Genomic DNA, 72,089 nt, shown 5'->3' with positions numbered 1-72,089 from the left:
GTGGTGGCGAAAGGGGGGGTGTGGCCTCTGAAGACCTCGTAGAAATCCCACTGTGTGGGACTTACTGGAGGTACCAGTAGGGGTACCTCTATGAAGTCCCACACAGCAGCACTGGTAAGTACTCATAGCAGGCCACGCCCCCTTTGACCACCAGTCTGCAAACGTGCTCCCTTGGTACACTCTTCGATGCTTCGCTACAAGGGGGTCCTTAGGGGCCAACTAGCCTACCTGATACCTCCAATAAGCCCCAGATAGAGAGATTGCTGAGAGGTGGACACAGACCACGCCCCTTTCTCCAACACTCTTCAAACATGCCTCCTGGTGTGCTCTTGCTTAGGGGTTGAAGTCCCCTTGTCTCGAGGGGCCCTGGGGGCCAACTAGCCTTCCTGTTATCTCTGGTAAGCCCCACACAGCTGGATTGCTGAGAGTGGTCCGAGGCCATGCCCCCTTTTTGCACCACTCTGCAAAGCGCCTCCTGGCGCAGTGCTGCTCTGGGGATGAAGTCCACTTTAGAGGACCTCATCGCCCCATCAGCAGTGTGCCAAGAGGCCCGTTTGCAGAGTGGTGTGAAAAGGGGCTTGGCCTCAGACCACCTCTCAGCAATCTCACTCTGTGGGGCTTACTGGAGGCAACTAGTGAGCTAGTTGGCCCCCAGGGACCCTCAGGATTCAAGGGGACTTAATCCCCAAACTTAGAACGTGCCAAGAGGCACGTTTGTGCAGTGGCGCAGGGAGGGTTGGGGCCTCCGGCGAGATGACGGCTTTTCTTTTTTTGTTTTTGTTAGAATGGGGCTGTGTGACCCTCCTTCTCTTAATATTTTTGGGGCCCTGGCCAGCCTTGAATCTTTTTATTTTATTTTGGAGGGTGGCCACGTGATCCCCCCTCCTGAGGCCAATTATAGCCCGGAACACCCCCCCCCCCCAGGCCTTGCCAGTCTTGGTTCTTTGTTTAAATTATTTTGGAGAGGGTGCTCCGTGGTCCACCTGCCTAAGGCAATTATGGGCCTGGGGACCCCATACCCTGGGGCCTGGCCAGCCTTGAATCTTTTTTTTAAATTATTTTGGAGGGAGCGATGTGGCCTCCCTCCTGAGGCCAATCCTCCTGGGGACCCCATCCCCCAGGGCCTGGAGATCCTTGATTAATTCTTTTTTTACTTTGGAGGAGGCCATGTGGCCCCCTTCCTAAGGCCAATTATGGCCCTGGGGTCCCAATCCCCGGGGCCAGGCCAGCTTGGATTTTTTGGGGGGAGAAGGGGGGCCATGTGTCCCCCCTCCTGAGACCAATTATGGCCCCAGGGACCCCATCTCCCGGGCCCAGCCTAATTTTTTTCAATTCATAATTAAAAGAGGGAGGGGGCCACATGACCCCCCCCCCCTTCACTGGGCCACTATTGGCCCGGAGACCCCATCCCCGGGGCCTTTTAATTAATTTTTTTAATTAGGTTTGTGGGGCCACATGACCCCCCCTTCCCTTGGCCCTCTTTTGGCCTGGGGGCCTGGCCTTACAAAGGGGACCGCGGCGGAGCCCCAATGCCCCGCAGTCCCAGCCTGCTCCCTGCCTCAGGAGGGAGCCGGCATTGCCTTTGGACAAGGGGAGCTGCTGTTATGCAGCTCCCTTGTCCAAAAGCAATCTGCTTCAATCTGTCAATCAATGAGGGGAATTATAAGCACGCTACTCCCCCATGAGGGTATCAAGGAGCTGGGGTGGTGCACGCATAACTAGGGCTGAAGGCAAAACCCATCGCTGCTCCGTTTCGTTGACAAAACAGTTCTTCTCCAAAAAGGAAAATATTGTTTGTGAGGCAAAAAGCAATCATGCTCGTCAGCACATCATTGTGTTTCTTGTAGTGGATATTCCTTTATGTTAGGAAATTTTGACAGGCATTTAAACCAATGGTGTTGTCAATGTTGGTATATAGGGCAATAACGTCTATAGTGATCAGGTAATAACTGTCTTGCCATTCTAATGCTTTTAGTGTGCATCAAAAATCTGTTGTATCTTTGATGTAAGATTTCAAATCCACCACATATGGAATTAAATAAAAAAATAGTCTATATAATAGGCCATAGGTTCCAGCAATGAGCCTTTAGCTGACACAATTGGTCTCCCCGGTGGGTTTGTGGCATTTTTGTGCACTTTTGGGAGGAAATACATAGTCGCTATTGCAGGGAAATCTACAGTTAGATATTTTTTCTCATCATTGTCAATTAAACTCTCTGTTTCCCACGTGCTTAATTTTGCATCAATGTCTCTTTTGATCTTTCCAGTTGGATTATTTTGTAATTTTTCATAAAATTGGCAATCGGTTAATTGACGTTGTGCTTCCCTGTAGTATAGTTCACGATCCCAAAGCACTGCGTTTCCCCCCTTATCTGCCATTTTGATTTCAATTTCATTGTCACTGATCAGAATTTCCAGGGCTTTCGTTCCATCGTAGTTAAGTTATCAGTATAGTTTGATTTGCTTATGTTGTATAGGTCATGTATCACTGCCTCTTGAAAGATGTCAATTTTATTCCCAGGTGTTAACTGTGTGTAGAATTTTGAGTTAGGTTTTTTATCACTCAAACCAGCTCCTAATTGTCTGCATGCATGTTCCAAGGCGATTACCTCCCCTTGTTCTGCATTAAGATTTAATACTGTTAAAAAGCTATCCGCCTCTCTTACTAGGAGTGTTGATGTTGGTTTAATGGTCTCATTTGTTTGTCTTAGACTGTTAGGGTTATCCATGAAGTATTTGGCCAGTTTAATTTTGCGGATATATTTATACAAATCGATCCTTGTTTGCGCAAGATCCATTCTTTGTATAGGGCAAAAATGTATGCCTCTCTTTAAAAGTGAGATTTCAGATGGAGTGATTTCTCTTTGGGACAAGTTATTAACTTGAAGCTCCTCATTAATTTGTCCATCCTCTGTCGCATACTCCGCATTTTCGTGCCAACTTTTTCTGTTGATACGCTTGCTTCTCCAGCTCAGTGTTCTTGATTTCGTGTTTTCCGCTGCCAGATTTTTACTCTGCCCCTTCCTCGTGGTTGTCTTTGCGCCATCTTATTCTGTTCCCACTGTCGTTGTTGGAGAACGAGGCGCATGTCCCCTAAAAAAGCCTTCTTTGCCTTATCAATGGGGATGTCTTCTTCACTTTGTTCTGCCGAGGTTAGGGAGGACATGCTGCTTGATGCTACTTCTGAGGTTAAACCTGGTTGTTTAAATGGGTCAAATTTTCGAGCAAACGTGAAGATCCTTCGGAGTAATCAACTGTGTCTCTCACAAATTTATTATGCTTCCGCTGTCTCACAATTTCCTCATGTTTATCTATTTGTCTTTCTAGATCTTCTTTGAACTATTTTCATTTCGGCATTTAGTTTGAGTGATTCTAATTCTTTTTCTACTTCCAGTAATTGCATTTTGACTTTTTGTAGGGCGATGTCAATATGCTTGATCAAGATTTTTATTAAACCCAATGAGGAATTCAAAGTGTATTCTCCCCATTCCTGTAATAAATCATTGGTGGCATCTTGTTGGCTGGGTATCAACATGATCCGTAAGCCTCTGGAAACTCTTTCAACTTCCAAATATTTTCTTAATGTTATCAGTTCCCATGATTTGTTTATCTCCTATTTTGCCTTTCGGGAGCTTTATCCATGTTACCTTTTTCGAACATGGTTGACATCTGTTCCATCGTTTAGCTTCTCGTTTTTCCTTTCTTAACCTGTATTATGACTTTATAATTTTCTTTAGGCAAGTATTTCTTTTTGTGCTGCCTTGTCTTTTTAGGTTTCTCCCTGTAGATTCCTGTTGGGTTACTTTGCATCTGTTACTGGGCTTTTTAAATATCGCAAATATGATTTTGCAGTATCCCCATTGAGATAGAATTATTGCAAAGGAGTCTTTCGCTTATTTCCAGCACATACACAGTACGTCCCCACTTCTTCAGTTGAGCGGCTACTTTGTTATATATATATATATATATATATATATATATATATATATCCAACTGGCGGTCGCCTGTAGGTAGTTATAGTTACAACATTACAACATAGTTTCCATAGGAAATGCATTTTTGATTTGCTAATGACTTTGGCGTCGTTTCACGAATATTTGAAAAATTCTCCCCACATTTTTTTTATCCAGGTCAGCTCCTATCCCGAAAGTTTGGGGGAGATTCGTCAAGCAGGGGCTGAGAAAAGAGGGGGGTCCCAAGACGTGTTCTCCCCATGTTAATTTCCATAAGAAAGTTTGAGACGAGCTACACCCTGAACTGTTGAACGGAATTACCCTAAATTTGGCAAAAAGGTAGAGCTTGGTTGAGAAAGCGAACTTTAAAAAAAAAAAAGTGGTGTAAATCCGTTCAGTACTTTTCAAGAAATTCAAAAAATAAGAGTCAAAAAATTATTTTCCCATAGAAAACTTTGTGCAAGGCTACAGCCGAAACTACTGAACGGATTTACCCCAAATTTGGCACAGAGATAGTGAGTGGGTCAGAAAGTGACCTTTTCCTAAATGGTGTAAATCCGTTCAATAGTTGCTGAGAAATTAGAAAAATAAATGTTTTGATATCTGGACGGAGCTTAAGTCACGGGCACAAGCTTCACTGTGATTGGTTGCTACCAGTCCAAACCAGGAAGTGTTGGCAGCCATCTTGTAGCTCGGTAGAAGTGAGTCACCGTAAAACAGAGAAACAAAGGTATAAAACAAGGGAAGGGGGCAGGATAGAAACACCCTGACCCCCTAGGCCTGCTCAGGGGTTCCCAGAAGGCTCCCATGGCCCGAACAAGTATTTTTTTTTTTTTAAATCAGCATAATTTGCGCTGGGGTCGCGCATTTTAATTTAATGAGGACCTTGGGTTGGCTAGGTTCTGGGGACATTTGTTAAAAAATAATAGCGGGCGCGTAGGGGTTGCAGTGTACTGCTGGGGTCGGCGCAGCCCTGGGGATTCACTCATGTTGGGATGGGGGTCGCGCGGCCCCCCTTATATCTTTGGTGTCGTTTGACAAATCTTCATGAAATTATCCAAAAAGTTTCTCTTTTTTTTATTAGGTCCCATATTAAAAGTTTGGGGGTGAATGGTGTAGGAGGGGCTGAGAAAAAAGGGGGTACCAAAACATGTTTTCTCCATGTAGTTTTAAAACGAAACTTTACAGAAGACTACAGATGAAACTGCTGAACGGAATTACGGCATCTTTGGCAGGGAGAAAGGTGATGGTCCAGAAAGCACGCTTTTGTTTAAATGGTGTAAATGTGTTCAGTATTTTAGAAGAAATATCACATTTTAAAGAAATCGATATTTGAGAATTCTGAAATGTGATTGGCTGACGGGTTACAAGCACGAGTGTGCGGTTCATTGGCTGTGAACTGTTGAAAGCAGGAAGTGTTGGCAGCCATTTTGTTATTTACTCCGTTAGCTCGCATGTCTCCGTGTAGAAGCCATCGGGTCCACAGTTTTACCTCTGCGGGGCAATACTGGCATCTGTGTGAGATATGCCTTTCACGCTGCCTCTCCTGATATCACTAGGTTGCGGCTATGACTTTAGAAGCCCGTTTGCAAGCTCGTATGTTGCTGTGGGGCACAGACGTCTCTTTGCGAGACTTGGTGCAAACTGTTCATAAGACACACTATATGAGCATTGAAAAGCCATTTTTGTGATTGAGTCCGTCAGCTTGCATCTGTCAGAGGCAACTCTGAAAACATACCGGAGCTCTGTCTGTAAGAGATACCCCTTTCACGCTGCTTCTCCCCTCATCAATAGGTAACCCATCCTGTTCCTATATCACCAACATACCCTCAACAACCTTATTCGGCCCACAAGTCTGACTCTGCGAACTAGTGGTGGGCTCACAGCTGTTCCGGCAGGATTTCTCTGGGCTGCAGTTGTATCTGTGAAGTCAAGACTGGAAATATACCGCAGGTCTTTCTCTGCGAGATACCCCCTTCACGCTCCCTCTCCCCAGCATCACCACTTCACAGCTATGCCTTCAGATGCCAGTGCATTGGCTCACAGCTCAATACCTTTGTGACCTACTACACTGCTGTGCCTCTACCTCTGCGAGCTACTACGCTGATTTTCCTTTGGGAGCAGACGGCCCATAGTTCTCCCTCTGTGAGTCGAGCCCATGGGACGCAGCTGTCCCTCTGCGAGACTGGGTGCGAACTGTTCAAAAGTCACACTACATGAGTAATGAAAAGCCATTTTGCGATTCAGTCCGTCAGCTGGCATCTGTCCGTGGCATTTCTGTCATAGTCATGTATAGATTTACATATAAAAAAAATTATTTAAACAAAACAACAACAAATAAAACTATGTACAGCTGTGGCGTGTCATCGCTGGTCCATATGTGATTCACAGCTTGCAAGACAAAAGGAAAGATAAGATGGTGCGTCATGCATCTAGCAAAGGAGGTAGAGAGAGAGAGAGAGAAAGGGAGAGAGAGGGAGAGGAAGTGGGAAAGAGTGAGAGAGTGTTGAAGACAGAGAAAGAGTGAGAGAGAGAAGGTGAGAAATAGTAGTGATACAAAAAAGAAACAATGTGAGAGAGAGACAAAGAAAGAGTAAGAGAGAAAGAGTGACCTACAAGGAAGAGAGAAACAGTGTGAGAGAGATGAAGAAAGAGAGAACGAGTGAGAGAGAGGAAGAGAGAGAGAAAGAGTGAGAGAGAAAGACAGAGAGAAAGAGTGAGAGAGAGGAAGAGAGAGAGAAAGAGTGAGAGAGAAAGACAGAGAGAAAGAGTGATTGAGAGGAAGAGAGAGAGAGAAAGAGTGAGAGGGGAAGAGAGAAAGAGTGAGAGAGAGGAAGCCAGCCAAAGAGGGAAAGAGTGAGACAGAGAGGAAGACAACGAGAGAAACAGTGTGAGAGATAGGAAGAAAAAGAGATAAAGAGAGAAACAGTGTGAGAGAGAGTAAGAGAGAGAGATAAAGAGTGAGAGAGAGGAAGATAGAAAGTAAGAATGAAACAGAGAAAAGGAAAAGTGTGAGAGAGAGAAAGGAAGAGATGGAGAGGTAGTGTTGACACTGGACAAAATCTTCAGGACTCACCTTTGTGGCATTGGTGTGTCTCCAACCACGTGCCGGTAGATAGTGCAACCCTCAAGCTTAGTGATCTGAAAGATAGTATAGAATTAGTAATTGCAGAGTACATACAACTGTATACATATAATACTTTGTTTTGCTAATGCTCAATGAGGCTGGTGCACCCCATCCACTGGAAAAACCACACAGTATTGCAGGGCTAGAGGGATGTTTAGAGACCAAGCCTAAGTATTATCCCCCACAGGAACAAGCTAATAAACAAAAAACTTAGGGGTCTAATTAGAAATCCAAATGTGATTCTATGCTTTTGTAATCATGTCAAATGTACATGAGGACAAACACAGCAAATCCAACAAACCATACCACCAAAAGTGAAGCACCAGTAAACGTGAGTCACCCCTAGTTAAGGATTCCCATCAAAAAGTCTTGTATGGATCAATATTCTCATTTGGTAGTCCTTATCGGGTATCGTGTCTCTTGATCATTGAGACCAGCATACCCAGATAGCCAGTTCGGGGTAGCGACCCACAATCACTCGGTACTACCACATGATGTTGATACGATGGGAAGTGCAGTGCAAAAGCAAAAAAAGTGGTGATTTAAAAAAGGATAGGGAACCTAACACAAACCAGTTTTAATAAACGTTAGCCCCTTCCCCTTTAAAAACAAGAACAGTATAACATCATCAACGCAGTCCACACAAATAGCTGCGAGGAGACCAACATGTTTCAGCCCCAATGGGATAGTTCCCCAGGCTTTCGTCAGGGTCTCTGTTCTAAATCTATGCTACTGCTTATGAGTGAATAAGGTGTGAAAAAACTATACAAAAAACACACAAGTGAAAGCCAGTAAAGGATATAATTTTCCTTCAGCTGTATCAACTCCTCTCTTCGGCACCTGGTCGACTTAATACTGTATGTTGGGGACAAACATACAAGTGAATCACGATCAGCTATCATGGTCTGTTAAAAGAGATACATCGTTCCTCAAATATATACAAGTTCATTACTCACCCAGGGTGTCCGGGGAGTGGACCTCACCTCTTCCTGGACCTGGCTCAGGATATGTGAGACCCCGCTCTACAATAACAGAAACCGACTCCGTAAATACAAAGGACAGAGGGATCAAGCGTTGATCTACTCTGGCACTATAAACAATACGAAGTCATAAGGTCTTCTGTACATGGAGTACACTTACATCTATCAAAATGTTCCCATTACAACCAGCTATCCAAACCCTTGTTAGCCACAAACTGAGAAGCCATTGGTGTTATAGTCACTAAGGTCAGAAATCGAGTGACAACAACCTTGAAGCAAAAGTATTGAGAGAGGTAGAGATGTATGTCCTACCTGTCCGTCGTTGTCTCAGGATGTGAGACTGAGTCAGGGGGAGGCACCGAACCTCCTTCGTTCTCCCTACTTCATTAGTCTGGTCTGATAAAATGAGCCAATCGGTGCCGGTGGGGGAGGGGCAGGACCGAAAGGCTGAGTTAGATCCCATTGCCCAACAACTTATTTCTCAGCATCCGCTGATATAAGAGATAAATTTGAGACCGGGGGGAACCGGGTCTGTGTCGCCGACTGCCATCAGTGTTTGGGAGACTTGCGCGCGTGATCTCGCGAGACTAGCTAGTCGGAACTATAAGATGACGTCACGCGTCAGTCTGGTGTAGTTCATTCATACCGCTTCCGCCATCTGAGGCAGGAAACGAGCGCTAAAAACAGGGGAAGAAGTATCGGATGACGCAGTTATGCTTGAAATATTGGTTCAATGTGGGGGAAAGTCGCTATAACCAACTTGGCATACAATACCTCTCAGAGTCTGTAAACTATGACCCAAATCATGTACAGCGCCACAATAAAAGTACAGAGTGTGATTATAAACAGCTGTTCACTGTTCATGAGTGAAATCCCACAGGAGAGCGACAGTACAAATACAAATACAAACATCTGTCAGACCCCCTATAGTGTCCACACCCTCTGAATTATGTGGTGCAGATTAATCACTGAAGGACCAAGGGGCACACGTGAGGCACGGTAGCAGTGAATCCAATGTTGCTATAACTCTTCTATATAAGGGGTCTTAGTCACCAGCATTAATCCAACCAGCACTATGCAGATCACTTGCGCATACCTTTATGTATATTCACGACAGATTGAACCAGGGTATGTCATCGTTCAATCCTCGTCTGTCTGTGCCCAATTTGAAAACCCACTTTTGTTCACGTAAGAACAAAAATCTAGACACATCACTCACGTGTGGTGGAATGAACGGTTTTTCCAGGACATGCCACTTAAAATCTGTTTCTGCATGATTGTGTGTTATGAAGTGCTTGGTGAGCTTCGAAATGTCTTTTTTGCACCGAAAAGTGCTTCTGTGCTCTTGCATCCTCACGCGCACCTTACGCGTGGTCATACCCACATACCGTTCGTTACACGTGCAGGTAATGAGGTAGATTAGGTTGGTACTGTTGCAGTTGGAAAACTGCCGCAGTTCCCAAGGCCGATCGGTACCAATGTCCACGCTTGTAATTTTAGTAGTCAGCGGGCAAACAGAACAACCTCCGCACGGATGGTGACCCACCACAGGAGGTAGGTCCCAAAGAGTGCCTAACTCTCTCCTAGGTGTAGCTTTAGGGCGAGTGTGTACCAAATGGTCCCTTAGGTTTCTGGAGCGTTTGAAGGCAAAGAGCGGAAAAGCAATTTTCTCTTTGCCACTGTTCAGAATTCTCCAATGTTTCTTAATCACTTTCTGAACGTATTTGGACTTTGAGTTGAAAGTACTCACTAGTGTCAAGCGATCCAGAGATGGTTTCTCTGTACGAGGTTCCAGTAATGCAGCCCGATGGTTATTCGCTGCTCGTTTGTATGAACGCTGGACTAGTTTTTTGGGGTAGTGTCTTGCGGTAACTGCTTAGATAGGTCACCTGCATGGCGTTTAAAAGTTTCTGGGGTAGAACAGTTCCGACGAACTCGAAGAAACTGTCCAAAGGGCAGATTATCCCTCAGAGACTTGGGGTGTTGGCTTTCGTACAAGAGCAGGGAATTCCTTGCCATGGGCTTTCGGTATAGTTCACTCTCTAGGCCACTCTCGGTACTGTAGATAGAGAGGTCCAAGAAGGAAAGCCTCTCTTTACTCATTTCCATGGTGAAATGGAGGTAGTTGTTCTGACTATTGAGCCATTGGTGGAACCGGAGGGCCAATTCGCTAGTCCCTCTCCAAACCATAAGGATGTCATCGATGTATCTTTTCCACCAAATTATAGATGAAAAAAACGGATTGGTGGGATGCAATACTATGGTTTGTTCAAAATCATGAACATATAGGTTCGCTAGGGAAGGGGCAAAAATACTGCCCATACTGGTCCCAGAGATTTGGTGGTATATCTGGTCCTCATACATAAAGAAATTTTCTTTCATGGCTATGGTAGCCAGGGCCATGATGAAAGGTACCGGAGTGATGGAGTCCAGTTCCGATTCCTCCAGGATGGATCTGATCGTGTCCAGAGTGGCATCCTGGGGAATGGAGGTGTACAAGGACTCTACATCGAGAGAGACTAGATAGTCAGTCTCTCGAACAAAGGCTATGTCAGGAATTACTCTCAGGACATCAGTGGTGTCCTTGAGAAACGTAGGCATAGTGTGCACCAAAGGTTTGAGGAAATAGTCCGCAAACGCCGAGAGAGGCTCTAGAAGTGAGCCTTGGCCAGATATTATGGGCCTGCCCGGTGGTGGTCTCTGGGGTTTGTGCACCTTCGGTAGGGTATAAAAATAGGGCATGGTGGGATGCTTGGCCTGCAGGAATTGTGCCTCTAAAGGGGTAATCCAACCCTCTCCTAGGGCCTCTTCTACCAGGACTTTGATTTCACTCGTCAATCTGGGAGTGGGATCAATAGTCAAAGGTCGATATGCGTTACTGTTACTCAACTGACGGAGACACTCAGTCCTGTATGTTTCTACATTTTGGACAACAATGGCGCCCCCTTTATCAGCGGGCTTCACAATTATGGTCCCATGTTGGGTCAGAGTTTTAAGAGCCTGTCTCTCCGCGATGGTCAGATTATTGTAGCGAGACCTCGAGCAGTATTGTATCTGATCTATATCATTTTTAACAGCCAGTTCAAACGTTAATATGTGAGGTGGTATGGCATGTGTTGGAGGTGAGAAAGTGGATTTAATCCTCAAGCCTGTGTTGGTATCTCTGTCATGTTCTGATTCCTCAGTATTCTTGTCCTTGAAGAAATAATAGAGCCTTAGTTTACGGAAAAACTGGGCTAGTTCAATTTGAAGGACAAATGGATCCCCCTCATCTGTCGTCACGAAACCTAGGCCCTTGTTAAGCACACCTTCTTCAAGGTCTGATAAAGTTCTTTGACTTAAGTTGACTACCAAACTCTTTTCAGGTATACTTATTGTTCCTGGTCACTCCTTCTCGTGTGGCTCCGTGTTCCTGCATGGGGGCCTGTAGTATCCTCCCATTGGACCTGAGGTTGTCCTTGTGTCGGTCTTCTTTTGCCCCGTGACCGTCAGGGGCCACGCGCCAAAAAAGGCTGACTGTTAAAGTTTTGAAACCCGGGAAATGGAGCCATAGGTGGCGGGAAATTGCCTGGGTATCCCCAAGGTCCCGGTGGCCACCAGGATTGAGCTGGCATGTTGTATTGACCCCTATAGTTTTGATATCTACCTCCTCTGCCTCAATTACCTCCGGCATTAGCTGACTGGTTATTAGTATCTGAGGGCCCGATTCACAGAATGAACTTAAGACAAAATCCTAAACTGACTACAATTTGGTATTCACAGAATGCACTTACTACAATTTGGTATTCACAGAATGCACTTAGTACTTTCGGGATTCACAGAATAAACTTACTACTTTCGGGATTCACAGAATAAACTTACTACTTTCGGGATTCACAGATTTGATTTAAGACTACTAACTTTACGTCCGCCGCCGGGGAATAATTTACGGCACGTAATCGTAATTTACGCCATTGTGGCGTATATTACGATTACGGGGCGTATATTACGATTACGGGGCGTATTTTACGATTGCGGGGCGTATTTTACGATTTTTGGCCGTTGGGCATTAGCCAAGGGGAAACACCTGGCCAAGGTCCACCCATCCCCCAACAAGGATCAGCTGACACACAGCAGCCAATCCCTGGCCTGCTGCATGTATGAAAGCAGAGCAGACACTAACAATCCCTTTTCAGGATGTCACTGAACGTGTTTGTAGCACTACCCCTTGCCATGCGGCAAAACTACTTGCGGAGGAGGAGAAGAGCAGAGAGGATCTACAGGCAGAGGGTCAACATATTTGGAATGTCTAGCCAGGATGTAAGGGCCAGGTACCGTTTCCCACCTGAAGTCATCTTGGATATGATATGTGAGTGGGAACAGGAACTTGACTCTGTGACCTGCTGCTCACATGCAATACCAGCATACCTCAAGATCCTTTCTGCCCTCCACTTCTTTGCTACTGGGTCCTTCCAAAGGGTCACCAGTGACCATGTGGGCATTTCCCAGGCGAGCCAGTCGCGGTGCCTGCATCAGGTACTGAGATGCATCACTGATAGAGCCCCCAACTACATCAAAATGGCATATACTTTGGCCATGAGACAAAGGACAGCAAGAGATTTTTATCTCCCTGCACAATTCCCACGTGTGCTGGGTGCAATTGATTGCACCCATGTGGCCCTTCAGCCACCCCGCCACATTGCACGCATCTTCTGCAACAGACACAGATGGTATTCCATCAATGTTCAAGCAGTCTGTGATGCCAGTGGAAGGTTCATCAATGTGCATGCAGTGTTCCCAGGCAGTACACATGACAGCTTCATATTCCGCATGTCACCTCTTGCTCGGCGTATGGCTGCTGGAGAATTTGGTAACATGTGGCTACTGGGTAAGTACCAACCAATGAAAATGAGTGATATGCGTCATTGAAATGTCTGAATGCCCCCCAATAGTAATGATTGTACAATAAGAAACATGGCACAACAGACACTGCATGTATGAACGTATAGATCATGTCCTGTGAAAGTCAAAGAGTGAAATGTTAACAACTGCCCTTTATTCCCTCCTCAGGCGACGCTGGGTATGCACTCTCTCCACATCTCCTCACCCCTTACAGGCGTGCTAACACTGTACCTCAGCGTAGGTACAATAGGGCACACATACGTACTCGAGCCATCATCGAGCGCACTTTTGGACTGTTGAAGTCGCGATTCCGATGTCTCGACCGTACAGGGGGTGTGCTTCTGTACTCCCCAGTAGTCGTGTGCAAGATCATACTAGCCTGTTGTGTTTTGCACAATATTGCTGTAAAGCACGGCTTACACATGCCTCTCGAACCTCGACTAGCTCTGAATGTGGGAGACCGGGCTATTGCACATGACCGACGTCAGGGCATGCAAGTCCGTGATCAGCTTGTTGCCACGTATTTTGCATGAGCAACCTGTAGTGTCACGGCCAACATGTGGTTTGCTGTCTGTTGTCAATGATGAAATGTGGACAGACACAACAGTGTCCATAAATGCCACCCTGAGACGACTTTGCAAACCACACTAACTGCATGCAAATCACAGCTGCTGACAGAAGTCAAAAGGTGGATTGTGCCTCAGGTCATGTGCCCATGTCAGCAAGCAGCGTAGTGGACAGCCCTAAAACAAACTATTCACGCTGATGGCAAACAATACATGTCCTGACAGACATACCTGGACCTCATAAGGATGGGTCACCAATTCACAAAAGGTTTCATACTCAGGCCTATGCCCACTACAGATTTGACTCCCCCACAAACGATGGGCACAGAATGTGAGTGATGATGTCATGGGAGATTCATGCACCATGGGTCAGATTCACAATAACAGTTGCATCTCTGCCTATCAGCAGGGATGCCCCAGTAATTGTGCCTCACAGCAGACATCCCTTGCGCCATAGTGGATGTGCCGCATTGACAAAGCTGTGCGCTGTGGGCCAAGTATAGACAGAAGCGTGAAGCATATGCTGTGGTGAAGCACCACTGGAGTTGGGTCGCAAGCGCAATGCAGCTCCAGCAAGGCAAGCGGCGAGCCGATGCCTAACATGCAGCATCAATTCCTAGGCCTCCTACAAGCAGGCGCAGGGTTGTGACGCAGCATGGCCATGAAATGGACTGAGTGTAAAGTTGTAAATTTCACCCTGCCACTGTTCGGAGGTGTTTGTGTGCTGGAAGGCCCCCCCTGAGCAGGAATGCACAACTGCGGTCCAGGGCCTTACAATATGACACATTTCACAGATGCGTCATGTTGAAGATACCCCACAGCATGGAGGTGGCGTAGCGCTGCTGCGCCACCAAAGTTACACTACTGTGGCGCAATTGGTGCACACAGGGCTCGTATAGCTGCCCCCATATGTATCTGACATATCCACACCAATGTTACATAACACATCATTCAACTCTGATACTGAGTACTCAATATGAACTACATGTCCCATGATGCAAAGTATGAGATTAGGAAAGTGGGATGGATGTTCTCAGCCCCCTACCCCCTGTCACTGCATAAATGACTTGAAATGACCTGTTCCCCCTTTTCATACATATTCATTAAACACACCTGCATTGTCATTTCACTTTCCCCTACATCAGATCAACAGGATGGCAGTGGATTTGTTTACTGAATATGGATGGTCCAGGATGAATACAAAATGGCTGCAATATACTTCCTGTGATGTATTTCCTGTCTCCCACTACCTGTATAACATTTCCTGTATGATATAATGTGTTCCGGGTCATTTTCGTAATTTACGGCACGAAATCGTAGTTTCCGGCGCCGCATCGTAATGCGCGTGCGCGTAAACTACGACCCGGAAGCGGAAACTACGATTTCGGGCCGTAAATTACGAAAATAAACTAGAACACATAATTACATACAGGCAAGGCAATACATGAAGTGGGAGACAGGAAATACATCACAGGAAGTAGTTGGCAGCCATTTTGTGGTCATTCTGAGTCATCCTCTATCACTGATCAGATCCTCAGGCATCCTGCTGCTCTCATCTGACCTAATTCCCTATAATGGCTGAGGAATATGAGGAGAGAGCCCCCCCTTTCACAGACAGGGAATTGGACATCTTGGTGGAGGGAGTGCTGGAGAAATTCCCTCAGCTATATGGGGACCCTGAGCACCAGCTGAGCACTGCAGCCCGGGGCAGGCTATGGGCCAACATCGCCGAGCGCTGCAGTGCAGTGGGAGTGACCAGGAGGAGGCCAATGGCGTGCCGCAAACGCTGGGAGGACCTGAAGCGGTGGGCCCGTACCAAGGCTACCGAGCTGGCTGGCCTGTCCTCCCAGCACCATGTACATCGTCCTCGCCTGTCACCACTGTACAGGAGGGTCCTGCGAGCAGCTTGGCCGACCCTCCATGCTCAGCTGGAGGAGCACGAGCAGCATGGACCTAGTAAGTGCATCATATGCAATATGAGTCTGGGAGTATGATGTGAGTGAAACAGTGCTGTACCATTGTGTGTTCCATGCCTCCATTAGCCAATTGCATGTCCAAGCAGCAGGCACCAGGTTTCAAGAGGCACACTGTACTATACAGGCCAGGGTGCATTTTGGGAGTTGTAGTATTCTCATGACAACTGGGTAAATGAGCCACACTCATGCATCCATATTGAATTCTGCTCTGCCAGCACCACTACAATTGAACCAAGTCAATCATAACAGATGTGTGCATTGGATGAGCGATGGTACAGAGACTGTCCAGTCTGCACATGGCAGGCCATAGGGGATTGGATGTTGTGATTAGCATTGCACCTGTAGCGTTGTGTTCCAATTGAGACAGTTCATCATGTGCTTTGGAGTCATGACAGATTTTGAGATCCTTGCATCACTCACAAGTTTACATAGTTTGGCAAGGTGTGTCCACTGACAGACGTCTCACCCTCAGTGGCCTATATGACTTTCACATGTACAGGTAGCTGTCACAACCGCCCACCACTGTTCAGCGGTGTACTGCACTACTTTGTAAGTCAAGTAAGGCACTATGTGGCACTGGATTGTCCGAAGATGTGTGGGGACATCAAACGGACAGACACACAGGGCCCGATTCACAGAACTAACTTAAGACAAAATCCTAAACTTACTACTTTTGGTATTCACAGAAGTTAGGATTTTGTCTTAAGTTTGTCATAAGACAGACTTAAGACAGACTTTAGATAGACTTAAGTTAGGATTTTGTCTTAAGTCTGTCTTAAGTCTGTCTTAAGACAAACTTAAGACAAAATCCTAACTTCTGTGAATACCAAAAGTAGTAAGTTTAGGATTTTGTCTTAAGTTAGTTCTGTGAATCGGCCCCACAATGTAGCTAGAGGAGTACTCCAGACCCCACGTGGATGTGTGACCCACATTTGTCTTGTCCCATACAATGCTACAAAGCAGATGACACTTGTCCAGACGTTAAATAGCTGCTAATCCATATCAATGGCCAATATCTATTATATCTGGACTCTTCATGTTCTCCTCTGGTGGACTTATAGTTGAACTGGCACATGCAGCAATGACACGACACACAGATCACAACAATGCCGAGGTTGAGGTTTGGATAATGCAGTTGCGCAAGCCACAATAATACACATGAGATATCCATGTAAGACTCAATTCAGTATATGACAGTGTGCATACATGTAATGTAAGTGCATGGACAGAATGGGGGTCGGGAGTACACTGCCTCACAGTCCCAGCACGGTTTGTCCCTTTGCATCCTGGTAAATGCAAAACACAGTTCAAACTTACTTAGGAATAATCTGGAGCCATACACCATTTTTGCAGCTGACTTTGCTGTATATCTCTAGACACGTGTTCCTGGAATGAGCGCTTCATCAGTAGAGAGCTGCAGTTTCAGAGAGCAAAGTAAATCATCTGGGTTTGCTGTGTGCCTGTGAGTGTTACTGTGATCTGAGAGGAACTTGGCAGCATTCCCTGCAAACACAGATGAATCAGGAGTAAGTTAGTACTGTAAACAGCATTTACCCGGATGCAAAGGGGCAAACTGTGCTGGGACTGTGAGGCAGTGTGCTCCCAACCACCATTGAGTCCATAAGGACTGATGGGCAGATCAACAAGGCACCTGCGCCTCTGTGCACCGCCATAGGGTCACTTTAGTGACGCAGCGGCGGAGCACACAAAGCGCCATGCTGCAGGATTACTACAACGTGACGCATACGGTGCAGGATCGCATCCTAAAAGTGGCTGATTGAAACTACAAGATTTCACTCAGTTACTATTATGGCCAAGCAGATTGAAATCTACGCACCCGCTTGAAGCAGGTGTAAGGATTGCCGCAGCATGTCAGCACTCCAGCAAAGCCCGGCTATTCCACCGGGGATGCATCACACATCTGCCACCCAAGCGCTACGCCGTGCCGCTTTGTACATGCGGGCCATCGGGGGTGACGCACGGGTGGGCTGATGGGTAGCAACTCATCAGACACACCTCTGCTGATTAGCGAGATGTGCCAGTAGTTGTAAATCGGCCCCTGATAACTATACAGTGTGATCAGAGGCAAACAAATTCGGACCTAGGCTATTCAATGTATGTGTAGCGTCATGCATGGAACAACCACCACATCAGGATTTTGCTTACACTTCTGCAGGCATGGCTGGTGAGACAGGAGATCCGCAGGAACAAGTCCGGAGAAAGAGACCATCAGTTCGGCGGCGGCTAAACCCTCTTTCCACCAGCGATGAGGGAGAGGAGGAGGAAGAGGAGGAGGGGCCCTCAATATCTGCAGGCCAGGGGGTTTCACCCACCCGGGATGAAGAAGAACATGACACTGGTACTATGTCCCGGGTGGAGGCTGTAGACATTGAAGGGGGGGGTGAAGAACCGGACAACTCCGACCATGATGTGGGAGATGGCCACTCAGCCACACATACCTCACCAGTGGGTCAAGAAGAGGTGTACCCAGGGCAGGCTAATGTTCAACCTGGGCCTGCCATCAGCCCCTCCCTACCTCTAGCGTCCCCCATGCTATCGAGGGCTCCAGCTCAATCCCCTGATACCTGTCCCCCTCCTCATAGCCGCCGAGCCATACCCATCCGCTCCGGACCTGAGGCACCACAGCCCTTCTGTGTCCCCCCCCCCGTGCCGGTGCAGTTCCTCCCATGGCTGTGCCAGGGGACTTGAGTTGGATGGTCGAGGGTGAATCGGACATGTCCGCTCGCATCTTGCTACAGGTGTGTCTGGAGATACGCTCGATGCAAGCGCACATAGTCCGATCATTGGACAACCTCACCACCCAAGTCCAGTCCCAGAACACAGCCATTATGTCTTTCATCTCCCAAGTGCCTTCCCATACCACCGTCAATGTGTCCCCCTGTCCGTTGCCCCACACTGTTTCCCCCCATACTCCTCGTTTGTCACGTTCCCGTGTGGTGCCTGGTCCTGCATCAGCCAGCCGTGTGGATGTGTCCGACCCTGAGGATCTAGACATTGTGGTCCTGGAGGATGACCAGAAAGACACTTGACTGTTGGACGGAGACATTGTTTCGGACGGACATTTATTTTTCCCCTTGTGAATAGACTGGTTCCCATGACGCTACCTGACGTATTATATTTGTTTTGCCCCACCCAACTCCAAGTTCCATTCTCCTTCTGCATTAAGATCATCATTTGTTTTCCTTTCTCCCTTCCAAACGGACTGTTTGTTTGTGTTCCTACATAAATAACTTGCAGAATTAGACTTTGTCTGACTAGTTTGACTTCATTTTGAATGTCTATCCCCAAATATAGACACATATTTAGTAAGTCACATTCTATGCACATGACAACGTGTTGCCATGATGTGTTACACTTGTACCTGTCACACACACACACACATGCCTACATTGTCAGAAGGGACATGGTACACAACAGGATATTACTTTGGTAGATATTTATTGTAAAAATACTCCTAAGGAGCCCAAAACAAATTGGCCATGTCAATGGCGGTCATGTTTGCGTTTCCGCAATAGTGGGGGGGAGGAACGCGGTGAGGGGGGAGGTTGAGGTTGTCGCCTTCGTGTCTGTGGGTGTTGTCCAGGCTGATCAAGAGGTGCAGGTGCCAATGGTGTCTGCACATTAGGTGTCTGTGGCTGGAAAAGGGCTGGTTGTTCAGGTGGTTGAAGTGACTGTGCAGAGGTTGGTGGTGTTTGGGCAGGTAGTGGGGGTGGTGGGAGTGACTGTGCAGAGGTTTTTGGTGTTTGGGCAGGTAGTGGGGGTGGTGGGAGTGACTGTGCAGAGGTTGGTGGTGTTTGGGCAGGTAGTGGGGGTGGTGGGAGTGACTGTGCAGAGGTTTTTGGTGTTTGGGCAGGTAGTGGGGGGGGTGGGAGTGACTGTGCAGAGGTTTGTGGTGTTTGGGCAGGTAGTGGGGGTGGTGGGAGTGACTGTGCAGGGGTTGGTGGTGTTTGGGCAGGTAGTAGGGGTGGTGGGAGTGACTGTGCAGAGGTTTGTGGTGTTTTGGCAGGTGGTGGGGGTGTTGGGCGTGACAGTGCAGGGTGCGGGTGTGCTTGGGTACCTTGGCTGTGGTGCTGTGCAGTTGGTTTTACAGGTGTGGGGATGTGCTGTCCTACAGGCCGACATGATTGTTCCCCTCCCTGCGTTGGCCGTGAAGGTAGACTTTGGATCACTCTCACCATGCCCTCCATCATCTTCATGGCCAAGGCATGGTGTCTTGCACTGTCTTCCCTTTGGATGGATATCTGGTCTCTCATATTTCTTGAGAGTTCCTGCCAAGTGCTATCCATCCTATCCAAAGCTTGGGTCATCCTGTCCATCACCTGAGGGAATTGGGCCATGTCCTGCAGGGACCCAGAAATGTCGGACAGGGTAGCCCCTATGGCCCGAATGTCCTGCCTCACATCTGCCTGCTGTCGGAAGAAGTCCTGCTCCCACTGGCCACCATCGCCACGTGCAGACCCCCTCTGCTGGTGTCTGCCAGGGATGAGATGAGCAGGTCCAACAACAGGGGGGGGGCAGGTAGAAGTCTGTGGGCAGGAGTAGTGTGCCCAGGAGATACCAGGTCCACAACAGGGCTGGTACTTCCCACAGTTGTTGGAGACAATGGCTGGGATAAACTGCGTAGGGAAGAGTGGGTAGGGGAACCACCATGTCGGTCACGGACGTGAGGGCTGTGAGTGAGTGATGTCTGTGAGTGGATGTGTGGGAGCCGTGGATGGTTTGATGTATGTCGTGTTGTTGATGGTTTGAGAGGAGGCAGACGGGCGTGGCTTGTCAGAGGATGTGAGTCCAGGACGTCAGTATTGTCATCCTCTGAGTCAATAGAAATATACTCATCATCCTCTAAGTCTACGTCCTCTTGATCTTGGTCATCCTCCTCTTGGGCATGAGTTGCAGCCGACATTGCTGCCTGGAGGATCAAAGGATTCTCCCCTCGGATTGCCCGTCGGCCACCACTGGTTGTCGGGCTGTCTGCCTCTCCCTCAGCATCACCTGAAACACAGAGGTTGCAACTGTATTAGTGATTGTCCAGGTATTACATGTGCTGCAACACTAGGGTTGTATTTACTGCACTTTGCATCAGCAGATGAGGATCATGTGATCATGTTAGGGTACCACCACAAATGGCCGCTCACACCATAGCACTGAGGTGTTGCACGGAGATCTACATGATAATAGCAAACTCACCAGCTCCAGCCCCAACTCTCTGTCCCTTTGCGTTCCCTCCTGGTGTATCCTGCTGCACCTGTCTCATCATAGTTGTAGTTGAAATACCTGTAGAGGGTTGAAACAACATTCTCAACGAACTGCCTCAAAAATGACAGACCTGCATATGTGTCACTCCTGGTCTGTATTTCACTTTGTAATCAACAACTGTTGATTCCATGTAGAAGGGGATCTCGATCTCTGTAATGGCTTTGAAATCTAAGCTGTTGACACTCCTCATGCCCGATTTACCTGAGGGACAGGTGCGCGACGGTTTCACAGCTGCAGCCAGGATGTCATGCAACCCCCGGGATGGTGTCCGTTGCAGTCGTCTCATCCTGTCAGCACCTGTGATGAGAAATACAAGTCCATATTTTAGTACAACAGATTGTGGCTATGAGATCAAATTAAATTCTCATTAGCCATTTGTGGAAAATCAAGGAAGATGTGCAGCATGTGTAGCTCATTGACTTAACATGTGGGCACCCGCTCACAAGCAGCATTTGCTAGCTTACAGCCATGCAGCACTGACATCAATAAGATGACACATCAACTGACGAACTTGTATGAGAAGGTTACTGATTTCACCCTTACCATTGTGACAGACTTTTTCCATGGGTGTAATGGTGTCTGTTGACAAGTCAGAAAGGAGTTCATGTGTGAGATTTGCAGTTGTCAGGGTCCTGATGTTGCCCATTTGTGCTTCCCTACCCATGAGGTCACACAGCTTATTTTTGAATGAGCAAAGACAGATTACTAATGTCCATCCTTTGAGTGTTCTCTGTTCCCATGCTCCATTTCCAACATCATGGTACAACTTACATGACAACAGATGGTGTCTTGTGCAGCAGACATCCAAACCTCATATTTCATACACTCACCTATACATTTGAATATGGTAGAAGGGAGGCAAGCAGAAGACAACATTTGGTTTAGATCACACATTGCAGATGAGGTGAGTAGCTTTGAATCTTCCCACCTGCAGAGGATTATCCTGTTGCCCTTCAGCCCAATCATTTAGCAGGTGTAACTGCATGAGGATTCACCTTAGCAGCCCCTACACCCATCTCACAGGTACACAACTGGCACCAGTGTGTGCCTCAGCCATACCAATTTCATGTTGATTTGACCATGTTAATTTTGCTAGGGATTTAGCATATCATTGAATAGCAAGCCTGTTGTGTTGTGGACGTTTCTTATGACACATTGTGCTATTGTATGTCCATCGTGCACACACTTGGCATACATTTTGTGTCAGCATCTCATTTGCCACCAGGGTCTGATTGGCCATGTGTTCAAATGCCCTATGTGAGCATATTGTGATGCAGGATAACATAGTTGTACAACACATATGGTGGAGGTGAAAGGCACAATTGATAAGCATTCAGCAAGCATGACTTACCGTGGCCCTGCACCGGAGCTGTAGGTGGTCCCTGGACAGATGTCAAGTCCAACCTAGTAGCAGAAGTCAGTGGGCGTCTGGGGTTCTGGGAGGACAACATTGTACCTACAATGATAAGTTTGTTTAGCAACTTTACATTCCTGCTGCCACATGTGATGCATTCAATTTCTGGCACAGGACGGGCACAAGCAGTCATGTTCACCACCGTTGCAGAAGTGTGTCATACATTATGTAATGAGTGATCACACATATAACTTAGATTGGGCCCACTACCTTGATGCTACCTATGTCACAATGACATGCCTACGAATCCATAGGTAAAGTCCACTATCGTGTTTTGTTGATGTCCGGAAATTATCCATCCAATGTACGCTGTACATGATCAGCTGTGTGGACTGTGCTGAATGAAGTATGTATGACAGATTAGAAGTTGGACTGTGTATGCATTGTCAATACTACAGAGACTGGTATCTCACTGTTTGGTCTTCATTTCCGTATCAGAGCAAATGCTATTTCTTGATAAGGTCTACATACACTATTACGATATGGTGTGTACACCCTTTTGACTTGTTGTGGCCCTCGATTACAGGATTGCTTTCCCCGTTCTGGGTTTGTTGGTGTAATACATGTTGGGTACCACATTTACAAAGGTATGATGAGCCTAGACATTTTATGATTTGTCTTTCGCTGTTCACAAATGTCAAATGTTAGAGGTAAATGTCCTTTGACAACTCCAATTGTAATGCAGCAAATGTAGCATAAATGGTTGACTCACATAGCTGGGCACTATTTGTCCCTCTGTCGTCTTCTGACGATATATGCATTTTGACCATCTCCTGTCCACTTTGACTTACCAGTTTGTGTGGTTGACATGCCTTCCTCGGTACGGTGCCGATTCCTCCTATGCGATGCGGTGACCTCTGCTACTGCAGTTGTCTGTGCTCCGGCTGGATGTGTCAATGGGTGAGAAGAGAGAAAAGTTGACAGATGGGAAATGTGCTTGTGTAACGTTTCGGGGATTAGCCCATATCTTCTGTGTGATAACAGTACTGTGCGGAACTGCTGCAGACGGGGCAGGTAGGAGCAGTGGTGTGTTGGGGATGTAATGGCGTGGCAGAGTGGAAATTGGACTACAGGATATGTGTTGGACATATTTACATCAGTGGATACTCTCACCGTCTGCTTTGTGATTTAGGCTGGCACAGGGTGAATTACTTTTTGGATATTTTGTGGCAGGTTTACGACCCCCTAGAGAAATGATGTACACTGTTGTTGCATCACTTCTGTGACACGACAGTGGTTTACAACAGAAAACACATTTAGGATTATTTGCAACGTGACGCTACTAGGGTGAATCGTCATGTTGTGAGGACTTGCGCAACGTCAGCTTGGAGGTAGGCAGGGTGTACACTCCTTTGGGATAAGCCGCGTCCAAGTGAGTCAGTGTAATCTACGTGATTTCACAGTATCACTTATCAGAGGCCGCTGCGACGCAACCTTACGCCTGCTTGAAGCAGACTTAAGGAGTGGCACAGCACGTTACGTATGGGCATTGCATGGACATTGTTGGAGTTGCAACGCTCTTGCGACACAACTTCAGCAAAGCCCCCCTAGACACCATCAGATTCAACACACATCTCTTTATCCCTGCACCACAGTGCACCACCCTATGTACATGACACATCCGTGTTTGCGCAAGGGTTGAATTGCATGTCACATTGGTACTGGCGCTTCCCTGCTAATGTTTGTCTTTAGCTAATTTATTTATTTAACGTAATTTAAAATTTCCATTTCTCATTGCACATTTTCAGTCAATATGTACAGTTATTGAAATAGCTGGGTTGTGTATGTATGGCATCAGTACTGTGCACAGGTTTTTAATAGGGTGGTGGGTATTAGCCTTTTCTGATACAAAGTTTTCTGGGACTTGTGGTGCTACGTAGTGGGTGACACATGAGTCTCTGACTAACCATATATATTTATGCATTTTGGACAATTACCATGATCACTATGACAGTGTAACACAGACAATCTCTTCATGCACTTTTGCTTTTCATTCCACTTACCTGGTACCACGTAGCGGACGTCACTAACAGGCAGCCCATGGACCAAGTGGGGGTGTATAGTGGTTAGAATATCCTCCTCCAGTGGGGTGAGCTGGATGCGGGGTCCAGGGCATGCAGCAGGGAGGACTCGCCTCAGTTCTATCCGGGAGTACTTTTCCTTTACTCTCTGCTTTTCGTCCTGCCACTTTTTTTTGATGTCTTGTACAGTTCGCCTCTCCACGCCCAGGGCTGAGACAGCAGTGGCTATCTGCTGCCATAGTTGTTGCTTCTGTGCACCACTGGTGCAATATGGTGGTAGCCCATATAGGCGCTTGTGGTGCCTTACGATGTATTCCACAAGCATGGTGGTCTCCTCAGCTGTGAAATTTATTTTCCTGCGCATCTCCATGGTCTCTGGCACTGGAAGCTTTGTCGTAAGTATCTCTGTGGCCAAACCTGTTCCTTCACTGTGTGCTGCTTTTATGTGTGTTGTGGTACTGGTCAATTAGGTTAATTGGCTTTAGCTGGAGTGTGGTGGGGGATGGTAGGCAGTGGCAGCATACACCATGGCAAAATGGAGCTGTTGGCTGGGATTGGCTGCTGTGTGTCAGCTGATCCTTGTTGGGGAATGGGTGGACCTTGGCCAGGTGTTTCCCCTTGGCTAATGCCCAACGGCCAAAAATCGTAAAGTACGCCCCGCAATCGTAAAATACGCCCCGTAATCGTAACATACGCCCCGTAATCGTAATATACGCCCCGTAATCGTAATATACGCCCCGTGATCGTAATATACGCCACAATGGCGTAAATTACGATTACGTGCCGTAAATTACTCCCCGGCGGCGGACGTAAAGTTAGTAGTCTTAAATCAAATCTGTGAATCCCGAAAGTAGTAAGTTTATTCTGTGAATCCCGAAAGTAGTAAGTTTATTCTGTGAATCCCGAAAGTACTAAGTGCATTCTGTGAATACCAAATTGTAGTAAGTGCATTCTGTGAATACCAAATTGTAGTAAGTTTAGGATTTTGTCTTAAGTTCATTCTGTGAATCGGGCCCTGAGTCACTACCTGTGTCGGAGCTAGATCCTGAATAGTTGGATCCATACATTCTCCCTCGTTTGTTGAATTCTGGGGCTTTGTAATTATCACTGGTGTAAGGATAAACAGTTTCTAGATTGAACTTAGCCAAATCTTTCTTAAATTTCTCTGACTTGGTCTGAAGTATGGAATCAGCAAATTCTTTGTTAGTTTTATCTGATTCTTCTTTGTGTTTTTTAAAATTGGCAGTGACGGTAGCCTTGATTTTTCCCTCCAGAACTTGTATTTCGACTAAGATTGCGTCTGCTACCCGTTTGGCTGTACTAATAATAAGTATTAGCCAGTCACGGGTGCAGCGCCAGGCAATCATCGACCAATCCTTCAGGAATGGTTTATCATTAAGAAAGAGTCGTGGAGCATTGGTAACTATAAGCCCGGGAGGTGCGCAACTAGCTCTCATGTACTCAGCCATGATAATCCCATGAGTCTGAGTCCGAGAGTGTGACTTTTTCAATTTTAGAACTTTAGTCCAGTCATCAGTGGTGTTAACTGTAGGTGTAGGAAGTGTTTCTAAAATGCTCAGCATATTGTCTAAGATAGAGTGGTACAGTGAGTCATCATAGGCTAAACCATGGCGTTCAGCCATTATGGCCAATCAATAGGCAGGACAAAGGGCGAACAAAAACTAAAGACAGATGTCGGTATGCAAACCAATTCTTATTACTAGAATGGAGATGATCACTTCTAGTGTGATCAATCTTAAAGCCCGCAGCTGCACGCTGCTCTTAAAACGGAAAAACCACACAGTATTGCAGGGCTAGAGGGATCTTTAGAGACCAAGCCTAAGTATTATCCCCCACAGGAACAAGCTAATAAACAAAAAACTTAGGGGTCTAATTAGAAATCCAAATGTGATTCTATGCTTTTGTAATCATGTCAAATGTACATGAGGACAAACACAGCAAATCCAACAAACCATACCACCAAAAGTGAAGCACCAGTAAACGTGAGTCACCCCTAGTTAAGGATTCCCATCAAAAAGTCTTGTATGGATCAATATTCTCATTTGGTAGTCCTTATCGGGTATCGTGTCTCTTGATCATTGAGACCAGCATACCCAGATAGCCAGTTCGGGGTAGCGACCCACAATCACTCGGTACTACCACATGATGTTGATACGATGGGAAGTGCAGTGCAAAAGCAAAAAAAGTGGTGATTTAAAAAAGGATAGGGAACCTAACACAAACCAGTTTTAATAAACGTTAGCCCCTTCCCCTTTAAAAACAAGAACAGTATAACATCATCAACGCAGTCCACACAAATAGCTGCGAGGAGACCAACATGTTTCAGCCCCAATGGGATAGTTCCCCAGGCTTTCGTCAGGGTCTCTGTTCTAAATCTATGCTACTGCTTATGAGTAAATAAGGTGTGAAAAAACTATACAAAAAACACACAAGTGAAAGTCAGTAAAGGATATAATTTTCCTTCAGCTGTATCAACTCCTCTCTTCGGCACCTGGTCGACTTAATACTGTATGTTGGGGACAAACATACAAGTGAATCACGATCAGCTATCATGGTCTGTTAAAAGAGATACATCGTTCCTCAAATATATACAAGTTCATTACTCACCCAGGGTGTCCGGGGAGTGGACCTCACCTCTTCCTGGACCTGGCTCAGGATATGTGAGACCCCGCTCTACAATAACAGAAACCGACTCCGTAAATACAAAGGACAGAGGGATCAAGCGTTGATCTACTCTGGCACTATAAACAATACGAAGTCATAAGGTCTTCTGTACATGGAGTACACTTACATCTATCAAAATGTTCCCATTACAACCAGCTATCCAAACCCTTGTTAGCCACAAACTGAGAAGCCATTGGTGTTATAGTCACTAAGGTCAGAAATCGAGTGACAACAACCTTGAAGCAAAAGTATTGAGAGAGGTAGAGATGTATGTCCTACCTGTCCGTCGTTGTCTCAGGATGTGAGACTGAGTCAGGGGGAGGCACCGAACCTCCTTCGTTCTCCCTACTTCATTAGTCTGGTCTGATAAAATGAGCCAATCGGTGCCGGTGGGGGAGGGGCAGGACCGAAAGGCTGAGTTAGATCCCATTGCCCAACAACTTATTTCTCAGCATCCGCTGATATAAGAGATAAATTTGAGACCGGGGGGAACCGGGTCTGTGTCGCCGACTGCCATCAGTGTTTGGGAGACTTGCGCGCGTGATCTCGCGAGACTAGCTAGTCGGAACTACAAGATGACGTCACGCGTCAGTCTGGTGTAGTTCATTCATACCGCTTCCGCCATCTGAGGCAGGAAACGAGCGCTAAAAACAGGGGAAGAACTATCGGATGACGCAGTGATGCTTGAAATAGTAGTTCAATGTGGGGGAAAGTCGCTATAACCAACTTGGCATACAATACCTCTCAGAGTCTGTAAACTATGACCCAAATCATGTACAGCGCCACAATAAAAGTACAGAGTGTGATTATAAGCAGCTGTTCACTGTTCATGAGTGAAAACCCACAGGAGAGAGACAGTACAAATACAAATACAAACATCTGTCAGACCCCCTATAGTGTCCACACCCTCTGAATTATGTGGTGCAGATTAATCACTGAAGGACCAAGGGGCACACGTGAGGCACGGTAGCAGTGAATCCAATGTTGCTATAACCCTTCTATATAAGGGGTCTTAGTCACCAGCATTAATCCAACCAGCACTATGCAGATCACTCGCGCATACCTTTATGTATATTCACGACAGATTGAACCAGGGTATGTCATCGTTCAATCCTCGTCTGTCTGTGCCCAATTTGAAAACCCACTTTTGTTCACGTAAGAACAAAAATCTAGACACATCACTCACATGTGGTGGAATGAACGGTTTTTCCAGGACATGCCACTTAAAATCTGTTTCTGCATGATTGTGTGTTATGAAGTGCTTGGTGAGCTTCGAAATGTCTTTTTTGCACCGAAAAGTGCTTCTGTGCTCTTGCATCCTCACGCGCACCTTACGCGTGGTCATACCCACATACCGTTCGTTACACGTGCAGGTAATGAGGTAGATTAGGTTGGTACTGTTGCAGTTGGAAAACTGCCGCAGTTCCCAAGGCCGATCGGTACCAATGTCCACGCTTGTAATTTTAGTAGTCAGCGGGCAAACAGAACAACCTCCGCACGGATGGTGACCCACCACAGGAGGTAGGTCCCAAAGAGTGCCTAACTCTCTCCTAGGTGTAGCTTTAGGGCGAGTGTGTACCAAATGGTCCCTTAGGTTTCTGGAGCGTTTGAAGGCAAAGAGCGGAAAAGCAATTTTCTCTTTGCCACTGTTCAGAATTCTCCAATGTTTCTTAATCACTTTCTGAACGTAATTGGACTTTGAGTTGAAAGTACTCACTAGTGTCAAGCGATCCAGAGATGGTTTCTCTGTACGAGGTTCCAGTAATGCAGCCCGATGGTTATTCGCTGCTCGTTTGTATGAACGCTGGACTAGTTTTTTGGGGTAGTGTCTTGCGGTCAACTGCTTAGATAGGTCACCTGCATGGCGTTTAAAAGTTTCTGGGGTAGAACAGTTCCGACGAACTCGAAGAAACTGTCCAAAGGGCAGATTATCCCTCAGAGACTTGGGGTGTTGGCTTTCGTACAAGAGCAGGGAATTCCTTGCCATGGGCTTTCGGTATAGTTCACTCTCTAGGCCACTCTCGGTACTGTAGATAGAGAGGTCCAAGAAGGAAAGCCTCTCTTTACTCATTTCCATGGTGAAACGGAGGTAGTTGTTCTGACTATTGAGCCATTGGTGGAACCTGAGGGCCGATTCGCTAGTCCCTCTCCAAACCATAAGGATGTCATCGATGTATCTTTTCCACCAAATTATAGATGAAAAAAACGGATTGGTGGGATGCAATACTATGGTTTGTTCAAAATCATGAACATATAGGTTCGCTAGGGAAGGGGCAAAAATACTGCCCATACTGGTCCCAGAGATTTGGTGGTATATCTGGTCCTCATACATAAAGAAATTTTCTTTCATGGCTATGGTAGCCAGGGCCATGATGAAAGGTACCGGAGTGATGGAGTCCAGTTCCGATTCCTCCAGGATGGATCTGATCGTGTCCAGAGTGGCATCCTGGGGAATGGAGGTGTACAAGGACTCTACATCGAGAGAGACTAGATAGTCAGTCTCTCGAACAAAGGTTATGTCAGGAATTACTCTCAGGACATCAGTGGTGTCCTTGAGAAACGTAGGCATAGTGTGCACCAAAGGTTTGAGGAAATAGTCCGCAAACGCCGAGAGAGGCTCTAGAAGTGAGCCTTGGCCAGATATTATGGGCCTGCCCGGTGGTGGTCTCTGGGGTTTGTGCACCTTCGGTAGGGTATAAAAATAGGGCATGGTGGGATGCTTGGCCTGCAGGAATTGTGCCTCTAAAGGGGTAATCCAACCCTCTCCTAGGGCCTCTTCTACCAGGACTTTGATTTCACTCGTCAATCTGGGAGTGGGATCAATAGTCAAAGGTCGATATGCGTTACTGTTACTCAACTGACGGAGACACTCAGTCCTGTATGTTTCTACATTTTGGACAACAATGGCGCCCCCTTTATCAGCGGGCTTCACAATTATGGTCCCATCTTGGGTCAGAGTTTTAAGAGCCTGTCTCTCCGCGATGGTCAGATTATTGTAGCGAGACCTCGAGCAGTATTGTATCTGATCTATATCATTTTTAACAGCCAGTTCAAATGTTAATATGTGAGGTGGTATGGCATGTGTTGGAGGTGAGAAAGTGGATTTAATCCTCAAGCCTGTGTTGGTATCTCTGTCATGTTCTGATTCCTCAGTATTCTTGTCCTTGAAGAAATAATAGAGCCTTAGTTTACGGAAAAACTGGGCTAGTTCAATTTGAAGGACAAATGGATCCCCCTCATCTGTCATCACGAAACCTAGGCCCTTGTTAAGCACACCTTCTTCAAGGTCTGATAAAGTTCTTTGACTTAAGTTGACTACCAAACTCTTTTCAGGTATACTTATTGTTCCTGGTCACTCCTTCTCGTGTGGCTCCGTGTTCCTGCATGGGGGCCTGTAGTATCCTCCCATTGGACCTGAGGTTGTCCTTGTGTCGGTCTTCTTTTGCCCCGTGACCGCCTGGGGCCACGCGCCAAAAAAGGCTGACTGTTAAAGTTTTGAAACCCGGGAAATGGAGCCATAGGTGGCGGGAAATTGCCTGGGTATCCCCAAGGTCCCGGTGGCCACCAGGATTGAGCTGGCATGTTGTATTGACCCCTATAGTTTTGATATCTACCTCCTCTGCCTCGATTACCTCCGGCATTAGCTGACTGGTTATTGGTATCTGAGTCACTACCTGTGTCGGAGCTAGATCCTGAATAGTTGGATCCATACATTCTCCCTCGTTTGTTGAATTCTGGGGCTTTGTAATTATCACTGGTGTAAGGATAAACAGTTTCTAGATTGAACTTAGCCAAATCTTTCTTACATTTCTCTAACTTGGTCTGAAGTATGGAATCAGCAAATTCTTTGTTAGTTTTATCTGATTCTTCTTTGTGTTTTTTTAAATTGGCAGTGACGGTAGCCTTGATTTTTCCCTCCAGAACTTGTATTTCGACTAAGATTGCGTCTGCTACCCGTTTGGCTGTACTAATAATAAGTATTAGCCAGTCACGGGTGCAGCGCCAGGCAATCATCGACCAATCCTTCAGGAATGGTTTATCATTAAGAAAGAGTCGTGGAGCATTGGTAACTATAAGCCCGGGAGGTGCGCAACTAGCTCTCATGTACTCAGCCATGATAATCCCATGAGTCTGAGTCCGAGAGTGTGACTTTTTCAATGTTAGAACTTTAGTCCAGTCATCAGTGGTGTTAACTGTAGGTGTAGGAAGTGTTTCTAAAATGCTCGGCATATTGTCTAAGATAGAGTGGTACAGTGAGTCATCATAGGCTAAACCATGGCGTTCAGCCATTATGGCCAATCAATAGGCAGGACAAAGGGCGAACAAAAACTAAAGACAGATGTCGGTATGCAAACCAATTCTTATTACTAGAATGGAGATGATCACTTCTAGTGTGATCAATCTTAAAGCCCGCAGCTGCACGCTGCTCTTAAAACGGAAAAACCACACAGTATTGCAGGGCTAGAGGGATGTTTAGAGACCAAGCCTAAGTATTATCCCCCACAGGAACAAGCTAATAAACAAAAAAACTTAGGGGTCTAATTAGAAATCCAAATGTGATTCTATGCTTTTGTAATCATGTCAAATGTACATGAGGACAAACACAGCAAATCCAACAAACCATACCACCAAAAGTGAAGCACCAGTAAACGTGAGTCACCCCTAGTTAAGGATTCCCATCAAAAAGTCTTGTATGGATCAATATTCTCATTTGGTAGTCCTTATCGGGTATCGTGTCTCTTGATCATTGAGACCAGCATACCCAGATAGCCAGTTCGGGGTAGCGACCCACAATCACTCGGTACTACCACATGATGTTGATACGATGGGAAGTGCAGTGCAAAAGCAAAAAAGTGGTGATTTAAAAAAGGATAGGGAACTTAACACAAACCAGTTTTAATAAACGTTAGCCCCTTCCCCTTTAAAAACAAGAACAGTATAACATCATCAACGCAGTCCACACAAATAGCTGCGAGGAGACTAACATGTTTCAGCCCCAATGGGATAGTTCCCCAGGCTTTCGTCAGGGTCTCTGTTCTAAATCTATGCTACTGCTTATGAGTGAATAAGGTGTGAAAAAACTATACAAAAAACACACAAGTGAAAGCCAGTAAAGGATATAATTTTCCTTCAGCTGTATCAACTCCTCTCTTCGGCACCTGGTCGACTTAATACTGTATGTTGGGGACAAACATACAAGTGAATCACGATCAGCTATCATGGTCTGTTAAAAGAGATACATCGTTCCTCAAATATATACAAGTTCATTACTCACCTAGGGTGTCCGGGGAGTGGACCTCACCTCTTCCTGGACCTGGCTCAGGATATGTGAGACCCCGCTCTACAATAACAGAAACCGACTCCGTAAATACAAAGGACAGAGGGATCAAGCGTTGATCTACTCTGGCACTATAAACAATACGAAGTCATAAGGTCTTCTGTACATGGAGTACACTTACATCTATCAAAATGTTCCCATTACAACCAGCTATCCAAACCCTTGTTAGCCACAAACTGAGAAGCCATTGGTGTTATAGTCACTAAGGTCAGAAATCGAGTGACAACAACCTTGAAGCAAAAGTATTGAGAGAGGTAGAGATGTATGTCCTACCTGTCCGTCGTTGTCTCAGGATGTGAGACTGAGTCAGGGGGAGGCACCGAACCTCCTTGCTAGTCGGAACTACAAGATGACGGAAGCGGTATGAATGAACTACACCAGACTGACGCGTGACGTCATCTTGTAGTTCCGACTAGCTAGTCTCGCGAGATCACGCACGAAGGAGGTTCGGTGCCTCCCCCTGACTTCAAGGTTGTTGTCACTCGATTTCTGACCTTAGTGACTATAACACCAATGGCTTCTCAGTTTGTGGCTAACAAGGCTTTGGATAGCTGGTTGTAATGGGAACATTTTGATAGATGTAAGTGTACTCCATGTACAGAAGACCTTATGACTTCGTATTGTTTATAGTTCCAGAGTAGATCAACGCTTGATCCCTCTGTCCTTTGTATTTACGGAGTCGGTTTCTGTTATTGTAGAGCAGGGTCTCACATATCCTGAGCCAGGTCCAGGAAGAGGTGAGGTCCACTCCCCGGACACCCTGGGTGAGTAATGAACTTGTATATATTTGAGGAACGATGTATCTCTTTTAACAGACCATGATAGCTGATCGTGATTCACTTGTATGTTTGTCCCCAACATACAGTATTAAGTCGACCAGGTGCCGAAGAGAGGAGTTGATACAGCTGAAGGAAAATTATATCCTTTACTGGCTTTCACTTGTGTGTTTTTTGTATAGTTTTTTCACACCTTATTCACTCATAAGCAGTAGCATAGATTTAGAACAGAGACCCTGACGAAAGCCTGGGGAACTATCCCATTGGGGCTGAAACATGTTGGTCTCCTCGCAGCTATTTGTGTGGACTGCGTTGATGATGTTATACTGTTCTTGTTTTTAAAGGGGAAGGGGCTAACGTTTATTAAAACTGGTTTGTGTTAAGTTCCCTATCCTTTTTTAAATCACCACTTTTTTGCTTTTGCACTGCACTTCCCATCGTATCAACATCATGTGGTAGTACCGAGTGATTGTGGGTCGCTACCCCGAACTGGCTATCTGGGTATGCTGGTCTCAATGATCAAGAGACACGATACCCGATAAGGACTACCAAATGAGAATATTGATCCATACAAGACTTTTTGATGGGAATCCTTAACTAGGGGTGACTCACGTTTACTGGTGCTTCACTTTTGGTGGTATGGTTTGTTGGATTTGCTGTGTTTGTCCTCATGTACATTTGACATGATTACAAAAGCATAGAATCACATTTGGATTTCTAATTAGACCCCTAAGTTTTTTGTTTATTAGCACCCCATCCACTCCCACTGTTCGGAGGTGTCTGTGTGCTCATGTGAGCCCAGACTGCTACACACTATCCACTCCCACTGCCAAGAGGTGACTGCCCGCTGCTGCGGAAAGAAATCTCTCTGCTCACCTTGTGCCATCGGCGTGTGTGTAAGAGGGTCCACCACGTGCCAAAGCCATTTTGTCACGTGTTCAGGATGGCCACGCATCATCGCAGATTTTTCGCGCGTTCAGTTTTGGTGGTGCTAGGGGGCGGGGTGAACGTCGAATCACAGCCTGTTAGATAAAAAGCAAGATAATATTGTGCGTCATGCATCCATCAAAGGAGAAAGGTAGAGAGAGAGAAAGAAAGAGTGAGCAGAAGACAGAGAGAAACAGTGAAAGTGAGAGAAAGAGAGAGAGAAAAAGAAAAAGAAAGAAAGTGAGAAGAAGACAGAGAGAAAGAGTGAGAAAGACGAAGAGAGAGATAGTCAAAGAGTGAGAGAGGAAGAGAGAGAAAGAGTGTGAGAAAGTGGAACAGAGAAACAGAGGAAGAGTGAGAGTGAGAGAAACTGAGAGAGAGGAAGAGAGAAACAGAGAAAGAGACAAAGCGTGTAAGAAGAAGGAGATAGAAAGAGTGTGAGGGAGAGAAAGGAAGAGATGAGGAGCGACACTGAGTGCCCACACTGTGTTCAAAACCGTAACAGCTTACCTTTACACCACCGCTCTGTATCCAACCACGGGCCACGACCTAGTGGAACTCTCAAGCTCCCACATCTGAAAGATAATACTGAATTAGTAATGGCAGAGCAGGGTTGGATTAGGATTCAAAATCAGCCCGGACGCGCTAAAAAAAAAGTGTGTCACATTTGAATATTACCTTTCCGCAAAACACTTCTGCAAAATTTTATTTAAAAAGAGGGGGGGTAGGGGAGATACAAAAAAATGCACGGATCTGTGTACACTGGTGTCGTAAAAACAAGTGAGGCCACGTCTGCTTAGGCCCCCTGCCCTGCTAGATATGCATACATTAATGGACAGACCTGCAAGAGAAAGAAAGTGATACTCCTGCTATGTGGAGAAGTGTGGCTCACTGGTTAGAGGAGGCAAACCTGGAAGCAGAGGTCAGCCCGGGACCAGGGTTCAATTCCCGGCTCGGCGGGGTCTTGAGTCCTAAAATGTCCATGGACTCGACAATTCTCGCTCCGGTGCCTACTCGATTCACGGGTTCACACTCTGCGACTCTGGGCAATAGCTTGCTTAATCTCCACAACGGCCCCTCGCGGCGGGATGCCTGGCTTTCACCTTGCGGATACCCTGCCGGGGTTATCTCACAGGGGAATACCAGGACGGGTTCCCTAAGCAAGCGCTTAGAAACCGCTTGGTGATTTGCGCTATATAAATTCCTGTACATTTACATTTACATACTTCTGCCTGTTGTTAAACCTGAGGTATTGACGCCCATCTGCCTCCAGAAAGGCCATTCAGATACCCACTGGGCTGCAGGCTGTATTCAAACAACAGTGATATCGCCCAAATCTGCCCCTCAGACTGTTCCAAAAAGCAGCCAACAGTTGGAACTCATTACCAGCCCCTTGGGCATTGCACCAGTGCTTGCGTTACCAATCTGACACTGTGGCAGAGTATATACTAGGGCTTACGCCTAAACCGGTCTGCCATCTTTTTGCATTCAGGCTGCTGTACCCCATCCACACCCGCCGCCCTGAGTTATCTGCTTGACGCTGCGCATCAAGGCCTCACTGCTCACCTTTTCACGATCAGGGCACCCTCTACATAATGCAGCTCCATTCTGCAAGGTAAAAGGTTTCACATTTGAAACTGAGTCTTGATATCGCCATGGCAGAGGACATAGTAGTGCACTTATCATCATCACAGGTTGTACACAGGCTCAGTGCTTGCAGTGCTACTAACTCACGAAGCGAGAGCCATTTTGTTGGGGGTTTAAAAATTTACCTGGAAATTGCACATGCTCGTGCGTGTGCTTTTTATCTTTTGTGATGGGATTGGCTTTTGCCTCCTTGTGTTTCAGACACCGACCACGCAATAGGCAAAAGGCGGGAGCACTGCTCCGCCCATGGCCTAATGGTGTCTGTTACCCACACAGGGTAACAGGTGGTTTGCATTATCGTGCGCAGACGTGTGCACTATAATGCAAAACACATGGCAAAACACATGGCTCGCTGCGGCGCGCCTGCGCACCACTCACATGCTTGCCGCCGTCGCCACTCCCAATGTGTCAGAGGTTCAGGAAGTGCTGGTTAGACTTTGCCGAGTCCTGTCAAGCCAAACACAACCCCTGAGGTGCGATCCTTGCAACTTGAACATTGAGACAGAATTACGCGCTGTAAATATATTCCGATGTTTCCTCCTCGGGGCTTCCTTTGCGGGCTGGTCTGTGCCCGAGGCCCCGCGGGTCTGGGTGAACGTGATCTGTGAAAGGCGCCTCTGCATGAACATTCTTGCGCCTGGCAGCCAGGGTATATATGGCATACATTAGTGCAAAGGGTGCAACTTTCATGATGGCTCGAGGTGCACACAGCACAAGGAGGCGCTAGTTTTTTCATGATTTAGTGGGTGCACCCATCACCAGCCTTGGGCTGAATGTCTGATTGACAGATATTGACGATTTGAACCTGTAACTCAGTGATTGAGGTTCATGTCCCCAGTGTGGTGTGGAAACGGGCTGTGCCGTCTTCCCAGCACGGCCCCTGCATGCCGAGACAATGCCCTGTCACGCTTGCCTGGGCAAGCGAAAAAGCTGCGCAACGAGCCCCCCCGACTACCACCCATCCCACCTGGCGTGCAGAAGGTGACTTTGGCATGGAGTGTGACCTGCTGTATGCCTGTGTCTCCCCTCCCCCACTCAGCAGGGATCAGCTCGTCAGTGCGGCACGGCACTTACTTTATATACATTATTCATTGCTGAAGATCTTGCGAAGTCCTTTCATGGATGTCCCCATTCTGAGGCGAGGCCGTGCCTGAGATGACATCAGTTTTCCCGCCCACCGGTCAACCTGCTCCTTTTCAGTGTGTTCAATGTAAAACACTCAAACCGTGTAGGTAAAGAGCTCTGCTTCACATGGGCGCGAGCCGTCCTCTTACCCCTGGCTGCATTCAATACACTTTAACGCTTTTGTTGGAAGAAAAATGTTCGGAAGCTAGAATTGCTCTTAATTGTTGATGGGAGAAAACTAGCTGTGCAAACAAACGTGATTACTTTGTTTGTTTGGAGACAGTGCGACTTAAGTGGTCAGAGACGGCTTTTGCTAAGATAGCGCCATGGGCATGGGCGGAGGGAAATTTGGCGCCCTTTCTGTGCCTGTTCCAGGTGCCTGTCCCTGGTGTCTGTCCCTGCTCCCTGGTGCCTGTCCCTGGTGTCTGTTCCTGCTTCCCCGTGTCTGTCCCTGTTCCCTGATGCCCGTCTCTGCTCCCTGGTCTCTGTCCCTGCTCCCCGGTGTCTGTCCCTGCTCTCCGGTGTCCATCCCTGCTCCCTGGTGCCTGTCCCTGCTCCCTGGTGGCCGTCCCTTCTCCCTGGTGTCTGTCCCTGTTCCCTGGTGTCTGTCCCTGTTCCCTGGTGTCTGTCCCTGCTCCCTGGTGTCTGTCCCTGCTCCCTGGTGTCTGTCTCTGGTGTCTGTCCCTGCTCTTTAGTGTTTGTCCCTGGTGCCTGTCCCTGCTCCCTGGTGCCTGTCCCTGCTCCCTGGTGTATGTCCCTGCTCCCTGGTGTCTGTCCCTGCTCCCTGGTGTCTGTCCCTGGTGCCTGTACCTACTCCCTGGTGTCTGTCCCCCCTCTCCCTGGTGCCTGTCCCTGGTGTCTGTCCCTGCTCCCTGGTGCCCTTTCCCTGGTGCCTGTCCCTGCTCCCTGGTGCCTGTCCCTGCTCCCTCGTGTCTGTCCCTCCTCCACGGTGTCTGTCCCTCCTCCAAGGTGTCTGTCCCTGGTGTCTGTCCCTGCTCCACGGTGTCTGTCCCTGGTGTCTGTGCCTGGTGCCTGTTCCTGGTGTCTGTCCCTGCTGCCTGGTGTCTGCCCCTGCTCCCTGGTGTCTGTCCCTGCTCCCTGGTGTCTGTGCCTGCTCCCTGGTGTCTGTGCCTGCTCCCTGGTGTCTGTGCCTGCTCCCTGGTGTCCGTCCCTGCTCCCCATCCCTGCTCCCTGGTGTCCGTCCCTGCTCCCCATCCCTGCTCCCTGGTGTCTGTCCCTGCTCCCTGGTGCCTGTTCCCGCTCCCTGGTGTCTGTCCCTGCTCCCTGGTGTCTGTCCATGCTCCCTGGTGTCTGTCCCTGGTGTCTGTCCCTGGTTTTAGTTCTGTTGTTAACCAAGGCCTTTCCATTTTTACTAAAATTATATATATACTATTTTTATAAGGACTTTCAACCTGCTCTCTTCACAATGGCCTGTTATTTTGTCATTCACATTTTATTCCCCACACTACAGTATACAACATGGATCAATGTGGGTCAGCCTGTTTTAACCATTTCAAAAATATTTTTGAAGGCCCAGGTGCTTCTCCAGCAATAACTTTTTGCAAAATCGTAAACAACTAAATAAGCACTGAAAAGCCAAAAGGGTGCCTGACAACCCCCAACCTATTGGCTTAGCCAAAGATTGTTTATAGTTCTTACTGGTCTGGGGTGACACAGTTTCAGGCGAATACGTGGTTGTTTTCATTAGTAGGCAGTAGAATAAAATGGTTTGTTTGATAAGGGGCTTCGCGAAAGTCAGCACATTTCTGTTGAGTGTGAACATGTGCAGTCCAAAAGGGAGAGGAGCAAGTCCAATAGCACATTGCTTTGCAGTCTGATAGAGGACTGGGCACTGTGTCTCATTCTGATGCAAGTGGCAACACTCAAGTGGCTCTGCAGGATTAGGGAGTTACATCCATCGACTGAGCACATGCGTGAGAAGTATGGTAGAAAAGGAACGCTGTGATATGACACCTGGCTCAGTGTATGCTGACATGTACATGTTCACCGAGAGGGATTGAGAGCAATGATATACATGGAGCCCTGTGTAGTTACACTAGATACACTATGTTTATGTAAAATGAGACAGAGAAAAAAGGGTGTGGTCTGAAATATGAACCGGGCTTGGGGAAGATGGCTACAGTGAGGCAAATGGCATCCTGTGCTGCTGAACGATAGAATGCATGCTTGAAAAACAAGTCAGTGATATATCATTTTGTTCTGAACCAAGAAATCAGGTAGGGTTTGGAGGCCTACACTGAGAGACCTGGTGCCATGTCCTGTTTAAACAGACAGGCTACATGAAAGTACAATGGGAAAGAGAACAGGCATGGCGTTGTGAACCCAGTCAGGATACAGATGTCTACAGTGAAAATAAGGAATTAAGAGTGGGCAGCTATATTGGACATGGTGCATACAAACCAACGAGACAAACTATAGACATGTGTTACACATGAGAGTAATTTCCACATGTAACTTTACTCTTAAACCTTTGAATTATTTTATTTCTTTTGGCTATTCACAAAATTATATTGCAAAATTATTAAAAATTGTGGACTTACATGTTTCTGAGTCTAACTTACAAGTGTTAATTGCTATTAAATACAAGCATTTTGAAATGCAATTGGTCTCGAATTACTAAAAGCATGAGCTATTCGCATTGCATTGTTATCTGCAATGCCAATAGCTCAAACTCTCAGTAATGCAAAACCTATTGCATTGCAAATGCTTGTTTATATTATTAGGGTCACGTGTCCTGTGATGCCTGTGCGGGATGGGTGTGGTGTGGGTGTATACCAGTCGTGAGGGAGTGGCTGTGGCATCAGTGTTGCCAGATTGGGCTAGATCACGCACAATTGGGCAATATTTTTCCGGTTGTGTGGTAAAATTTTGGTTTGTGCTAGTTGCCAGATTATAATTATATATACAATGATCCAGCAAAGTAGCATGTTAAAGCGCTTTATTAGACAAATATTTACTTGACATACTGCTGCAACATCAATTCCAATGCATTCACTGCCTGCTTGACGCTGTCCCTGCCCCTCCTTCTCTGAAGTTGCAATATTGAGCTAGTTTGGGCTAATTTTTTGTTGGCTTTGGGCTATAGAAAGCTGAAAAAATCTGACAACACTGGATGCGGGTGTTCGTGTTGGAGTGCTACTGTCACCCTTGTTGCAAAAGCCAAAGTGTCACTCTGTGAGCCAAGTCCCACAATATGGTCAACATGGAAGGTAATGACCCACTATTTATCCATAGTTCTACACAAAAAAAGATAGTGGACTTGAGATATCTGTGTAGATATGAATGTTTATTGCACATTCAGTGGAGTGTTGCAGCTGTAGCAATACAGTGCCACGGAAAGTTGAAGTTTCAGTTTTTGGTACATGGAGGGCTGCCAATTAGAGACAAGGTTGTTGTCGGAGTTAAGCTGCGCCAACTTATGTACTTAAACAATCACTCTGGCGATCCTCACGCACTTATAAATTCAGTATACACTCTCCTTGCAGTACTGTAATGATGCAGTCTTTACATACAGACTTGTACAATAACCGAGACAAAGTTACATAACTAAAGTGTTCCACCACTGTCAAAGATACGATGGTTGCATACACTGTCCAGAGCAGTATGTAATGTGGTAGGGCCTAGGGGCAGAATGTTGCATACATAATGGACACACGGACACAGATAGGTAGAGGAACTGGGTACGGGCACGTGCGGTCGACTCCTTTTTATTAACAGGGTCACACTACCAGTGACGTCTGTGGTAGATGCGTATGGGGTGATTGTAAGTCAACCCTCCATGAATAGTTGGTGGTGGCAACAAGTACAACAGTAATAATTGGATCAGACACAGAGATTCAATCATAAAGGGTCAATGATTTGCGCTGGACTAAGGTACGGGTACCAGATTTGAAATCATACAGTAAAGATTCTATCGTAAACGGTTCATGACTTGTGATATACTAAGGTAGGAGAGCAGATGTGAAATTATACACAAAATATTGTATCAGAAAGGGTGCATTGAGTTTTTCGTGCAGTGAGGTAGGGGCATCAGAAGCATTGAGCATCTGCGCAGTCAGAGATGATGTGTGGTCCGGGGGGCCGCACTGGGAGCAATGTCTCTTGCCTATTGCACTGCGCCATCTGCTATTGCGACTCAATGTGAATTGTGAGCCCTGCTATCCGCAGTGTAGGTGGATGGAACAAAAGATGAAACATTTATGAAATACACTGTCGAAATATGTAGGTTTCAGGGACGTTATAGTTCAAATTGTGAGCTCTGCTGTCTGCTGTGTAGACTGCCATTCAGTGTTCGTTTGAACTTGGAAGATGAATTTGGTTATTATAGTTAAGCTATAACTGACTTAAAACAAGTTCTTGAAGCAAGGATACTAAAAGTATCTGCGACTTGGGGCTGATCATGGCAAAAAGGGAGCTCACCATGCATTGGAAATCTAGAACGGGCCCCCACTACCAGAGATGGCGGACGAGCTTCTTGACCTGGGCGAGCAGCGATGGCACCCTCCGCCTGCAGTTAGCTAGGCGTGCTAACAATGAAAAGGCATTGGAGATGGTGAGAGCGTGGGAGGCACTGGTGACTGAACTGCGGACCCCATCCGCAGATTCCAAGGAGGAGGAGGGAGGGGAGAGTACTGACACTGAGACTAGTCAGGGGGACTCTGCCGGTGCCAGACAGGTGGAGAGAGTGTTGAGTGAGACTGAGGGGTGCGGGTAGATTGGTGGAGCACCCTACGGCGAACCAGGATTGATTGCGTTTGCAACTTTGGAAGCGGCTCTAGGGCTCTGACTCTCTTATGGAAGCATTTTATCATGTTGGAACGTTTGCCCCTAGGGGGTTACACGGCTGTATAGATAGGTGGTTCACTACTTAACTCCCATTCGACCTACATAAGGCGCACTAGCGGGGGGGAGGGGAACAGGGAGGGGGAGGTGGGTATTTGCAGGTGTTTAGAGAGAAGATGTGTATTCAATGTTTGCTTTTATCCTGTGGCAGCATGAGCCATCTGAGACATGGCGGCCTTTTCCTTGTGGCTTAAATGGTTTCTTGCAAAACTAATAAAATCTGTTACAAAAAAAAGGATACTAAAAGGATATTGTGTAGATTTGAGGGACGTTATACTTAGGGGTCGATTAGGATCGCGGACGGACTTGAGTCCGTCCACGACCCCAGAGTAGGAGGGAACGTCCGCATGGGCTGCGGCGTTCCCTCCGTGCAGATTAGGATGTGACCGCCAGGGTGGCGGTCACATCCTCTATCTTTAACATTGCGGCGGGTACAGCTTCAAGCTGCACCCGCCGCAATGTTAAAAATGCATGCACCGCATTTGCGTGCACAAAGCGGCAGGCACCGCGCGGTGCCTGCTGCTTTGTTCACGCAAATGGAGGGGGGTACCATAGGTACCCCCATGTGCACCCCCCACCCCCCCTTCACCCAGGGGGCCCGCAACAGGCCCCCAAAGTGAAGGTCCGTATGCTTTTCCACGGCGGAAAAGCCGCCGCGGAAAAGCATAAATTTTGCACCATTATAATTTGGCTGGCGGTGTCTGATAGACACCGCCAGCCATGTTATAGCTTTTCCGCCGCGGTCGGAAGGCGACCGCTGCGGAAAAGCTGCAGACGGGAAAAAGATCCCCCAGCCATCCTAATCTAGTCTTTTTTCAGTCCGCAACGGTTTTCCCGCATCTTCCGGGCTGGCGGTGGCTTCCGCCAGCCCGGAGGATGCGGGAAAACCAATATCATAATCGGCCCCTAAGTTGGGATTTTCACCAGAACCTACTTTAAACTTTGTTATTTCTATTTGAAACTTCGCATTACTATTATCTTCCATCTCTTCTTCAACACGTACACTTATCAAACTGTTATTTCCTGTACACTTCTCTTGACTACCAAAGAAACGTAACTCTATATCATTACAAACTTATTTTATATAATTTATATTGAAACTTGATTTTGTGGCGCAGCAAGACCTAGACTTATTCAGATGATTCCTCTTGACTTTGAATATGAACTTGCAGATGTTTATTGATGTGAACATTCGTAGGATCTAATTTCTTGATGTGAAGGCATCTTTAAGCTGAAGCTGTACAATTTTTTGCTAAGTGTCTTCTCCTGTGAATTTTTTTCCCACATTTCTTTCAATTCTGTCTTCTCAGACTTGGTAATATTTGACTTGACATAGCGAGAAACAGCAATTCAGTTATCTGCAACATATTGTATGTACATATTTGCATTCTACATCTTCAAAATCACCGCATTGTAATCATTAATGTACTTCGATCGTTCTGTTCTTTTTATATTATATGTATTTTTGGGTAATTTTCGAGTGATAGTATGCCTCACTGCTGACATAAAACTGTTCACTGTTCCTTGTGATGACTTATGGTGCACTGAGTTAGTAGTACCTTTGGGGCTCGGCGTGTATGTACACTGCGATGATGAGTGGTCTGGGGGGGCGCACTTGGAGCAATGTCTTTTGTCTATTGAATTCTGCCTTAATGAGGCCACGTGGCGATGAGTTATGGTGCACACTGAGGTAGTAGTACCTTTGGCACTGAGCGTGTATGTATCCTGTGATGATGCGTGGTCCGGGGGAGCCGCACTCAGAGCAATGTCTTTTGTCTATTGAATTTTGCCTTAATAAGGCCATGTGGTGATGACTTATGGTGCACTGAGTTAGTAGTACCTTTGGCGTTCAGCGTGTACGTACCCTGCGATGATGCGTGGTCCAGGGCGCCGCACTCGGACCAATGTCTTTTGTCTATTGAATTCTGCCTTAATATTGATGGGCTCATAATTTTAAGTGGGAGGTGTGGTCTCTATGCCAAAATGACTGCCGCACATCTGAAGAGTGCAATGAGCACGAAACGCGTCAGGCGTGAATCGACAGGCATGCTGTGAACTGGATCCACCCGCCGATCCAGCTTTTACCTCATGAAGGTTGCTGCAGTGGATGTTAGAGTGCGACTCCAACAGGTGGGAACCTTGGAGCTTTGAGATATATAGTAGGAGAAGGACATACGATGCGACCCTACCTTACAAGTTCAGTTTATGAAGGTAGCTGTGTGGCTGAGGTACATAGATGACCTTTTTATTGTGTGGAAAGGTAGTATGGAAGAAGCTGATATCTTCATAGAGAAACCTAACCAGAATGACAGAAACATTGTGTTGAGTGGTAACAAAAGCAGGACAGACATAGAATATCTTGACGTTAAACTCGAGATAAAAAATAACAAGGTCCATACATCACTCTTTCGCAAAACAACTGCGGGTAACAGCATACTACATGCCCTCAGCAGTCACCCAGAGAATCTGAAATGGAGTATTCCTTTTGGGGAACTGCTGAGGGCCAAACACAACTGCAATACTTCCCAAGCTTATGAAGAGGAAAGTGTGACCATGATGAAAAGATTCAGAGAGAGGGGTTATCCCGAGTGGGTACTCAAAAAAGCCAGGGAAAGAGCCAACAACATAGACAGAACAGAAACCATTGCTGACAAACCAGTGGAAGATGACAAGAGTGGGGAGACAACAAGATTGATTCTCACGTATAGCTCAGATGCCCAATCCATTAAGAAAATAATAACAAAAAAATGGGATGTACTCAAAACTGATAATGTACTAGGTGCAGATTTACCAACTAGACCCAGCATTACATACAGACGAAGGAAAACTATACGCGATATGCTGGTTCATAGTGACATCACAGTGTATCCGCCTACCAACATACAGGGCATTGATGGCTTTTTTCCTTGTGGCCATTGTAAGGCCTGTGCCAACAGCAAATCATGTAAGGAGGTCACATACAATGGGATTAACAAAAAAATTGTGCCTTTTCTTACATGTAGCTCTACATTTGTTGTATATGCTATTGCATGCACATGCAATAAGTGGTATATTGGCAGCACTACGTGCATGGCCAAAAAACGGATATTGGAGCACACCAGAGCCATTACGAACTTTGACCCCAAATATCCAGTGGCCCGACACTTTAGAGAATTACATTTCTCTAATGTCAGGGACTTAAGTTTCATCGTCCTGGAACAAGTTACAAAAAATCCACGGGGAGGGAACAGAGTTTTGAAGTTACGACAACGGGAGTCAAAGCTCATCATTGAGTTCCAAACGAAGGCCCCAGGGGGATTACATCAGGATGAAGAGTTATCAGTGCACCTTAAGAATTAAAAAAACAGATATTGTTACTCACTATTACACCTGTTGTACTGTACATGTTCCTCCGCCTATCTATTCTTGCTTATGAACTTTTGCCTCAGTATGAACTGATAATAATTTCAAGCTCTTCATTTTCCGTACTTCTCTTTGTATATTCAGTACTCATAGTTCTGATGTTTTAACATGTATTTATATGCATAGGTTCTTTATGTATCATTTATAATTATGGTTTTTTATTTTATTCTTTTCAGGAATGAGAGAAGGGACCCATTTCACCCTACTTTGCACGTTCACGGGATTCATCCCCTTCTCTTTTTCTCCTGTTCACATGGGCCCTCATATGCTTGTCAAACGTGAGACGGCCGCATGAGGGTAACTCTGTTATTCTTGTTTTGACTTTTACATGACCCTTTTTGGCACTTGCCAGTACTTGAAGAAAACACCGGGGACAGTGTTCTCCGTGAGTGTTTGCCATTTGAACACATCGATTCATTGTTTGACCCGTATTACATATATCGGACTATTTTGATACTCATGTTAGACGGTTGTCTATAATATAATACCCGTAATCACTTTTCACTCCCCTCTCCTTCCCTGGTTGGTCTGCCCTATGGCGCCATGACGTAGTCAAGTATGACTGACACATGAGATACCAGGGTGGAGTCCCGTTATAATGATCGGGTGAAGTACGGTCATCGAATTTCTATGCCGTATTACTATTATTGAGGGTATACTTTTCATGTCAGATTGACAGGATACTTTATGAGTTATTTGGAGTGAGAGCTTACGATGATATGTTTTTATCATTTATGATACGAATTCACTACATTTGCATATTTCGCAATTGATATAATTTGTTTACATCATGCATTTACTTTTGGTCATTCAATTATACGCAGTTTGTGCATTTAACATGTATTATGTACATTTATGTTTATGATCAACCCTTATCGAAGTCCTATGTTTATGTCTGTGACATTGTTCATGTTATTTAACCAATGAACTACAAGCGCTATTCACGTGATTAAGCCACTTTGTGGTGAAACTCGTTGTGAATAAACAGCACTTTCTAGATTTGGCGACTATTCTCTTTTTGTCCTGAGAGCGTGCAAATAACTTTGCTGATTTGGGAACATTTGAATACTGGAGTAACTCTGCCGGCGTGCATGCCACCTTTCTTGGGTCGTGGGGGTCCAGAAGGAGTAACTATCATTTTGGATATATATATATATATACTTGTTTTTTGCACTGAGAAAAGCAATGCTTAAAATTGCACCAGTGATGCAATTTTAGATGTCATCACTGATGGTGTCAATAATGCCATAGAACATGTCATGAGTGATATAATATATGAGGTCATAAACGGTGCATGGCGAAGGCGCAATTTAGAGTTATTTGGAATAACCATAAATGGAAAATTTCAGTATTTTTTTTGTTTAAAATGTTACATTTAAACTGACATCGTCAACTAATAACACCACTTTTATCTTTGTTTTTTTCAATGAATTTCTATTTTTTTTTACATAAAGTAATATTTTATAACCATATATTCAACTATGCTGACCCCCTGCCATCTTTGGCTAAGTCCTGCACCCAACTGCCCACTAGCAGCTAACCACCCTGCTGTGCACTGCCACTGGCTTTCCACAGGTGGGGTTGGCCACAGGGCCTGGCTTGTGACATCACCCTGCACCCAACACCCCACGGGCCTCCAATCCTCCACCGCCCCCACTTGACAGATTACCCCAAATCTTGGGTGTGTGTACATGGATGGGTGGGTTCATGTGTGTACACATACAAACACAAGCATTTGTATACATATGTATATTTCTGAAGTTAAAATTAGGTGTCTTTCAGCACTTAAAAAAGTACTTTCCTGCGAAGTAAAAGTCAGTAAAAAGTAATGACCCCGGATATAAATCCCACAGTGTAATGAATAAAAGCTGCAGTAACTGTAACATAACCGGTCTTAGACATATGAAAGGAAATGACATTACCATTCTTTGCCAGGGTATACTTCTCATCTTAATTGCTCATCACAGGTTCAATTTTTTTGAAAATAATTACTGGACTTCTTTATTTTATAATGATTCTGGAATGTTGTTTTATCATTGTTGATGGTGTTCCTCAGTTGTAACTTTTAAGAGATTATAGCATGTTTAAATGCATGCATCTCTTGACCATAATGCCAGTTTTAATGCACTAGGCAAACCAGTTGTTGTTTTAAAATGCTCAAAACCAAAGTCAGCAGAAGATGCATAGTCATCATCACTGTCAAATAACACCTTGGTATTGAAATTATTAAAAGATTTGTACATTTTATTATTTTTTTATATTAAATTATTCAACTGAAGGAACATTGTAATCTTCAAGTTTTGCTTAAAACATAAAAAATATATGTGGGGTATTCATATTCAAGGGAAAGGAACAGGAATTTCAGAACAAAAAAGCCAAAAGAACGATTACTATTGACGTGCTGAAAGCTCAGACGGTACCTGACATCTGGCAGTAAATCGCTGCAGATTCTGGAAAACTGCTCTAACAAGGTTAGGTTAGAAAATTACTTATAAATCTCCAGATGTGTAAGCACACGCCTACACATTATGGAAAAGTGCAACTATATATCCGGCTTACAGAAGGAGAAGCTTCTCATTTTTTTACTTTCCCTACCATATGTCTTTCTTCCATAACACTTTGGCCCAGATTTACAAAGATTTAGCATCAGGTTGGGTGACTTTTTTATGCAGTCTCTATGCAAAATCCTTTTTGGTAATTACAAAGCCACGCAAAGGTCGATTTGTTTGGCTGTGTAAAAAAAAAGCAGCAAAACAACACAGCACAGTGCCTTGCCTTGTGTTACTTTGCGTCAGGTAGGCGTTCCATCGGTGGCGCATGGGTGTTCTTGTGCATCAACCTATGGATTTTGACCTACACTCATATTTGCTAAAGTCACTAAATATGGAATTGCGCCAAAATGGTGAACCAAACCGTAGCAGGGAGACATATATTTGATTTCTCCTCGTTGCTATCTCTTTACATGCATGCTGAATTCTGCAGCACACTTACAAAGAGGAATATGCCTCTACCAATAGCTTTTCTGCAAATTTTGTTTTCATGTTGTTTTGCCTTTTTCTTCTCTGGGAAGTAATTTTTCTATATAAAATATTTTCTTGCTACGCATCCTGTTGTCTCATCACTCTTTAGTCTACTTATGGATGCATTTCTTCAGGTGTTGATGGGAAGTGCAGATAATTTTGCAAAGTCTTTGAAAATATTGTTGTTGGCCCCTTAACTAAAGGTAGACCTAGCCAAAGACAGGGACAGCAGCAAGGGCCCCCAAGAGCATGCCAATACACAGCCACCATATTCCATGCATACGCCCAGCTGCTTTATGCTTTTAAATACAGCCAGACCACCTGACTGATGAGGGTAAAATGTAACACTCCTACTAGCTGGAGATTTACCATTTACATCAGACCACTAGCCTTATGGATACTTCTCCACACACAGAAGGTACATTTCAGGGATGCCCCACAGGAATCATAGTTCACACACACTAAATCAGATTTCACATGGCAAAAATGACTGGAATTTCTGAACGGACCTCTCTGAAAATCCTTGCTTGCAGAATACCTTACGATATGCCCTTTCAGAGGTTGATCAGGTAAATCCATATTTGGTGAGAAAAAAGCGGTTGGTATGCGGAATGGGTCCCAAAACCCAACAGAAACAATTGTTATTGCATATTCCTTTTAGAGAGCAAATACTGCAGCTGGCCAGTGCTTAGGCTAGTGGACACCACGTGTGGAGAAAAACGATTAACCGCATGCGTGCGGGCAGAATTCCGCCCGTACGCTGGGTTTTTAAAAAGCGCACTTTACGTGACGAGCTGGGCTCGTCATGAGCGTGCGAGGAGGCTACGCCATGACGAGCCCAGCTCGTCATGAGCATCGAAGGGGTTAAACAACATCTCCTTAACCAGTTTCATTGGCCAGTGATACACTCAGAATGTCCTAAATTCCAATTATACAATTCAACACTACCATTGAATGCTCTGTTGAAGCCCTTACCCATCACTAGTAATCCCTTCATCCCTTTTTTTTTATTTATTTTTTTTATTGAAAGTTCATGTCAATATAGTATTTCTATACATAGCAAAAACACATTAACACAGAAATATAAATATGCATACCGAATAATGAATAAATATAATGAGATCTCAACTTGTTAAAACATGAGGTCCTGAATACAGTAAATATGTTAAAAGTATCAGCAGTATCTACATGGGTGTTAGAAGCAATAGGCCCCCAGTTTTTGACCGCCTCCATGATGCCACGGGCAACCAGATCCTTAGTCCCATTTCCCTGGATTTCGCTCCCTTCAGGGCATACAGCTCCGATTCGATGTTATGAATCCCGAGCATCCTACAAATCCACATTTGAAAGGTTGGAGCCCCAACATCCTTCCATGCGGCAGCAATTAATATTCTAAAAACAGCTGTTGCTATAAAAACAAGTGCCTCAGACTCTACACTTAAACCTAATTTGGCATCACACCCGATTATTAAAAGTGTAGGGGATAGGTCTATCCTGACAGCTAGCAGCCCCTCTAAAAACTTTTCGATTTCCTTTTTAATTGACCCTAATTTCTCACAACTACAAAACATGTGAAGAAGGTCAGCAGGACCATTACCACATCTTGGGCAGTTGTTATCCGCTCTCTTTCCCCATTCATACAATTTTGCCGGTGTATAATATAAGTTAAATAGGGTTTTAAAGTGCTGTGCTCTTAAGTTTGAGGATCGTAGGAACCTTTTATCCATAAGAATGGCTCTGTCCAAATCGATGTCAGGATCTCTCAGTTTTCCAACCCAGATAGCCTCTGTCTTAAGCATGTCATCGGGTAACGTTCCCAAGAATAATCCATACATTTCCCTAATACGACGGCCACCTCCCTTCATGTAATCTAATAATGTACAGTCTTTTGATATGTTTATGGTGGGTCTTTTTGATTTGATTGTGTTAGTCAACTGTATATATTTAAACTCTTGGGAGCCTTGAAGTGAATATCGTGACTTCAAAAGATCGAGGGGCCTCAAAACATCCTTTATCATCACTTGGCCTAATGTGGTGATTCCCTGTCTTTCCCAATGTCTCCAGGGGCCGTCTCTACTTAAGTACGGGAATAGCCCTGATTTCCAGAGTAAAGTATGTTTGTTAAACTTCGGGATGCTCTGATTCTTCTGTATGGACAACCATACCCCCCGAATATCTTCCAGAATTTTATAGCCTGAGGCCATGTAAAAGCGTTTATCATATTTCCTTAGCAATGCCCCATGTGCTTCGTTCCCTAGTGCCAGCTGGTATATAGATGGAATATCGCGCTGGCAGTGTATCATATCATCAGGAAAAAAGAGTATAGCCATATCTGTGAGGAGACAAGACCAGTTATAGAATTTTAAATTAGGCATACCTAACCCACCCTGTCCCTGGGGTAGAGACATGAATTTAATTGATCTCCTCACCTTACCATATTGCCAGACGAAGTTCATAAAAATTGCCTCCATTTCCTTGATCAATATGTCATCTATTTTAAAGGGGATGGACCTAAATTTGTATAGAATCTTCGGGAGCATTGTCATTTTGATGACATTGGCCCTGCCTATAATTGATAGATGGAGGGTGTCAATTCTTTTTAAGTCCTGTTTCATTTTCCCCAGTAGAGGTAAAAAATTGTCTTTAATGATTTCCTTTGTCTGGGCATTGATTGTTATTCCTAGATAGACTACTGAATCCATATATCTATCATCCAGTTTGACTGTGTTTCTTGAACATAGTACCTGTGTTTTTGCCACGTTAAGTCGATATCCAGATATCCTCCCGAAATCCGAACTAATACTAATTATTTCCCTCATGGCACTAGCAGGATCGGTGGTGGTGATAGCTATGTCGTCCGCATATGCGAGGATTTTAGTTTCAAATCCATTAGTAACAATTGGCTTTATGTTGGTATTGCTCTTGATATGACAAATCAGGGGATCTATATACAGTGCAAATAGGATGGGTGAGCACGGGCAGCCTTGTCTCGTCCCTCTCGAAATATGGATCTGGTTGGAGCCTTCGCCCATTAGCTGAATGCTAGCGGTTGGTTTGTAGTACATAGCCTTAATTGCCTGCAGGAATCTAGGGCCAAATCCTTTATCAGCCATCACTTTCCAGAGAAAGTTCCACCTGACACGATCGAACGCTTTTTCTGCGTCGAGGAGGATCATCGCGATCCCCCCCCGCGGCATGAATGTCGAACAGAGTTATAGCGCTTTTAATGTGGTCAGTCGTACCCCTATCAGGGATAAAACCATGCTGCCAGGGAGAGACGAGACTCGCGATAATCCTCCCCAACCGTGTGGCCAGTATTTTAGCATATAATTTGTTATCACTGTTTATTAGCGATATGGGCCGATAAGAGCCGGGACTTTCCTTCGGTTTGCCTTTTTTATGGAAAACCACTATGTTGGTTTTAGTCCAGGATTCTGGTATGGCCCCTGTATTTATAACCCCGTTGAATAAATCTAACAGAAGAGGTGCCGTTTCTTCCTTCAAGTATTTATAGACTTCCAGAGGTATGGCATCGGGCCCTGCTGCCTTACCTGCAGATAAATCTTTTAGTGCCTGAGAAAGCTCGTCCATAGTGATACTCTGCTCTAGGGATTCCCTCTCGTTAGACGTCAGATTGATACCTGTATCCTGCCAGTTTGCACCCGGATAGACTATATCTGTATCTTCCTTATAGAGATCCTGATAAAACCTCCTGAAAACTTCCAGAATTTCAGTAGGCTTTTTATAAGTCTGATCACCTTCTTTAATTTCAGTAATAGTGTTTTTTGATGTGGCTTGTCTTATCCGTAGCGCTAGAGCCCTGCCTGCATTCTCGCCTGTTTCATACATACCAGCTCTACGGGCCTGATACTCTGCTGCGGCTTTTTTAGCCAATTGCCGTTGGATGTCTGCCTTTATGCTGTTTAATCTTTCTAAGCTCTGAGTACCCTGGATCCCGTGGCATACGTCTCTCCTGTGTTGTTCTTCTGCCTCCGCCAATTTAGCCAAAAGACGCTCTCTATCTTCCTTAACTTTTTTCCACAACCGCCCGGAGAAGCTAATTGTCTCACCTCTCAGACCAGCTTTAAAACTATCCCAGACCATGACCCGGGATGCACTATATCTATTCGCATCGAAGAAAGACTGGGACCAGTCCTTTATATAAGCTATATAATTGCTATCCGCTAAAAGTTTTCTATCAAAGGTCCAGGGTCTGATTTTTTCCCTTTGTTTATTAACTGTCATGGTCAAGACAAGGGGATTATGATCCGATATTAACATAGGGAGCATTGAAATTTCGACATTACAAAGATGAGTTGCTGATATTAAAAAATAATCCAGTTTTGTATGTTTATTAAATGGGTGTGAGAAGTATGTAAACCCGGGTTCATCTTTCTTTTGACTGCCCCAGACATCCCTCAACCCATAAGATTGAATTATGGGGGATACCGCCCTAAATACCCGGGGCTTACGACCAATATATGGGGTGTCGCCTGTGAAGTCAGCTGAGATGTTAAGATCACCACACATTACTATAGGTGATGGCCAGTTAGTAAGTTCCCTCTCGATGTAATCCATCACCCCTGGGTCATCCAGGTTAGATCCGTAGACTGAGCATAAAGTTATGCCTAATTTCAATTCGCATATTGCCCATCTGCCCAATGGATCAGCTTTTGATTTTTTAACTCCTCCCAGACCTACCCGGCCTATAATAGCTACCCCCTTTACAGTTGAAGTCTGTGAGGAACAAGATAAAATTTCATACCCCCTTAGATTCAACCAATGTTTCTTTTTCCAGGGTAGGTGAGTCTCTTGTAAACATACGATATCAGCCCTAATTAATTTAACATACTCCTCGAACCTTTCCCTCTTTTTCCAATCATTCAGACCACCTATGTTAAGGCTAATTAGCTTAATCCTTGACATACCCCCGCAGGGAAAAAAGCCAACATACTAACCAATCACATTTTGTCCTAGATTTAACATCAATATGCATAGCCTCTTTGAGCATCTCACTTATATTAGCAAACAGATTTATTGCATGAACTTTCTTTTTACTTCTTTTTCCCCCTTTGCACCTCCCCCCACTCCCTCCAAACTTCCCCCCCTCCTAACCCCCCTGAACCCCCTGACCCCAACCCGCTCCCCGGTGAGGCACGCAGACTGGGTCTGTGCGTGTGATGGGTGCAGCCCAGCAGTGGACACAGCGCTAACTACTTATCAGGCCACAGCCTCGACCTAGTGTATAACCTTAAACCACCATATCGTGACGCCCTTACCACTATTAAATTCCAACTTAATTCCAACTTATACTTAAACTTAGACTTAAGACTTCAGTCGATGTCGATAATCAAAAACTTTGGCCCCTGTTAGGCTGATATAAATCAAGCAATATGCTATAATGAGTCTAGAAACTCCTGAGCTTTGATTTCCGAGGAGAAATACAGGGTCTTGCCTAGATGAATTACTTTTAACTGAGCAGGATTGATAAGATAAACCTGCACTCTTTTGTCCTGGAAAGGCTTAATTAATTGTCTTAATCTCCAGCGCCGTTCAACGGTGGAGTGGCAGAAATCCGGCCTTACAAAGAAAGAACCTCCTTCAAAGGTTCTCTTGGCATCCGGCCGCGCTTTCTCTGATATGGACTGGCGGAGAAGGAAATTACCTATATAAATTAGGATAGCTCTGGGCTTATCGCCTTCTCTAGCATTTTGTCTCAATTTGAAGGGTGTCCTATGTGCCCTCTGAATTTCAGTAGACCAATTCCAACCGGCGATGTCTGGGAAGGCTTTCTCGAAGGTTCTGACAATAAACGTTTTGACATCCTGACCCTCGATCCCTTCCGGGATACCAAGGACCCTAAGATTGTTCCTTCTTTGCCTGTTTTCTAAGTCCTCCAGCTTCCACTGGATATCAATTGCTTGGGCTCCCAGAGATTCCACTTTGTTTGTGGCTGCAGCAGCCTCTACTTCGGTGGCAACTACCCTTTCTTCTAGGTTTGAGACCCTATCTCCAACACTTACCCAGGCTTTTGAGAGCTTTCTAACCACTGCTTTCATCTTTCTCATTGCAGCTTGGGATTTAAGGCTGTCTGATCGGGTCTCTTCTCTGTGGGCTGTTATTCCTTGGTGGATTGACTCCATCATTGCCATCATTGACATCATTGACAGCTGCGTAGTCTCGTGATGCCGTATGTTACCCGTGTCCAAATCAGGGTTCCCTTGTAGGGATGTTGTTGGAGAGTGATCCCAGGTTAGTGCTGTTTGGCCCCTTTGAGGAGGCACATTTTTGATAGTAGTTGAAGGTAACCCTGTCTCACTATCACTCTCTGTCTCCGGGTTACTACAGTCGATATCAGAACTATGGGGTTCCTCATCCTCCGACCAATTGGCCTCCTCTGTCACTGAGAAGAAACATTCGCTGGGGGTCTTCTCCTTTTCCTTTTCGCCATAAGTGATCCCGGAATAGGTTGCGTTTGCATTTGGATTGACGGTTGAATCACCAGGTTCCTCCAGGGCCGTGGTAGACGTGGTACTCTCTCTCAATGTTTCGTCTGTTGTTGAACCCCCTTGAACGTCCCCACTGTTAGTTGATGAGGGTAAGGGATTAAGCTCTACCATCACTTCCATTGAAGGATTTATCGTTTCTTTTGAGAATGTAGGGGTTGTAATCTCACTATCGCCGTTACCAACAGCCTTGTCAACCCCCAGAGATACCGCAGCTAGGAGTTCCGGTTGCGTCATCAGAATCTGACCCCCGCCTGAGACATCACCCACGACTCCGACCTCCTGACATGACTGATGCAGCTGTATTTGAGGATGAGACTGTTGTTGAAGCTGTGGAGTTGGTTGTAATGCTGGTTGTGATGCAGGGTCTATGCCAGGATCGGTTACAGACTCCACAGCTACAGCAGTAGCCGGTAATAGCGATACCGGTAATGTTGCAACGGGTATCTCAGGTAACAAAGGTAACACAGGTGACTCAGGTAACACAGATACCACAGGGGCCGCCGCTGTAGCCGGTTCCAATTCTTTCAATTTTTTCTTTCTTTCGTTACGGTTCAACAACTCTACCACACTGACAGTCGCGGTGGCTGTGGCTTGTCGGGTTCTAGCAGAAGGGGGACGCATCTCTTTAGGGGTATTCTGCCCTGTGGGTAGTTGCTGCTTCACCCGTCCAGATTCCGCTTCTAATACCGCTCCCTCCGCCCCGGCATTCATTGCAGGCACCGTGCTTATGGAGCTGTCTGCATTGCCTGTCGCACCAACACCATCAATCATAGCTTTCTTTTTTGAGGGTGGCTTGCCTCCAGCGTTAGTTTTAGGAGCCATCGGTAGGGCGAACACTATATGTAAAGAGATCCTCTGCCTCACCCTGACCGGTCCCCCGTAGCTGCGAGCCTCCCTGCCTCCTAGCACCGACCTGTCGGATCTGCAGCAGCCGCCTCCACCTCCGCTCCGCTCAGCAGGTCTCGCCGGCCTTGTGTGGCTCCGCCTCCAAACTCCGTGAGCTCCGCGAGCTCTGCTGGGGCTGTGAGCCAACCCGACCCTTAGCAGGACTGAAGCCAAGAGCCTCCGCCGACCCGTGGGGAACACCCCGCGATGAGGACCGCTGAGAAAAAGCATCAAAATTGCATCGAGTTGCAACAAGATATCACCCAGGTAATCTGGCCGCCAGGCCGATCCGCTACTTCGCTGCTTCGCTGCTTGTGGCTACTAGTGGCTGGGCGTCTGTCTTCGTGCAGTCGCTGTATGTCTTCCCTCGCTCTGCTCACTAAGTACACCAAGTAACTGGCAGACCTGGTAAATTCATAGCGCTGCTTTTTTTTTGGAATACAGGAGGTACAAGAGGGGGAAAAAGAGCCGGAGTGTCGAGGCTACATCAGGTTACATCAGACTGTGTCCGCGCTGTGTCGGATGCTGCCGCTCAGCCGCTTCTCACGGCCGCCATCTTAGTAATCCCTTCATCCCGATGATAGAAATATATCTTTGTAGGAAATTGTGCTATTATTTATGCAGGACATGAGGTGTGAACAAGTAATAGGTCACCAAATTCCCCTCTGACTGGGAACCAAGGCCTCAATGATAGCGCTTACTCTCAGGGTAGCGAAGCAGAGCAGTCTTAGGCGTATCGGCGGAGGTGGTGTGGGTTAGCAATCACCATTCACTTGCATGCAATAATAGCACTCAATAAATAATTTTCCAGTCAGTGAGTTTTGTTTTGAAAATCAAAGGAAAAAATAAATTAGTTAAACACCCTCTACTAAATACTTCACTTCAATTTACAAATGTATAAATAAGGTAGATTAAAACTAGCTTGATGACTGTAACAACCTGATGTTCCCGGGATCGGGGAAAGCTCGAAAGTACGTAAGACAACAGACAAGGATCCGTGGGGTGCGTCTCAGTAACTGTTGCCTTGTTCAAGGTATCGCTATCCAGAAGGAGTAGTAGGGCAAGGAGGAGCCGCTCAACGTGCCCTATCCTTTCAACGGCCACACGCCTCTTCTGCTGAGACGCGGCAAACACCTCCGCGGTGTGCGTCTCAGCTGCGGCGGGTGAACGGGTCTGCGAAGGGGTCAGAAGACAGCCTTCAATCCCCCTTGTTCAGTGGGGGCTCCAAACGCTTACTGTGCTCACTACGTCTTCTTAGCTGAGACTCGGCAAACACCTCCGTGGTGTGCGTCTCCGCTACGTGTGAAGCCGGTTCAAAAATGGGGTCAGAGAGCGTCCGCTCACTCTGTCCTCGGGGTCCTACGGTCTTCTCCGGCTATGGGAATCCTTGAGAACGGGTCCTATGACTGCAGTGCGATGTCGGCAGGGATACGAATATCCGACGCTGCGTCCTCGCTGCTACCTGCTTATGTAGGCGTGTCTGTTCCGCGCTGGCTCCACTCTAAGCATGCTGGTAGTTGTGATCCCAGCGGCACCGATTGGTATAGCAGGATCACGCACTCAGCGGCTGACTTCTGTAGGTGAGGGTAATCCTGACAGTACATCCTCCCTCCATCAGCCCCTCCCAACCGGTCCCGCACAAGCCGGATGCTTCCTGCGGAATAAGGACACCAAACGGGGTGCGTGTATCCCAGCAGCCGGCTCCCAGGACTGTTCCTCCGGACCATAACCCTTCCACGCTACTAGGTACCATAGTTTGCCCCGTCGCCACTTGGAGCCCTGGAAGCCAGCGACCTCGTATTCCACCTCCGAATCCACGGCTATCGGAGCAGGAGGTGCCCGCGCCTGCACAGATGCTGGTTTAAGCAAGGACACGTGGAACACAGGATGGATCCGTAGACTCGGAGGTAAGCATAACCTAAGCACAGGGCTAAGACACTTGGTGATACGGTAAGGCCCAACGTACTTGGGGTGGAACAAGCTACGTTTGCGAAACCGCATATTCCTGGTAGATACCCATACGTAGTCTCCTATTTTGTACAAAGGCCCAGGTCTCCTCTTCCTATCCGCCATGGTTTTGTACCCCGCCTTGGCGGCATCCAAGAACTGACGGGAACGTAGCAGTGTTTCCTTGATGTTGGCTACCCTCTTGGACGTTTCAGGCATCTTTTCTTCCTTGAGAGGGTGAACAAATGGTAAGAACCTGGGGTGATGCCCATAGTTGCCATAGAATGGGGAAGCCTTGGTGGAGCTATGCGTGGCATTGTTATATGCGATTTCCGCGATCCATAGCAGATCCACCCATTCTTCCTTCCTTTGCTCGACGAAACAGCGCAGGTATTGTTTGAGCGATTGGTTCAGGCACTCCGTCTGGCCGTCCGTTTGAGGGTGGTAGCTCGTGGACATGGCCGATTTGACGTGTAGTGCCGAACGCCACGTTCTCCAGAACTGGGCGGTGAACTGCGACCCTCTGTCTGACACTATCAGGTTGGGCAGGCCGTGCAATCTTACCACGTTCTTCAATAGCAACGATGTCAAGACACCCGCAGACGGCACCTGCTTACATGCAATGAAGTGCCCCATCTTTGTGAGGTAGTCGACCACCACCAGGATAGCCGTGTTCCCCTGATCCACGGGCAGCCCTACAACGAAGTCCAGGGAAATGTTCTTCCACGGCCTGCTTGGCGTGGGAAGGGGTTGGAGGAGTCCTTGGGGTTTTCTGTGATCGGCCTTCATCGTGGCGCAGGTGGAACAGGCCGCTCCCCACTTCCTGACGTCCGTTCTCATGGCTGGCCACCAGAATTGTCTTCCCAGGCTAGCCACTGTTTTTTCAAAACCGAGATGTCCTGCACAGGGCGACACATGGCACCATTCAAAGGCCTGTTTCCGGAGTCGAGGTGTCGGAAGCAACAGACAGCGTCCTTTCAACGGTATCCTGTCCTTGACTTGCCATTCCCTGTGACTGATGAGCCATCTCCTCCAGGTAAACGAACGGATCCCTCTCTGGATGGCCTTAAGAAAGGTATCCGGTTGAATAACCCCCAACACCACCATGGGGGGAAGGATGGAGTGTTCCGTGGCAGGCCTTGGGTCCTTGGTGGCAGATTTGCCTTCTTGTTTTCCAACCCGGGCCTATATGTGATGTGAAAATTAAACCCGGAACAGAAAAGCATCCACAGCTGTCTGGGAGAGAGGTGCCTCGCCGCCGTCTTGAACTGCAGATTTCTGTGGTCCGTGTACACCGTGACCACATGTCTTGCCCCCATCAGCAAATGCCGCCACTCCGTGAAGGCGTCCTTGATCGCTAGTAGCTCCTTCTCTGCGAAATGGTAGTTGCGCTCTGCATCATTCAGCTTCCTGGACATGAATGCCACAGGATGGAGCAAACCCGTCCCGCGATGACGTTGGGACAGAATGGCACCCAACGCTACCTCAGACGCATCCGCCTCCACCACATACGGTTGTTCTGGATCAGGGTAAGCCAACACCGGGGCGGTGCCAAATGCCTTCTTCAGAGCCACGAAAGCATTCTGTGCCTCCTGATTCCATACGAACTCCTGAGATTTTCTCAGTAGTTGAGTAATCGGGGCTTCCAATCCTGAAAACCCATCAATGAAGCGCCTATAAAAGTTGGTGAATCCGATAAAGCTCTGAACGTCCTTAACCCCCTGCGGGACGGGTCATTCTTCCACCGCTCTGATCTTGCGTTCCGCCATCTCTTGCCCTTTTGGGCTCAGCATCACCCCAAGAAATTCGATGGACGTGACGTCGAAGTCACATTTGCTGAGCTTACAGAACAGCATGTTCTCCCTGAGCTTCCTGAGTACCGACTGTACGTGCATGACATGTTTCTCTTCCGTGTCAGAGTAGATGAGGATATCATCAATATATACTACCACGTATACATCCAGTACATCGCGGAACACTTCGTTGAGGAAGAACTGGAAGGCCGCAGGGGCATTGCAGAGGCCGAACGGCATGACAAGGTACTCAAAGAGGCCGATTCAGGTCTTAAATGCCGTCTTCCACTCGTCGCCGTTCCTCATGCGCACAAGATGGTATGCCCTTTTTAGGTCCAGTTTGGTGTTGACCCTGGTCTTTTTCACCTGTTCCAAGAGAACGCTTATAAGAGGCAAAGGGTATCTGTTCTTGATAGTGACAGCGTTCAAGGCCCTAAAGTCCACACATGCCCTCAATTCCCCATTGGCTTTCGGAATGAAGAAGAGGGGCGACGCAGCTGGAGACTTGGATGGTCTGATGAAGCCCAACCCCAAGAGCTTGTCAAGATATGCACGGAGATGGACATTTTCCGGCTCCGTCAAGGCCTACAGTCTGCCACTTGGGACACTTGCCCCTGGAACCAGGTCGATTTGGCAATCATACACCCTGTGCGGAGGGAGCACCTCTGCCCGCACCTCATCAAAAACGTCCTCATAGCTGAGGTATACGCTGGGGAGCGTGACCGCTTTCTCTGCCGCTGTGGCGACCATATGGCCCTCGCCTTGATGGTTGTGGAGGGGAGCCTGTCGCACGACACACCGCTCGGAGCAAAGCAGTGAAGTCATCCTGATGTCATGGGTTGTCCAATCAATGGAAGGGTTGTGTTTTTGGAGCCAGGGCAAACCCAGTAATACACCGTACTGTGGGGCTCGGATGATGTTGAAGTCTATTTTCTCTTCATGCCACTTCCCGTACTTCACCGGAAGCTCCCCCGTGTGGTGCCCGATACGCCCAGTGATCAAACGTCTCCCATCCACTGCATACACTTCTTCGGGTATTGATTTAGGAATGAGCGAAATACCCAGTCTTCGTGCCTCATTCTGGTCCATGAAGAGTCCAGTGGCCCTGGAGTCAACCATGGCCACCACCGGGATCCATTGATCCTGTACCCCTATGTAAACTGTAATAAACAAGTGCTGTTGCCCTGCTTGACCCAAGCTAGACAGAGAAGGTATGTATACTTGACTCCAGGAGGCCCCCTCACCCTTCCGGGAGTCTGTTAGTTTTCCGCCGGTGCCTCCACCACGGCCGTCACCGTCCTGTTGGTCCGGTATCTACTGGTCTTCGGCTTGGCAGGGCACTCGCGAACATAGTGCCCCTTCTTGCCGCAATACAAGCATAGGCCTTGCTTGCGACGTGATTCCTTCTCTGTGGCCGTTAGGCTAGCCCGTATGGCTCCTATGTCCATGGGTTCGGTCTTTGTGGGTGAGATGGGTTCTGGGCTTCCTACCGTCCCATAGGAAGGCAGAGGCTTCCCTTTCCTGTTATGGTCGCCTTTTCTTTCGCTCAGCCGATGGTCTAAACGCAATACCAGATTAATTAGACCTTCGCAAGTCTTGGGTTGGGGGGTCGATCTGTGCTACGACATCTTTGAGCTCATCGCTCAGCCCTTGGTGGAAGAGCGCGGTTTGTTTGGAGAGAGGCCACTTGGTTTCGGCCACCAGTCGCCGAAAGGCTTTAAGGTACTGTAGCAGTTCTCCGCTACCCTGTTTTAACTCCAGCATCTCCCTAGCAGCGATATAGGAGTCTGCCCTCCTGTCGAAGACCTTCAGGAATTCCTCTCGAAAAGCTCCCCAGTCACACAAGAGCGGGTCGTCCCTGCTCATCAGCAGGACTGCCCATTGCGCTGCGTTTCCGGCCAGGTAGGAGATGAGAAAGGCCACCCTGGCTTGGCTGGTAGGAAACGCCTTGGGCTTGCATGACAGATGCAACGCCACTTGGGTGAGGAAGACTTGCACCATGTTGGGATCTCCGCTATACCTCTCAGGTGTGGCCAAAGGAATGGAGACAGGCAATTCCACCACCACCGCAGGGGATGATGCCGCTGCGGAAGGCCCAGGAGCAAAGGGATCCACCTGCAGTGCGTCCAGCCTGGCCCTGACGTCCGCTGTTTCCTGCCTGGATGCAGCAAGCTCCACTTGTACAGTGGCCAGAGCGGCCAACACGTCATCCAACGTTGCCATTCTGTTCCTCCCAACCAGGGGATAGTTAAGTTTGTAAAGGTCGGATATTATGTAACAACCTGATGTTCCCGGGATCGGGGAAAGCTCGAAAGTACGTAAGACAATAGACAAGGATTAAAGAACTTTACCGATTTAATGGCCAAAGGTAAAGAACAAAGCAAAACGTATGCAACACATACTGTACACGAAATTATGAATACAACAATGATACCCAATCACAGCACCTGGATTGTCTCACCGTCCTTCGCATGAACACCGGTCCCTGTGTTCTCCAACGAAGGACACTGCGCTAAGAAGCGGCCGACAATGCCGCTCGACTGCTGTGGTGGGTGCGTTACTTTGGGATCAGTTCCTGGTCATCCGCGGGGCTTATAGGCAGTTACAGAACGAGGGAATGCCCAGCCGGGCACTCTACCTTCCGTTCTTGTTCTGGGTCAGGGAACAGCCGCTCTACCTGCACCACTCAATAAGCTAACCTGTGTCTAACGTCTAGAACCGTGTGTTTCCAAATTAGACGCGGCAACCACCTCCGTGGGGTGCGTCTCAGTAACTGCTGCCTTGTTCAAGGTATCGCTATCCAGAAGGAGTAGTAGGGCAAGGAGCAGCCGCTCAATGTGCCCTGTCCTTTCAACGGCCACACGCCTCTTCTGCTGAGACGCGGCAAACACCTCCACGGTGTGCGTCTCAGCTGCGGCGGGTGAACAGGTCTGCGAAGGGGTCAGAAGACAGCCTTCAATCCCCCTTGTTCAGTGGGGGCTCCAAACGCTTACCATGCTCACTACGTCTTCTTAGCTGAGACGCCGGCAAACACCTCCGTGGTGTGCGTCTCCGGGTGAAGCCGGTTCAAAAATGGGGTCAGAGAGTGTCCGCTCACTCTGTCCTCGGGGTCCTACGGTCTTCTCCGGCTAAGGGAATCCTTGAGAACGGGTCCTATGACTGCAGTGCGATGTCGGCAGGGATACGAATATCCGAAGCTGCGTCCTCGCTGCTACCTGCTTATGTAGGCGTGTCTGTTCCGCGCTGGCTCCACTCTAGGCATGCTGGTAGTTGTGGTCCCAGCGGCACCGATTGGTATAGCAGGATCACGCACTCAGCGGCTGACTTCTGTAGGTGAGGGTAATCCTGACAATGACACTCCTCTGCAATCACATTTTACCACTGAAGGGTCATGGCCCTCAAAATTACAGACCCCCCACCTATACCAGATAGACATCACAATATATGGGGTATTATTTTAAATAACAACATCTTTTGGCTTTATCAAGGGTCATCACAACATTAAAGCAAGTCTAGTAGTTTTGTGAAAGGCTCAATAAACCAATTGCTACAAAATCATCAATATTTCACTATAATCATTTATCATGTGAGAATGTAATTTTTTATGTCAATAAAGCATTCCAACATTAATCATAAGTTACTGCCAACATTTTTACTATTTATAAATTATTTGAAATTAACAAAACAGAAGTACCTTTTTAATACACGTTCAGGCTATTTAAAATACAGGTAAAGCATGAGCCCCAAAAGAGCACTGCACTCCCAGCTAAATAGCAAAAGCTCCAACATTTTGAGTGCTTTAAAAAGTGATGAAAATCTTCGGGGTCATAATTTCCTGGACCCTGCAAATGTAGAGTCAGTTTAAAAACTAACTTCTGGGGGGGCTGCTGCAAATCCTGCAGCCCCTCACAACACTTCTTTCCTTCATTTGTGGTGTCCCTTCTTTCCTGTGGCCACCACAAGTAAAGGAAAATATCAAAATTACAGACCCACAGGGCATATCCAGCTCGAGGGGAATATGTTATGAGCAGCTCATCCCTGCATTGAAGAAAGCCATTTTTCTTTCTTTGGTGCTCAGCCTCCCGCATCAAGCCTGTTTTTTATTTATTTTTATTTTCCTGGGGTGCCAAGTCCCACCTGGGCACCCTGACTGGCCTGGTCTTAGAGGGCAGCACAGGGAGCCACCCCTGGCTGCCCCCTGTGTCTCCCCACTCATGTGTATATCTCTGACAGCTCAGGAGCCAGCAGCATGCTTTTCCCCTGCCCGCTGCATGCGGTTATCTCATGGGTGATGACTGCTCCACTTCTCCCAGGCTATGGCACAAGGAGTGGCTTTGAGTCCACCACTGTTGGGGGGAGCACAATAGTGCTTCCCATGCTTAATGATTGCTGCCACATCGGGGGCCAAGAGTTGGGGTTCGGGGGCTCTTTCTTCTTTCTCGGGGGCGTGACAGTTTGCCCCTTTTCCTTCTTTCGTTGGTCCCTGGGGAGCCTGGTAGAGGGGCCCCACACAAGTCCCCTCCCTAGGTAACTAATCCTCCAGCCAAACCCTGGGCCCTGGCATACCCTAGGGATAATTTAAGGAAGATGTAGCCAAGCCCCACGAAATTCGATTCTCACTGGGGGTCAATGATCTTCAACCTAAAAAGGCCAAAACTCGGGCCTCGTCAGCTGATTTCAATGATGATGGACTCATTGTACTCCTGGTGGTGAGCACTAGCCAGCAGTAGTAGTTCAGCAGGCCTCCTTTGCAGGGAGCTGCCTGTGCCAGCGTTCCTCCTTGCCCTTGTCTCTGTTGCTCCTTTCCTATTGTTTGGGTGCAGAAGTTCAGATTTTCCGTCAACTAGTCCTCAAAGGGTATAAGAGTCTCACTGTCCCATGGAGGGACCCACTGGTCTGGGGTCAACTGGGGTAACAGTCTTTAGTCGTTTAGGACATCAAGGTACTTGTCCTTCCAGTTGTCCATGGGTGCTGCCACCGTTGCTGTTGTCCAAAGCCCAACTGCAAAAAGCACTCTCTCCCTAAAGTTTCTAAAGGTTGTTGAAGGTTCTACAAGCCAGGCACCCATGGCCAATCCTATTGCACCACATCACCTCTCCATCCCTGCCCCAACCATCCTTCTCAGCATGCAGGGAAGGTTTAGGATAGCCCCGTCCAGAAGTCACTGGTCACATCCTCTCTGGGAGCCTCAACTCCACCGATAGCTGACATCACTTCCAGGACCTTTTCCACAAAAACTTCAAAGAGGAGCCCCCTCCAATGTTAGCTCCTGTTATATGGGCTTCATCCTTTGTTCAGTGAGCATGGGCTATTCTCAGCCCTGGAATAGTGTGGCAACTAATTAACAGATGCAGATTTTATTCCCCACCCCTTTCTCCTCAGGGAGTGAAGTAAGCACTATTGATGACTCCTTTTGTGTGGGGAGGCCTTTGTTCTGTTTGCTGGTGAGCAGTGCAATGAAGTTGGCCCAACAGGATGACAAAAGGCATAAGCCCTGTGACTGAGCTAATCAGGAGGAATATAAAAATGCAGTATTACCCACAAGATGTACACATATCTGCCTGGGACTTGTATATCTGAAAATGGAGTACACTTTTTACCCTCGTTTTATATCTTGCTAGACTTTGTAGGAAATAGGGAAGCACAACTGCATTCTTAGGTATATTTTTCTCTGCTAATGTAGTAAAGTGTCACTGCAGACAAAACAGTAACCATACTGACTTTACCCAAGAGAGCCCACAAACATTAGAAGGCCTACCCTATGCAAATATCTAATCCTGCAGAGTCCCTGTGTGCATTTACTGGGTGTTTATAAGTAGCCAGCCAAGTGCCCCTTAACCTAGCTGTGTCGCAGTGGCCTTGTCTTATTAGGCTGTCACTGGCAGTAAACACATGCAGTCCATTTGCCATGTGATTAACGTGGGTGTATCACAAGTAGTGAGATTCACCCACAGTAAATTTTGAAACCGGGTGATCAGAGAAGCAAACAATCTAGTCGTACTAAATGGATGGAACCCATTTTTGAACAATCCTGTTAGTTGATAATGCTGCAAGATATCAGGAGATAATACCTATATGTCATAATAATACAGCAACTATTTAACAAGCCCTGATTGAAGTAGATTCTAGAGTAGGATTACCACAACAGTTACTGACACAATATGGCACCATGTTTGTTTCTAGCCTAGAGGCACAGATTTACAAGCGGTCAGAATGAAACAGATACATGTATCTGCGTATCATCCACAGAATGACAGTCTGGTGGAACAGTGCTACAAAACAATTAAGAGCCAGATTTAGAGTTTGGCGGAAATGTACAGCCCACCAAAATATGACTGTTTATTTGTTAGCCGCTATGTAGTTGCATCCGTCTAATTCTGAGTTTGGTGGTTTGACAAACAAAATTCTGTTTAGAATTGGCTTTCTGTCGACTTAACCAGGGACCGTTAAACCTCCACATCTCGGTTGGCATTAAAAAGGTAAACAAACACCCCTTCGAACAACTCTAAAAACATATTCCTGGAGTGGATTTGCACTGCTAGATGATGAATAACGCAACATCTCTGAATATAGAAATACATTTTTTATTATATGTTCAATGCTGTGACAAAAATAACTAAAGCCATTTGTAAGCAATATACTAATCGTTAAATCCAAAGTAGGCATCCATCTTGTCTGTCCATGATTTTAAAAATATCCTCATATAAATTTTATTGCAAGCCACCTTAAGTAATTGTGTGAATTTTTATTTTGCAGAAATGTCAATGTTGACACTGACATACTTTTGGTAAATAATTTTACAAATCATTTTTTATGATAATTTAACCAAAAAGCTATAGGTATGTATTGTTTTTATTCATGCCTTCCGGGTGGGACGCACCGCAGACCCCCTATGCTTTTTATGGTATTTGTCTTTGTACCATATATGTGAAGCATTTTAAAATTGCATTATTCATTGTATTACCTTATTCTTTTATACAGCACACAATTTTAAAAACACCTGTAAGGGGACCTGTTCTTTTATAACTTAGTCAAAATGGCCACAGAAGCAATGTTAGTCTATGAAAGTGTTAGAGTGGGACATAAATGGAATTTCAGGCTGAATGCGATGAAAACCTGGTCAGTAATTCCTTGTAAAGTGGACCCGCTAAAGCTATAGAGCTTTGAATGTTTTTGGTTGAAAAGTACTTTTCTACATGGAGACTTAGATTTTTTTTTAGTTCTATACTTTTACCTGGACAAAGCCACATCTACTAATTCATTGAATTCAAATTGGTGCTTTGGGTTTATTGGTGCTATTTTTATTTAAAAATGTAAATAATTATATCTCTTATACCCAAATTTGTTTGGTGTCATTTTCAATAGAATTAGTTTGTATATTTCAATGCTCCGTATGTTAATGCCTTAAGTTTTACATTTATAAAAGTTTAAGAACTGCATGCCTTCTAGCCACACTGTCTAAAACTAAGGGTGTTTCGTCTGTGCCCTAGCTATGAGATATTGAGGTAAGATTGCAATTAATGCAACTTTCAGTCCACACAGCAGACTTCAGAATTTGCTATGGATTACGATGCAGTAACATTAAAGTTGAAGTTACAAACAATGAGAAAATTAGCTGTGTATGGACCTGACTCTCTTTGTATGGTCACCCCCAAACATTTTGCCTTGAACCCTCCTGTTTTTTGAACCCATTTATGTTTTAGGACTCTGTGTACTTTACCACTGCTAATCAGTGCTAAAGTGCTTGTGCTCACTCCTTTAAACATGGTAAAATTGCACGAAATTGGCGCATTTAATTTACTTAAAAGTCATTAGTAGGTAGTAGTACAGGTTCCCAGGGCATGCAAATGAAATGCTACTAGAGGGTTTGCAGCACTGATAGAGCCACCCACTTAAGTGGCCTTTTAAAACATGTCCCAGGCCTGCCATTGCAGCGTGTGTGTGCAGTTTTGAACTACCATTTCAACCTGGCAAAATAAACCTTTTGCCAGGCCTAAAACTTCATTTTTAATACATATGTCACCCCTAAAGTTGCTGTAGACAGTCCCTAAGGCAGGGTGCACTGTAATTTAAAACCTGGACGTGATTTTCAGTTTTACATGTCCTAGTAGTGAAAAACACACCAATGTGTTTTTCACTACTGTGAGGCCTATCTCTGCTGCAGGATACCATTGGGCTACCTTATTACATTAAACAAGTGATAATGTTTGATTGGGAGCAGGTAGGAAAGTGCTTTGGTGCTTAGGGAAATTGTAATTCAAATCCATCTTTTATGGTAAAGTCAGATTTTAAGTCACAATTCTGAAAATTCTGCTTTTAGAAAGTTGACGTAAGGGGGGTTACCTGGCTACTGGTTTGTGAACCTAAACTTTACTTTAACAGGAACAGCAAACAATCCAACACTGCATTATGCTTGAATCAAGTTATTCATTTAACTTTGTCTTTTTCAGAATTTTCAACATTATTTTGATTCTTCAAGATATGGAGAACATTTAATAAACAAATCAACAATAGACTGTACACTTATACATATAAATATTTCCATACACAATAATACAACCATGCACCAATTTCTTGCCATACTGTATTTACAAAACAACCTGTAAATTTTGTAAATGTTAGCATTTCTTTGGAAGTCAACCTATGACTATTGTCCATCATTTATAAGAAACATTTTTAGAAATGCCAAGCACTTTTAGAAATGCCTCCACATACAATAATACAATCATGCACCAATTTCTTGCCACACTGTATTTACAAAACAACCTATACATTTTGTAAATTTTATAATTTCTTTGGAAGTCAACCATGACCTATTGTCTATCATTTATAAGAAACATTTTTAGAAATGCGGACGCGTTTAAAGTTCCATTCACACTTGAGGAACTCTCATCAGGGCTTCTTATATTTCAATAGTGACTATGGCCCACATGCATCAATCTAGGATTTTGCATTTCTTAAATAGCGAAAAATAAGGAATCGCTATTTAGGAAATGCAAAATGCTATGCATCAAGAAATCCTAAAAGTTTTTAGGATTTCTTAATTTTCGGAAATTGCGATTCCTTAATTGCGAAGTGCAATTAAGGAATGGCATTACATTGATTCCTATGGGTCTAGAGGCCCATAGGAATCAATGTAGTCAATTGGAAGGCAGTCTCAAATTGCGAGTGGCACTTTGAACATTTCATGGGTGCAGGGGGGGGTCCAAAGGACCCCCCCCTGCACCCCTGAAATGTACATTTCAGTACAAGTTACATACACACATGTCCTAAGGACATGTGTGTCTGTAACTGGACAGTTTAAAAAATTCATTTTCAAGCATTTTTAAACAATTTCGCAAATTACCACGAGGTTGAACCTCGTGGTAATTTGCACTTCCAATTTGAATTTTCGCAATTTTTTATTAAATGATGCATTGCTTTTAAGGAATTGCAAATTTGCAATTCCTTAAAAGCAATCGCATTTTTGGAATTCGGTAAAAATAACGAATTACTCAAAAAAGCTTGATGCATCCCAAACACATATTTAGGAAGTGCAAACGGCCGAATTTACCGATTCGCACCGTTTGCACTTCCTAAATACGTTGATGCATGTGGCCCTATATGTGCAGAAATTCTGTAGTCTTATATGTGCGCCATTGCTGCTTTAATCTGCCCATGGGTACAACTTTCATCTATTCATACGGGGACTCAGCGGCATTGGCAGGTTGATCCTGGTATCTTTACTGCCTGGTTTTTCAACTCGAGAAATGAAGCTGACAGCTTTTAGAAAGTTTGCATTTTCTTGTCTGAATAATTTGGTGTCTGCAGCCTGTGTCTGGGTCACATGAGTAGGTGTAGCTTACTGTTGGCCTTTGTGTATTCGTCCCAGACAGTGTCACAATAGAGGGTCTGGATGTTGGCAGGATGGATCCTCCACATATAATGGGGGGGCAGAGCAGCCACCTACCACACTCGTACTTCAAAGGTACTGGCCCAGCTTACAAACAAAGGACTTCACACTAGCCTATTGTACCCCAAGACAGATCAGGACCAGGGCAGAGAGGCAGAAAATTCCAGACACCTGTGTAGGGGGAAATTCGAGAAGCTTCTTCAACTTTAAAGTAGGTAGCAAGTTTAAAAAGGAGATCCTCAGACAGACTCTTCAGCACACTCCTGGACCTGTGAATAGTACAGAAGAAGGACACCCCAATGCCCTGCTGCTTGAGGCCTTCCCTGCTTGCTGAGCACGAAGACTGGAACTGCACCTTTCATCCCAGGCTGCAGTTGATGCAAATGTCAGCTGACCTGCAACTGGACCTATAAATAGAACTGCCTGAGCCCTGCTGGCCTCTGCTGGAGTGGGTACCTGATTCCAAAGCAGTAGCCTTTAGGTCCTGAACCCTTGGTGTGGCATAAGTTGAGCTCCTTCTTGAAAAAAAGGAGAAATCCTGAAGCTTTGGGCTCATCACACCTAAATCTCGCCGACAGCTAACACTAGGCTGTGGTGAACCCAACTATTTGTGCTACAGCAACCATCGGCATTGACTACCCACAGTGACTGCCAATGCAAATCTCCAGAACCGACTGTCTGCAACCCACAATAGGATCTTCGTGTTACAACATTGTCCGTCGGCGACTTCCAGCCTTGATAAGTTCCTCTCTTTCTTCTATGTACTGTAACTGCCACAGATGAGAGAAGCCATTTAATGACATGTTCCATGTATTCATTTATTTCCAGATTCAACAATTAACATCTTATTAACACAGGTGTGGGATAATTGTGGGACCCATGGAAATAAGGATGGCTACATGCAATGCCGTTCCCATGATGATCTCAGGGCCTGACAAGTGCCTGTTCATTTTGACATACCATCAGGCTTAAGACATTGATCTTACTACATATATCCTTTTTTCCACCTTGAGATGGTGGGTATTTTTAAGAAAGGATTGACTATGTACTAAGGATGGACAAAGAAGTAGCCTATCCTAAGGGCTATTCCTTCAGTGTTTTATGGTTGAGATCTATATTTCATTGGGATTGTTTCAAAGTACCCCATCCCAGGACGATGTTTTTGTGATCAATATTTTCCTGGATTCTCAAAGCAGTCTTTAAAGCCCAGGGCTGATATCCAGAAAGCTTTCCTGAATAATTAAATTTCTTAAAAGGAATATGGGTTACAATATCTTCTTAATTTCTTGTGTTATGTATTGTTCTGTAGTCACGTGTAATGATTTCTTTTTTCAGGTCCCTGCTTTGACCCATTTGCCCGTCCTCCCCCTTTCAGGATTGCTTGTATCTCTCATAAGGTGGTCACTCATATTTATTCAGCCTCTGCTGTAGGCATCTAGATACTCTTGTACAGTTGCAGAAACACAGTTGGGGACACACACCCTTTTCCACAACAGGAAATGACAAGGAGGTTCTATCATTTCAAAGGTCACTTCACAGTGCTAAACAGATTAACCTCATGCCAATCCACAGCTGCAAACACTTGAAGGCATTGCTGAGATTGCTGGCATATGTCTTTAATGTAGGTACCTCCGAGTACAAAGTTAAGATTAACAGAGATCAGCTAGCCCTTTGAATACAGGGAGATGGGTACATCACCAAAAAGTGCATTACACCTAAAGGCCTCACCATGAGTATAGCCACAGATGAAGTGCAGACCCTAAAGACATCTTCAGGTATGCTATCTACCTGCTGTCACATTGACATAGCAATTATACTGGCTTTGAGGTGGTCAAGTCTAGCCATACTATGGGTAGATTGAGTAGAAGAATCAATGCATGGGGCATGGGTTATGAAGTGTGTCCCTTAAATGAAAGCCAAAGCAATCACTCTAGGGTTAGTGAATCCTGGAGAAACCTCTTGCACGAGCAACCAATCTATTATGAACTGAATACAGACAACACAGCTGATGCTGTACCAAAGAGTGAACAGCAAAACACACAAGGTGATGGATGGAATGTTGCGAATTGGCAAAACATTCACCGCCAGTCACAGATCTGGGTTTAATCCATCGTTATTTTGATCACCAACGCCACCCCAGTTCAGACATGGCCATATGCAAATCAGTCTTGACCCTGTGCCTCATGGGAACAGTCCAGCCCAAATTACCAAGCCATGTCTTTCCTGGACTGGAATCAAGCATTCTAGGACCGGTTTCTGGCTATCAGCCGTCATCAGCCAGGATAGCTTGACTCCAGTGGTGTGGAGAGCACAGGACTCATATCTGAGCATACCCTTCCCACTCTGGGTGACAAATGCAAAAACAACAGTTGATGGACAGAATGCAGAACAATGTCATACATTCACCCCAGTACATAGATCTGGGCCTAAATCCATCGTTTTTTTGCACTCCACACCACCTCAGTTCAGACATGGACATATGCAAATTAGCCTTGACCCTGTGCCTCATGGTAACAGCCCAGCCCGAACTGCCGAGCCATGTCTTCCCTGGACCGGTTTCTGGCTATCAGCCGTCATCAGCCAGGATAGCTTGACTCCAGTGGTGTGAAGAGCACGGGACTCACGTCTGAGCATACCCATCCCACTCGGGGTGACAAATACAAAAACAACAGTTGATGGGCAGTATGCAGAACAATGTCATACATTCACCACAGTACAGAGATTGGGGCCTAAATCCATCGTTTTTTTTAACTCCACACCACCCCAGTTCAGACATGGCCATATGCAATTCAGCCTCGACCCTGTGCCTCATGGGAACAGTCCAGTCCGAACTGCCAAGCCATGTCTTCCCTGGACCGGAATCAAGCATCCTAGGACCGGTTTCTGGCTATCAGCCGTCATCAGCCAGGATAGCTTGACTCCAGTGGTGTGGTGTCAAGCTATCCTGGCCACTTTTTTTTCTCTGCCCCCGGGACCTGGCCTATGCAGGGCTAAATAATAACGAAGCGCGGAAGTCCGTGCTTTGTTTTTTTTATTTTTGCAGCAGGATCTGCGGTTCCTCTGTGAATTTTGCCGATTTATTTTT

The sequence above is a fragment of the Lissotriton helveticus genome, chromosome 8 (assembly GCF_964261635.1).
Source record: "Lissotriton helveticus chromosome 8, aLisHel1.1, whole genome shotgun sequence".
Lineage (NCBI taxonomy): Eukaryota > Metazoa > Chordata > Amphibia > Caudata > Salamandridae > Lissotriton > Lissotriton helveticus.
Note: the sequence above shows the minus strand (reverse complement) of the source record.